This window comes from Balaenoptera acutorostrata, unplaced genomic scaffold (assembly GCF_949987535.1).
Source record: "Balaenoptera acutorostrata unplaced genomic scaffold, mBalAcu1.1 scaffold_320, whole genome shotgun sequence".
Taxonomy (NCBI): domain Eukaryota; kingdom Metazoa; phylum Chordata; class Mammalia; order Artiodactyla; family Balaenopteridae; genus Balaenoptera; species Balaenoptera acutorostrata.
The window spans coordinates 260,358-330,038 of record NW_026645883.1 but is presented as its reverse complement, the minus strand read 5'-3'; the positions used below and the strand labels follow the sequence as shown (position 1 = coordinate 330,038).

Below are 69,681 nucleotides of genomic sequence, written 5' to 3'. Positions count from 1 at the left end.
GCTCCCTCACTGCCTCCCTCCTGCCCTCCACCCCACCCCAGCCCGCTTTCGGAAGGGACCCAGACAGTATTGAGCCCTTCGGTGACCTGCGGGCCCACGGGCCTCCTGCTGTGCCGCCCCGTCATCCTCACGCTGCCACACTGCGCTGAAGTCAGTGCCGGGGACTGGATCTTCCAACTCAAGACCCAGGCCCACCAGGGCCACTGGGAGGTGAGGAGCCAAGGCCGGGGGGCCGGGTCCCCTAACCCAACCTGCCCCGGGAGGTGTCGGGAGCTGAGAGGAAGCCCCTTTCTTCCTGGCCTAACCTGCTTGGACCCTCTCCAGGGCCTTGGCTGATGCAGCCACCTCACCCCCACTGTCACCCTGCAGGAGGTGGTCACCCTGGATGAGGAGACCCTTAACACCCCCTGCTACTGCCAGCTGGAGGCCAGGTCCTGCCACATCCTGTTGGACCAGCTGGGCACCTACGTCTTCACGGGTGAGTCCTACTCCCGCTCGGCAGTCAAGCGGCTGCAGCTGGCCATCTTCGCCCCCGCCCTCTGCACCTCGCTGGAGTACAGCCTCAGGGTCTACTGCCTGGAGGACACGCCCGTAGCACTGAAGGTAAGGCCAGGCCATGGGTACCCACACAGGCCTGCACACTGCGGGTACCTCACCCACAGCCGGCCGGCTGCATGGTACCTTCCAGTATCCCCCTCCTCAGGATCATGGTACCTGCCAGGCACCCTCTGCCACCATCAGCCTTATTCAGTCATTCATTTGTTCCTCAAACATTGAAATCGCATCAGATCCTCGAGATACAGAGATGAGTTGGGCACAGTTCTGCCCTCACCAAGCTGCGGGCTAGAGGTGGGAGACAGACCAGGGGATCACTGATGCAGGGCTAAGGGAACATCAGCCTGGGAGGGGCTGGCAGGTCCTGGTTGTTGGGGAGGGGGTCTGAGAAGGCTTCACAGCAGGGCTGACCTTAGACCTAAGCTCCAAGGGACAGGTGGGAGTTCTGGGCGGAGAAGGAAGAAGCGCATTCCAGGAGACAGAGCGGCTTATGCAGAGGCAGGTGTGTTGTTCTGTGTGCCAAAGCGTGCAGGGCTGTGAGAGGTGGGGCTGGAGAGACAGGCAGGGCTCAGCCTCCCAACAGCCTTAGGGTCATGGCAAGGAATTTGGAACCTGTCCAGTGGGCGGGGGCAGAGACCCGGTGGACACCTGTTCATGGGTGCTCTTTTGAAAGCTACGCAGTGGGGATGGGTAGACAAGAGGCAGGGAGACCAATTGGGAGGCTGCAGCTGGACCTTGGACAACAGACAGTGACAACAGCTGGAGAGGGGCCTGGAGTCTGTTTAGTCAGTAGAATGGACAGAAACAGTGACTGATGGGAGGAACAGGGGGAGGGGGAGGGGGGCGGCTGACAGCCAAGCTCCTAGTGTGTGCAAAAGAACGGACAGTGCCCTTAAGCGAGGGTAGCGCACAGCAGATGAGAAGGGGTTCGGGGCAGGAAGAGAGAGAAAGTGAAGGGACCAGATTTTAGCACCTAGAACCTGATAACGGCAGGTGTTAGTACCACCCTGTCCCCCCAGCCTCTGAGACCCTGTCCATTCTCTGCCCAGCCCTCCCACCAGTTCCCAGGATCTCAGTCTCATCCTGACAAACAGTGGAAGAGCACAGAGCCTTGGCCCTATTTAAACCCCTTTTCCTTCTCCATCCTTCCATCCCCTGCTGCTATGAAGCCTTCTCCTTTCCTGTAGCTCCACGTCTCCTCCCGCCCACAATCTGTGGGCCTTTCTATCTCCTTTGCCTCTCAGTCTCATGTGACTTGTCTCAAACTCCAAGTTGCCGACTGATGCAACACAGGTTAAAAGGCCTTGTGGGAGAATGAGTATCTTCTGCTGGGACCAGGCTGACCTGAACTTGCAGGAGGCCCATAATAGGTTAGAGGCTCCTGGGAAATGCTCTTGCAGCCTGGATCCCTTGGTATTAGGGCATTGGCTAACATCTAGTTATAGTCAGAGAATGGAATGGAAATCAAGAGGGAAGTTGCCACATATTGGCTTGATGGCATTGGCTAACATCTTTATTTATTCAATCCCCATCCATCCGTCTGTCCATCCATTCATTCATCCATTCACCCATCTATCCATTCACCCATCTATCCATGCATCCATCCATCCATCCAACTTTCTGCCCATCTGTCTGTGTATTCATTTAGTCCATAATCTATCTGTCCATCCAGCCCTCACTCATCCACGCATTTATCTTTTCTTCCATCTGTTCTTCTGTTTCTATACCCATCCATTTGTATATTCATCTGCACATCATTTTGTCTGTCTGTCTGTTGATCTGTCTATCCACCCATTTGTCAACCCATCTATTTATCCATCTACTTATCCATTCATCCATCAGTCCATCTATTCAGTCATCTGTAAAGCCATTCATCCATCCACCTGTCCCACCATCTGTCCATTCATCCATCTATTTTTCCCTCCATCCATTCATCCATGCATCTATCCACACAGTAAGTCTTCTATGAGCACTTACCAAATCCCAGCCCTGTGGCTCAGATGGTTCCCTGCCTTCAATGTTACAGCCTAGTTCCCTCTGCCCACGTGTGTCCCCAAGCCCCAAACTTGCAGCAGGAAAGGGCCCTTTGGCCAAATGTGATGGGCTCCCCCTTCTCATTGCTCCCTGGCCCACAGGAGGTGCTGGAGCTGGAGCGAACCCTGGGTGGCTACCTAGTGGAGGAGCCAAAACCCCTGCTGTTTAAGGACAGTTACCATAACCTGCGCCTCTCCCTCCACGACATGCCCCACGCCCACTGGAGGAGCAAGCTGCTGGCCAAGTACCAGGTGAGCGCTGGGCCGCAGGAGGGGGAGGGATGGAGCTGGGGAGGGGCGCACTTGGGGGGCTGCCCAGAGAAGTCCAACTCCCCTCCCTGCCTCCTCCCTCGGTCCTGCAGCCTTGGTCCCCACTCCCATCCCTGTGTCTCTCTCTGTCTCCCTCCCCCTGCCACCCCTGTCCCATACTCCCCCACACAAATGTCTGTACCCGTCATCTTTAAAGAGACCTTACCATCTCTGAGAGCGTTCATGGCTGGCAGATTGTCCAAACTAATCTCTGATGGTCACATCCCTCTGCACGCGCCCATCTGTGTGACACCATTGAGTCCACGAGGCTTGCCAGACCCAGGCACATGCACACACACAGTCACATATTCAGACTCGTGCCTTCTCACCCATATACTCCCTTTCTCAACTGAAGGGCCCTTGCCCAGCTCCTCTTCCTCTGCCCACCTGGATGGAGAGGTCCCAACCCTCCCTGAGGCTGGCCCCCTTACCTGCCTCCGCCTCCATTCCCCGAAGGCAGGGCAGGCTGGCCTCGCCTCCTTGACCCTGCCCCTCCTCCCCCAGGAGATCCCCTTCTATCACATTTGGAGTGGCAGCCAGAAGGCCCTGCACTGCACCTTCACCCTGGAGAGGCATAGCCTGGCCTCCACGGAGCTCACCTGCAAGATCTGCGTGCGGCAGGTGGAGGGGGAGGGCCAGATATTCCAGCTGCACACCACGCTGGCAGAGGTGAGGGCCGGAGAGCGGACACCCCACGGGGCTGGGCGCTGCAGCGTGCGGACCCCAGGCTCCCCCTCATCTGGGGGAAAGGCCACCTCCCACAGAGCTGTGCCCCTCACCTCCCAAGTCTGAGCTGGGACTTGGTCACTCTTTGCTAACAGCTGTGACTTACTGAGTGCCGAGCCTGGGCTTGGCCTGTACCAAATCTCACCAAATCTTTACAACCACCAGGGAGACAGATACGAGGATCCCCACCTGGGAGGTGAGAAAGAAGGTTTTAGGGAGGGCAGGTATCATGGACCTTGTATCAAGCCAACGCTTGGCCCAAGCCTGTGGCTCTCCACCACTATAATCCGGATTGAGGTTTATAAAACCTAGGCCACCCAGGGAGCAGTGCTAGGCCCTCCTTGCAGTGCAGTGTAAAGAGCACTGGATATAGTCTAGACCAGCGGTCCCCAACCATTTTGGCACCAGGGACCGGTTTCATGGAAGACAGGTTTTCCACAGATGGATGGGGGTTGGTGCGGGGGATGGTTCAGGAGGTAATGCGAGCAATGGGAAGCGGCAGATGAAGCTTCGCTCGCCCACCCGCCACTCACTTCCTGCTGTGTGGCCTGGTTCCTAACAGACTGCGGACCAGTTGGGGACCCCTGGTCTAGACCTAGCTCTACCACTAACGTGGCATGTGACCATGGATCAGTCACTTCTCCTTTCCAGACTTCATTTGCGTTTGTGTAAAAGTGGGTCCACATGGATTAGACTGGGGCTGAGGCCCCCTGTGGCTTTGTAATCACGAGATGGCATCAGCACTGGCCCAGGCAGTGCATTAGCATGTGCACCCCGAGGGCAGGGAGGGGAGTGTGCAGCCCTGGCCCTGGAGAGCTGACCTTCCAGGGGAGGAGCCCTTTGAGCAGCTGGAGCCTCCAAGAGCTCACAGTCCCCAGGCAGGAAGGCCGGAGGGGCAGATGCCCAGTGAGCCGTGCACAGGGAGCCCTCTGACCCTCTCACCCTTGCCCCGTGCTCTTCCAGACGCCTGCTGGCTCCCTGGACGCCCTCTGCTCCGCCCCCAGCAGCGCAGTCACCACCCAGCTGGGACCCTACGCCTTCAAGATCCCCCTTTCCATCCGCCAGAAGATATGCAACAGCCTGGACGCCCCCAACTCGCGCGGCAATGACTGGCGTTTGTTGGCGCAGAAGCTCTCCATGGACCGGTGAGTGTCGGGACAGCCCACCCGGCCTGGACCACAGCCGCCCCCCTCCCTCTGTCCCCATGGGGCAGGTGGGGCAGGCAGCCTGACGGTCCAGGAGCGGATCCGCCATTTGCGGTAGACCAGGAGCTCAGGCTTGGGTGTGCTAAGTCTGAGAAGCTGGTTCCTTGAGGAGCATCGCGCTCAGAGTGCTGGCCCTTGAGAATCAGGTAAAGCCAGGATACCAGCCAAGTGTGATCACCGTCAGCAGTCCTGTGTCCAGGACAGAGCAGGTATTTTGGAAATGCTTGCTGGGTGACAGAATGCATCCTGGTGTCAAAACTCTTCTGGAGAACTTAAAATGCTGGATAAATATAATGGCAATTAGTCATCATTATTGTCAGGGTACACTTACTGAGAAACCATTTAATAAACCTGCATTGAGCAGATGCCATGTAGAAGACATCTTACTAAAAATGAGTGGGATCTATAAGGATGTCAAAGGCTTTGTTCCTGCTTTCAGGGGAGTGCATGGGGCGGGTGAGAGCAGGCAGAGAACGAATGTGGGATGGAGAGAGAGAATGCAGTGCTAGGTTTGGACAGCCTCTCCTGGGACCAGTGTCTTTCAGTGATAGTAATAACGATGATGATGACCGATGATGAGCAGGACAGTTTCCATTTTAGAGATGAGACTGGGGCTCAGAGAGGAGCAGTGACTTGCCCAGGGCCACACAGCCTGCAAGCAGAGGGGCTGGAATTCAGACCCAGGATTGTGGGAGCCCAGAGCCCACCGTCCCGGTGCTCCTGGGATGTACTCCTAGTGCTCCCTCCACCCCAGGCTCCTGGGAGGGGCTGAGCATTTTGGGAGCCCAGTGTCCTTCTCCTTCCCTCCATCAGGTACCTGAACTACTTTGCCACAAAAGCGAGCCCCACGGGTGTGATCCTCGACCTCTGGGAAGCTCTGCAGCAGGACGACGGGGACCTCAACAGCCTGGCGAGTGCCTTGGAGGAGATGGGCAAGAGTGAGATGCTGGTGGCCATGGCCACCGACGGGGACTGCTGAGCTGCCCCAAACCCGCGGGCTGTTAGGGACCAGCAGGTGGCTGGCACAGGCAGGCCCAGGGCAACCTCCTGTGGGGCAGTTGGGCCTCCTCTGCTCCCGAGCTCACAGCCAGAATCGCCCTTCCTCCTCCTCCTCCCCTTGCCCCACCCCCAGACCACGACCAGCCTTAGGAAATCCATGGACGTTGTTGTTGGGAGGACCCAGCGGTCCTTCTCCACCTCCTGCTGTCTCTCCTGACCTCAGACCGCTGTGCAGGAACTGGGATGGGGATGGGGCCTCTGGAGGCAGCTAGGGGAGCAAGGAGGTGGCCCTCCCACCCTCTGCCCCAGGGTCTCTGGGGGGCGTCTGTTTTAGTTGTGCTCTTCATTTTCTTCCTCAGTTATTGATTTCTCCCTCCTCCCTAAGCCCCTTTCTCCTTTCACACTGTTTTCCTCTTCGAAGAGTCAAGTACAGTTCAGACAAACTGCTTTCTCCTGTCCACAAGCAAAAAGGAAGAGGAAAGAAAGAAGGAAAGAAAGAAAGCTTCAGACTGCTAGTAAGGCTCAAAACAAGAAGAAAAACACCAAAACCACAAGGGAAAAGAAAACCCAGTTTCTTAGGAAACGCAAATGATTTATTATCCAGATATTTGGATAAGTCCTTTTTAAGAAAAAAAAGAAAAAGAAAATGAAAAAACAACACAAAAAAAATAGAAAACGCTTTTCTTGGGTATGGGTGAGTGTGGGCATGCTCGTGGTTCTGGCCAGGAGCGTGTGTGTGTGTGTGTGAATCAGGGAGAGAGAGACTGAATAGGGAACACTTTGCTGCTAATGATTTTATCTTAGACTAAATTCTAACAAGGCCTCAGCTTCCACGGTTCTACAGGGTCAGATGAGGTTTGAGCTGTGGTCCCATGTTTCTTTCTAAAATCTTAAGCAGATGCTGAATCAGTAAAGCCAAGGAGCCCTGAGATCTGGCTTGGGGTGGAGTCCTGCCTCCCTCTCACAGCCCCAGGCAGGTGCTCCAAGTCTCAGTCTGGGCTCCCAGGAATCCAGATTAAGAGGCCCTGGGATGGAAAATGTGGGCAGGCCAGCCCACCTGTGAGCCAGGGAGAATTTCCAGTACTGTGGTCTGGTGGCTTCTGGAGAGGGGGCATGGCCCAGAAGGGGAGCCCTAACAGAGAGAGAGAAGTCAGGGATGAGAATCCCCCATGGACACATCTCTCTCCCACATCCCAGGGTGGGGCCAGCGAGGACACGCCCACCCAGCAGCCTCTAGACCAGGTGGGCTGGAGCAGGTGGGCGTTCTCCTAATGCCCAGGATCTGCCCTTTCCCAGGCTTGGTTACTTCTGTAAAACAGAAGGGGTGGATAAGAGGGCCTCTCTAGCTGCCGAAGCCTGAGCTTCTGGGGTCGGTGTGGCTTTGAGGAACGTGTTAGCAGCCATCCCTGCGGGTGGCATGGGAGGCTGGGAGGTGGCTGCTTGGCTGTACTTTACACACTGGCCCCGAGTGGAGGAGGAAGGGTGGAGGGCTATTTTCCCAGCTCTGATCTCCACAGGCACCTCCCTGCAACCCTAACGTCACCCTCCCTCCGCAGTCTGACAGAGTTTGAAGGAAGCTTTGACAGGCAACATTGCCAGGGTGGAGGGCCTGGCATCCCTTCGCCAGCCTGTTCCAGGATGTTCCAAGGGGCCATCAGGGTCCCTTTTTGGGCCATCTGGTGATGGCTGGAACCAGAATCTTGAGCTGGCACAGAGGCCACGTCAAAGGCCTCTCCTCCTTGGCACCCAAGCCAAAGCAAGTGCCAGCTCTGGGCATTGACCCCAGGGCTTGCCCCAGCAGGTCCATGAGTATCCTGGCTTTTGAAAGTCTGGTCTCCTGGGAGGAAAGCAGGTTTGGGGGCTGTAGTCCCAACCATTGTCCCCAACCTGGCTTCCCTGCCATGCACTAGGTGGCTTATGTATCATAGTGGGATTCTCACCACCCACCAGCCCCCCTGGGGAATGGGTTGGCTGTGGGCAGTCAAGGGCCTGCTGGGTTTGAGAGAGGGTTCCTTTTTATCAGGGCTGCTGAAGGGGCCAGGCCTGCATCGGGCTTGGGCCCCTGAGGCTGAGACCATGGCTCTTCATTACCCCAGTGCCTGTGTGGACGTTGCCTCAGACAAAGGCAGTGAGCCTTCCCTGCCAAGGGTGCCTGTCCACTACAGGCTCAGCATCCCGGCTCGCTCCTAGTCTGAGCTGTGTGGGCCTGTGTGGTAGCTTGAGGGCAGCCTGGAGTCCAAAGACCAGCGTTCAAGCTCCAGCTTTGCCATTAAACCTCTGTGTGACTTCAGGCATATGACTGCCTTCTTGGGGCCTCTTTTCCTTTTTCTACCAAGGCCCCACAGCTGCTGTCTGAGGACTTTTGGGCTCTGATACGTCATTCTAGTCTCCTGATGGGAACGCTAGTGGGTAGAAGTTGACGGTGGTCTGCCATGTCCCTCCTCCGTGCCCCACCCTCAGAAGCATGCTGCTTCCTCAGTGCCCAGGACAGGAGCTCTTGGTGGATGAGGCCAGGCCAGACCCCAGGTGCCATTTCTAATCGGATTCCCAGAAATTGTGTACCAGGGCCTGGAGCACAGAACCAATTGGCTGAAGCCTCCTGGGAGGGTTCAAACTGTCCAGCTTTATAATAAAAGCCTGGAAAGGATTTGCTGGCTCCATCAATCTGCCACGGCTGCTGTGACTACGTCTGCAGACTGCCTGCCTCAGGGTGGGATGGACATTTCTCCGCTTATTCAGGCCTGAGAGGTAGCCCCACGCAGCCGAGTACCTTGAGAACCGCAGATTAAGTGCCGCTGCAGGAATGCAGGGCCCTCGCGCGCTGTTGACGTCTCACTCATCTCTGGGGTGTGTTTGTGCGTGTGTGCGTGTGTGCGTGTGTGCGTGGGCTTTTATCCACGGGCACATCAGCGATCCTCTCCGGGAACGTGACCCCACCTGTGTGTGCATGTGTGACCTCCTCGCGTCCAGGCTGGGCCATCTGGAGGTTGGCGTGCCTGGTTTTGCCCTCTCTGAGTCCACAGGGTCAGTCGGTGTATCTTCTATGTGCCTCTCCCTTGGCCTTCCCTCGCAGTGCCCTGGGCTGCAGAGGGACCCTCCCCACTCCTGGATGATCCAGGACCCTCTGGTCCCTTTTCCCCAGCAACCAGGCAGCTGAGCCAGGTCCCTTAGCAGGCCCTCTGAGGAGAGGTGACCAAGAGCCTGGGTGCAGGGAGCAGCTGTCATGTGGGCCAGGGGCTGGACCACTCGCCTGGGCCATGGACATGGTTCTGTGCTTGGGGCTGCAGGGCTGCAGGGATGGCCCCAATCCCACCTCTGTTTATTCTGTAAACTACAACCTGTAAATAACATTTAGCATTCCTATTGTAACAAAATTAATTTTTATGAAATAAATTATATTTCCTAGTCTAATAAAAAATTCAGGTTGTATTCTGTCTTTTCTTTTTTTTTTTTTTAGATTTTTTTGGTATGGACTTTTTTTTTTTAACGTCTTTATTGGAGTATAACTGCTTTACAATGTTGCGTTAGTTGATGCTGTATAACAAAGTGAATCAGCTATATGTATATATACATCCCCATATCTCCTCCCTCTTGCGTCTCCCTCCCACCCTTCCTATCCCACCCCTTTAGGTGGACACAGAGCACCCAGCTGATCTCCCTGTGCTATGTGGCTGCTTCCCACTAGCTATTTTACATTTGGTAGTGTATATATGTCCATGCCACTTTCTCACGTCGTCCCAGCTTACCCTTCCCCCTCCCCGTGTCCTCAAATCCATTCTCTACATCTACGTCTTTATTCCTGTGCTTCCCCTAGGTTCTTCAGAACCAATTTTTGTTTTTTCAGATTCCATATATATGTGTTAGCATACGGTATTTGTTTTTCTCTTTCTGACTTACTTCACTCTGTATGACAGTCTCTAGGCCCATCCACCTCACTACAAATAACTCAATTTCGTTTCTTTTTATGGTTGAGTAATATTCCATTGTATATATGTGCCACATCTTCTTTATCCATTCATCTGGTGATGGACACTTAGGTTGCTTCCATGTCCTGGCTATTGTAAATAGAGCTGCAATGAACATTGTGGTACATTACTCTTTTTTTTTAATAAATTTATTTATTTATTTATTTATTTATTTATTTATTTATTTATTTATTTATTTTTGGCTGCATTGGGTCTTCATTGCTGTGCACGGGCCTCCTCCAGTGGTGGCGAGCGGGGGCCACTCTTCACTGCACTGAACGGGCTTTTCACCATGGTGGCCTCTCCTGTTGCGGAGTGCAGGCTCTAGGCACGTGGGCCTCAGCAGTTGCAGCACGCGGGCTCAGTAGTTGCGGCTCATGGGCTCCAGAGCACAGGATCAGGAGCTGTGGCGCACGAGCCTAGTTGCTCTGCAGCATGTAGGATCCTCCCGGACCAGGGCTCAAACCTGTGTCCCCTACATTGGGAGGCGGATTCTTAACCACTGCACCACCAGGGAAGTCCCACATGACTCTTTGAATTATGGTTTTCTAAGGATATAAGCCCAGTAGTGGGATTGCTGGGTCGTATGGTAGTTTAATTTTTAGTTTTTTAAGGAAACTCCATACTGTTCTCCATAGTGGCTGTACCAATTTAACTTCCCACCAACAGGGCAAGAGGGTTCCCTTTTCTCCACACCCTCTCCAGCATTTATTGTTTGTAGATTTTTTGATGATGGCCATTCTGACTGGTGTGAGGTGATACCTCATTGTAGTTTTGATTTGCATTTCTCTCATGATTAGTGATGTTGAACATCCTTTTATGTGTTTGTTGGCAATCTGTATATCTTCTTTGGAGAAATGTCTATTTAGGTCTTCTGCCCATTTCTGGATTGGGTTGTTTGTTTTCTTGATACTAAGCTGCATGAGCTGCTTGTACATTTTGGAGATTAATCCTTTGTCAGTTGCTTCATTGGCAAATATTTTCTCCCATTCTGAGGGTTGTCTTCTTGTCTTGTTTATTGTTTCCTTTGCTGTACAAAAGCTTTTAAGTTTCATTAGGTCCCATTTGTTTATTTTTGTTTTTATTTCCATTTCTCTAGGAGGTGGGTCAAAAAGGATCTTGCTGTGATGTTTGTCATAGAGTGTTCTGCCTGTGTTTTCCTGTAAGAGTATTATAGTGTCTGGCCTTACATTTAGGTCTTTAATCCATTTTGAGTTTATTTTTGTGTGTGGTGTTAGGGAGTGTTCTAATTTCATTCTTTTCCATGTAGCTGTCCAGTTTTCCCAGCACCACTTATCAAAGAGGCTGTCTTTTCTCCATTGTATATTCTTGCCTCCTTTATCAAAGATATGGTGACCATATGTGCACGGGTTTACCTCTGGGCTTTCTATCCTGTTCCGTTAATCTATATTTCTGTTTTTGTGCCAGTACCATACTGTCTTGATTACTTTAGCTTTGTAGTATAGTCTGAAGTCAGGGACGCTGATTCCTCCAGCTCCATTTTTCTTTCTCAAGATTGCTTTAGCTATTCGGGGTCTTTTGTGTTTCCATACAAATTGTGAAATTTTTTGTTCTAGTTCTGTGAAAAATGCCATTGGTAGTTTGATAGGGATTGCATTCAATCTGTAGATTGCTTTGGGTGTATAGTCATTTTCATAATGTTGATTCTTCCAATCCAAGAACATGGTATATCTCTCCATCTGTTTGTATCATCTTTAATTTCTTTCAGCAGTGTCTCATGGTTTTCTGCATATAGGTCTTTTATCTCCTTAGGTAGGTTTATTCCTAGGTATTTTATTCTTTTTGTTGCAGTGGTAAACCGGAGTGTTTCCTTAATTTCTCTTTCAGAATTTTCATCATTAGTGTATAGGAATGCAAGAGATTTCTGTGCATTAATTTTGTATCCTGCAACCTTACCAACTTCATTGATTAGCTCTAGTAGTTTTCTGGTAGCATCTTTAGGATTCTCTATGTATAGTATCATGTCATCTGCAAACAGTGACAGCTTTACTTCTTCTTTTCTGATTTGGATTCCTTTTATATCTTTTTCTTCTCTGATTGCTGTGGCTAACACTTCCAAAACTATGTTGAATAATAGTGGTGAGAGTGGACAACCTTGTCTTGTTCCTGATCTTAGAGGAAATGGTTACAGTTTTTCACCAGTGAGAATGATGTTGGCTGTGGGTTTGTCATATATGACCTTTATTTTGTTGAGGCAAGTTCCCTATATGCCTACTTTCTGGAGGGTTTTTATCATAAATCAGTGTTGAATTTTGTTGAAAGCTTTTTCTGCATCATATGATTTTTATCCTTCAGTTTCTTAATATGGTGTATCACATTGATTGATTTGCGGATATTGAAGAATCCTTGCATTCCTGGGATAAACCCCACTTGATCATGGTGTATGATCCTTTCAATGTGCTGTTGGATTCTGTTTGCTAGTATTTTGTTGAGGATTTTTGCATCTATGTTCATCAGTGACATTGGTCTGTAGTTTTATATTTTTGTGACATCTTTGTCTGCTTTTGGTATCAGGGTGATGGTGGCCTCGTAGAATGAATTTGGAAGTGTTCCTCCCTCTGCTGTATTTGGAAGAGTTTGAGGATAGGTGTTAGCTCTTCTCTAAATGTTTGATAGAATTCACATGTGAAGCCATCTGGTCCTGGCCTTTTGTTTGTTGGAAGATATTTAATCACAGATTCAATTTCAGTGCTTGTGATTTGTCTGTTTATATTTTCTATTTCTTCCTGGTTCAGTCTTGGAAGGTTGTGCTTTTCTAAGAATTTGTCCATTTCTTCCAGGTTGTCCATTTTATTGGCATATAGTTGTTTGTAGTAATCTCTCATGATCCTTTGTATTTCTGCAGTGTCAGTTGTTACTTCTCCTTTTTCATTTCTAATTCTGTTGATTTTGAGTCTTCTCCCTTTTTTTCTTGATGAGTCTGGCTAATGGTTTATCAATTTTGTTTATCTTCTCAAGAACCAGCTGTTAGTTTCATTGATCTTTGCTGTTGTTTCCATCATTTCTTTTTCATTTATTTCTGATCTGATCTTTATGATTTCTTTCCTTCTGCTAACTTTGGGGGTTTTTTGTTCTTCTTTCTCTAATTGCTTTAGGTGTAAGGTTAGGTTGTTTATTTGAGATGTTTCTTGTTTCTTGAAGTAGGATTGTATTGCTATAAACTTCCCTCTTAGAACTGCTTTTGCTGCATCCCATAGGTTTTGGATCATCGTGTTTTCATTGTCATTTGTTTCTAGGTATTTTTTGATTTCCTCTTTGATTTCTTCAGTGATCTCTTGGTTATTTATTAGTGTATTGTTTAGCCTCCATGTGTTTGTATTTTTTACAGATTTTTTCCTGTAATTGATATCTAGTCTCATAGCATTGTGGTCAGAAAAGATACTTGATACGATTTCAATTTTCTTAAATTTACCAAGGCTTCATTTGTGACCCAAGATATGATCTGTCCTGGAGAATGTTCCATGAGCACTTGAGAAGAAAGTGTATTCTGTTGTTTTTGGATGGAATGTCCTATAAATATCAATTAAGTCCATCTTGTTTAATGTATCATTTAAAGCTTGTGTTTCCTTATTTATTTTCATTTTGGTTGATCTGTCCATTTGTGAAAGTGGGGTGTTAAAGTCCCCTACTATGATTGTGTTACTATCAATTTCCCCTTTTATGGCTGTTAGCATTTGCCTTACGTATTGAGGTGCTCCTATGTTGGGTGCATAAATACATACAATTGTTACATCTTCTTCTTGGATTGATCCCTTGATCATTATGTAGTGTCCTTCTTTGTCTCTTGTAATAGTCTTTATTTTAAAGTCTATTTTGTCTGATATGAGAATTGCAACTCCAGCTTTCTTTTGATTTCCATTTGCATGGAATATCTTTTTCCATCCTCTTACTTTCAGTCTGTATGTGTCCCTAGGTCTGAAGTGGGTCTCTTGTAGACAACATATTTATGGGTCTTGTTTTTGTATCCATTCAGCCAGTCTTTTGGTGGGAGCATTTAATCCATTTACATTTAAGGTAATTATTGATGTGTATGTTCCTATTACCATTTTCTTAATTGTTTTGGGTTTGTTTTTGTAGGTCTTTTCCTTCTCTTGTGTTTCTTGCCTAGAGAAGTTCCTTTAGCATTTGTTGTAAAGTTGGTTTGGTGGTGCTGAATTCTTTTAACTTTTGCTTGTCTGTAAAGCTTTTAATTTCTCCATCGAATCTGAATGAGATCCTTGCTGGGTAGAGTAATCTTTGTTGTAGGTTTTTCCCTTTCATCACTTTAAATATGTCCTGCCATACCCTTCTGGCTTGCAGAGTTTCTGCTGAAAGGTCAGCTGTTAACCTTATGGGAATTCCCTTGTATGTTATTTGTTGCTTTTCCCTTGCTGCTTTTAATATTTTTTCTTTGTATTTAATTTTTGATAGTTTGATTAATATGTGTCTCGGCGTGTTTCTATTTGGGTTTATCCTGTATGGGACTGTCTGCGCTTCCTGGACTTGATTGACTATTTCCTTTCCCATTGTGGTTTTGATTTGCATTTCTCTAATGATTAGTGATGTTGAGCATCCTCTCATGTGTTGGCAATCTGTATATCTTTGGAGAAATGTCTATTTAGTGGTTTGGACAATTTTTAAAGTCTTTATTGAATTTGTTGCAATATTGCTTCTGTTTTATGTTTTGGTTTTTTGGCCTTGAGGCATGTGGGATCTTAGCTCCCTGATCAGGAATTGAACCCGCACCCCCTCCATTGGTAGGCGAAGTCTTACCCACTGGACTGCCAGGTAAGTCCCATCGGCTGTCTTCTTGAATGTCTTTCTATCAGCAATTGGGAATGACCTTCCTGCTTTTCTCAAAATTCCACAAGTTAGGGGCCAGGAGGTCATTGCCAGAGCTCTCTGAGCTCCTGGAAGTGATCAAGTTCAACTGCCTAATTTTACAGAAGGGAAGACTGGCCCAGAGAGGGATAAGAACTTCCCCATGGTCACACAGCAAGTCAGAGCCCATGCTACCTCTGGATCCCAGTCCCTGCTCCTCAGCCAGTGCTCTCAGTGCGTAAGCATTCCTGGGATGTGTTCAGGAGTCAGTCATTTGAGCCTGTCATGGGCTAGGTGGTGGGTGGGAGGAGCAACAGACATGAAGCCCTCAGCATCCCTGTCTGCCTCTGAGAAGTTCAGAAGGGTGTTTCCCAGCTGGGGCTGAGGCTGAGGTCAGTTGAGAGCACTCACCTGAGACGTAAAAAAATCATGCCAGCAGAAAGGGAATGATGGGAGGGCTGGGATTATGTGACTTTAGACCCAAGGCTGTCATGCCTGGCTGGGCTTCATCACTGGACAAGAATGCCATATCTAAGGGGGAGGGTGGTGCCACTCCTACACAGATTGTACACTTATGTATTTACTATGAGGTATTTCCAGCAGATGGCAGTAAAAGTTCTTGTTCTAATAACATCAACACATTGGTTTTAATTTTCCTATAGATGGAAATGTCTTTATTTATTTACTATTTGTTTTTGGCTGCATTGGGTCTTCATTGCTGCCCGCGGGCTTTCTCTAGTTGCAGTGAGCGGGGGCTACTCATTATTGCGGTGCGCGGGCTTCTCGTTGTGGTGGCTTCTCGTTGCAGAACACGGGCTCTAGGCATGCGGGCTTCAGTAGTTGTAGCACATGGGTTCAGTAGTTGTGGCTCGTGAGCTCTAGAGCGCAGGCTCAGTAGTTGTGGCACTTGGGCTTAGTTGTTCTACAGCATGTGGGATCTTCCTGGACCAGGGCTCGAACCCATGTCCCCTGTATTGGCAGGCGGATTCTTAACCACTGCGCCACCAGGCAAGTCCTGGAAATGTTTGAGGGGATTTCTTTTTTCTAATTTGCACAAAGGTGTCATCCGGCTGGCAGTGGCCCTGGTCCCCTCTACCCTGTAGACCTCAGGTCTCCCTGTGTGAATTGAGTGTGGTCCCAACATTATCCAGCATGCATTGCCTGCTCTGTGGGTAAATTTTGTGATCTCTAAAGTTTGGGGTAAGAGCACCCTCTGGCTTCGTAGTAGAGAGTCACAGCACTTTAAAGGCTCTGAGAAGGCCTGTGTGAAGAAGCTGGTCTCATAATGCAGGGTGTCCCACATGTATTTGGCCATGGCACCCTTTTTTATTTTTAAAATTTTTATTGGAGTATAGTTGATTTACAATATTGTGTTAGTTTCAGGTATACAGCAAAGTGAATCAGTTATACATATACATATATCCACTTTTTTTAGATTCTTTACCATATAGGCCATTACATATTATTGAGTAGAATTCCCTGAGCTATACAGTAGGTCCTTATTAGTTATCTATTATGGGATCCTTTTCTAAACTTTTCATGCCCTGAAGGGCCCTGCCAGCTTTGACTTTCAGGGACCTGTGGCTCTAAGGTGTATGCCAAGGATGGCCTGTCTGTCCCACTGTGGGTAGGGAGCACCTGCGGTCTGGGTCCTCTGCAAGTTTATGGCCTAGTGGGGGAGGCGGGGGAGGCAAGGCACATACACATACACGCACACAGACCCACCACTCAGATTGTCATCATTTTCTGGGGACCCAGAGTACCTGGAGCCATCACATTCGTGTGTGTGTGTGTGTGTGTGTGTGTGTGTGTGTGTGTGTATGTAGGAAAGGAAAGGGGTAATAGCCTGAGGTGGGGAAGCAGCCCAGGGAGGGGGTGGGCAAGGTCAGGTAGAGGGAAGTTATTTTGTACAGGTAGCCCCCATAGGCAAGTAGATTATCTAGGGTACCCCCAGGAGTCAAGGGTACCCTTTTAAAACTTCTCACCCTCTGCCCACCACCTAAGCAGGAGGGCCTTGTTTGCCACCTGCTCCTTGGTGGGGTGCAAAGAGTTCCAGCCTGGGAAGCAGGAGACCTGGGTTCTAGTCCTGATGCTGAGGGGGTCACTATCCCTTGCCAAGCCTCAGTTTCCTCATCCATGAAATGGAGGCCTTTGACCTGCTGCTCTGTAAGTTTTCTCTGGCTGCTGTAGTGCTGTCATTTGGGGCTGGGGGGGTCCTCGTTCTAGGCAGGGGTGTGACAGCCCCACCCCTTGTACCCTCCTCTGTCACTGTCCCAGGGTGGATGATGGAAAACCAGGGGCAGGCAGAAGATGGGCTAGTTCCACCCCTGTGACCGAGTAGCTGCCCAGTGAGATGCCCTAGAGCAGAGCAGTGAGGTGAAAAGGCTGCCACACATGCCAGCCAGCCTGGCACAGCCAGCAATCTTCAGGCCACCCGCTGTTGCCCCTGAAGGGTTGCTGGGTCTGGACGGGCCACGGGCTGCCCCTTCCTCCACTAGGGGCCAAAAGGAGAAAAAATCCATTCCAACCCCAGCCGACGCCTTGAGATCAGACTCCGGAAGACCTCATCCACTGCCGTTTAGCAAATTTTTGAAATTTTGCCCATTTTAATTCAAAATATGATAATGCGTATGGTTTAAAAATTAAAGTACAAAAGAATAGGTGAAAAGTAGATCCTCCTCCTCCTGTCTCACCCCCTTCCCTCCCGCCCTCCCCAGTCCCCAGTCCTCCCCCATGGAGGCAATTGCTACTTTTCTTATATATTGCCTCAGGAAGATCTATGCATATACAAACATACATTTGTTCATGTAAATATTTAAATATAATGGGTTTGATTCAAGAGTCTCAAGCCCTCAAGGTATAAACATGAAATAGTTTTATTTTTCCAATAACTGCTCAGATACTCATTTTGTTGACACCATCTTTCCCCGCTGGATAGCAGCCTCCCTTAATGATGTCTCCATGGAGGTCCCTAACTTTTCTTTCCCTTGCTGTTGTTAAAGACAGATTCATTTTTGTTGCTAAGGCTCAACCCATCCATCTTGGAACTCCAACCTCCTCTTTAACTAAGGCCCTGGTAGCGCCCTCTACAGGCCACTGGGGGCTGCGCTGCCTGTTCTCCACGCCTCCCCCTTGACCTCCCCTTGCACCCCCATTCATTGCCTCGGCCAAAAATTCCCTGCTCCCAACAGCGGGATGTCTTTCTCCCTCCCGACCTCCTCCCTTGTCACTTCGTCAGAAAAGCTGCCCTCAAGCAAGCTGTCGCCTCCTGTACCAGGTACAAGCATCTCACACCAAGGCCCTGGCCTTCTCTGAACCGGGATCTTGGAGAGTTTAGGGACTGTTCTCAACAGGTTGCCGTTTCTAACCATAATCCCTGCCCTGGATCAACATTGCAGGGACAGGAGGCGCTTGAGATTAGGAACCGCCAGGCCCTGATATTTCAACACACAAACTGGTGGGGCAGGCAGAGGCCCCCACACTGCTGCCCATCTCTCTCGGCCCAGTGCCCGTCACTGCTGGGTGCCAGGACCGGGCAGCACACACGGCTCTCGGAGCCACGGCCTAGGGGGAAACAGGGAAACCAGTGGGCAAGGGGACCACGGAAGCTCAGAGAGGCTCCAACTAAGCCTGGGGTCCACAAAGACTTTCTGGAACAAATATGTTTTAGAATGCTGGGGCTGGTTTCCCTCAGACAGTTTCTCAATTATGCGTTTTGTGGAAGATGCTTTTAGGCGAAAGTCAGCAGCAATTTTCTTTTATGAAACTTCTTACAAAGAGAAGATGCTATTGTCCTTTTATTTAGCAGCTGATGGGCCAGATATGAAGGCTGCTGTCTGCCGGAGGTGCTGAAGTGGCCTCAGGGCCCTATTTGGGTGTGTGCATGAGTGTGAGGGGTGTGTGCTGGTGTCCTCTTAATGACCCTAACCTGGGAGATGGGGGGGTGGGTGCAGGGAGGGGGTTGGCACCAGCAAGTCTGTGCTATTCCAGCAGCCCCGAGGGGCTGGCCCAGCCCAGGCCTCACTGTGGGTGATTTGAATCTGCCCATCCCACCTCCTCGGCCTAAGAAGATTCCTCAAGGAGAGGGTCTGGATATCTGGAAATTCAGTTACTATTTGTTGATCTAATCCATAGACCTGCACAGCACAGAGAGTGCCGGGGGGAGTGAATCAGACCTGGACTCAGCCCTCAAGCCGCTCGGCGGAATAAAAAGTGAATTCTCATAGTGGGTACACCAGGACCGAGCAGCAGCCAGCCTGAGAGGGACACCAACAGAGCACGAGGGAGCACAAGGAAGGGAGGGGTCACCAGCTGGCCCGCCTTGAAAGGTGTGGAATCTAGGCAGGTGGAGATGGGGTGGAGGGCTGGATCCAAGGGACCACCAGGTGGCAAGAATGGCGTGATGACAAGTATGGAGGTGAGAAAGCCCATAGGGGAGCAAAGGGCTCGTGGAGTCAGAGAAGGGGCAGGGTCAGTCTGGGAAGGACAGAGGGGCCGTGCTGACCCACCTGCCACAGGGGCATGGCTCCCCATAAGGCCACCCACTCGAGGTTCACCCACGGATCTGTTCCCTGAGGCCAGGGGTCAAAAAGAAACGTCTCCAGGATCCATGCTGCTCGGTCATGTGAACAAGAGAAGCAGCCTTATTAACACTTCACAAAGAAATGTGCCCTCTCGGCTGTTTCCTGAAACATAGGCTGTCTCAGCATACTGCCCACTTTCCACTGTCGTTAGCAGCATGGGTCTCAAGGAAACAGGAGGGTAAGTGTTCTGTTAAATGGCCTCTCTCATTTGGGCTCAGCGCAACAGGGAGGTGATGGGGGAAGTGGCGACTGTGGCTCACCCGAGACCCCACAGCCCACCCGAAAGGGAGGCCCTCACTACGGGCTCAAACGGTGGCTGCCAGGCAGGGGTGAGCACCGAGGGCTGCTCCAGGCTCCTGCTCTTAGAAACCAGAAACCAGGATTAGGATTTGTATGGGAAATCATTCCATTTGTAATCTTTGGCTCAAATTTCTTTAAATACTGGGTAGGCCAAACAAGGCCCACCCAGTCTGGGACCTGCTAGGTAGTGGGAGCTGCGGAGAGGTTTTGAAGCAGTGGAGGGTCAGGCTCAGAGCTGCTCTGGTTCAGGGCTCTGCTGCCTGGGACAGGGTCCCGAGCCCCTGGCCCTCTCTGCAGACTGCCGAGAGGCCCCTGCCTGGGCGTTGCTTTCCCCCAGCTGCATCAGAAGGACAGTGGCACCTGCCCCAGCCCCCCTCCTGCATCCCTCCATGGGATGGCAGCCTCGGCTGGTCCTCTTCCCAGGAGCCTCTCCTCTGCCTGATGAAACCCAGGGCAGGGCTAAGCTGCCAGCCCTCTGGTCCCAGCGATTCCCCTATGACCAGGAGCTCAGGGACAGATGCCCTGCACTCACACTGGTAAATGCTGTGATTACCCAAGGGGGTTACACTGGGCAGGGCAGCCCCTGAGAACTGCAGGGGCTCATTGAGATCCATTTCACAGACTTCTAGGATGGCAGAGGTGGGGGTGCTTGGCCATTATCTAATCCACCCTCACCTGATGCCAGAATTCCCTTCACAATGGCCCACACATGGGCTTGACCAATCTCTGCTTGAATACTTCCAGAGTTAGGGAACTCATCACTTATTAACAGTAATAATAACAGCTGACATTTGAGTGCTTACTTATTTTCACTGTAGGGGCTGATTTTAGGAACCAACAGGAATAAGTCTAAGTCTTCTAGTCCCTGAAAGCTTATCAAATATTTGAAAACAGCTCTCATGGTCCGCCCTGGAGCCATTTCTCCCCCATCCACTACTGCAAAGGTCACAGGTTCCAGCTCGTGTCACTAGTAATGTCCCATTTCTTAATCCGGGTGCTGGTGGCATGTATGCATCCATTGTGTAATCATTCATAAACTCTACACTTACGATTTGTACACTAGGCTATATGTAGGTTATACTTCCATCAGAAAACGTCAAACAAGAACACAAAAGAAACAGTGGAAAGAATGCATTAAGGAGTGTGAGGTTGAAGGTGTAAGAAAGAGAAGGATCAGTGGATCCTGAAAGGCTCCTGAGCTGGTGGAAGGGGAGGGGTTGGGATCTGGAGCTGGAGGGGGAGCAGACCTAGGACAGAGAGGGCAACTTTCCTGTTGTAACTGGAAAGATAGAGAGAAAAACAGGAGCAGATGGGAGCATATTTGGTGCTGAGAAATGAGGAAGTTCCTCTCTGGTGGCTTCTGTTTTCTCTGCCAAGTAGGAGGCAGGAGGCAAGGCCATCTCAGGATGGGGTGTGTCCACGTGTTTGAGGTGAGTAGAGAAGGAAGATGGCAGCCCTTCCTGTGGAGAGCAGGAACTAAGACGTGTCGTGGGACTGCCGGTATCCTGGAGGCCCATCCCAGGTTGGTGACATGAATTTAGAGTGGAGCCACTGGCCTTCTGGGGACTTTCTCCAGCAAGGCTCTTCTGCTCACGTGTAGGTGGGTTCACCTGGGGTTTGGCCGGCAGTGCCACTGGGATACGAGGGGCGTGGGAGTTGAGGGTATTGCCAAGATATTACTGAAATGATGGACCATGGGATCTAAGCTGGCTCTGGCTGGAAGGAAGATGCCCAATGCAGGGAGGGGAGACAGATGGGGTTGGGGGCTGGAGCCTCCAGGAGGTCCAGAACATTCCCCAGAGGGAGCAGTTGAGCAAAGCAGAGGAGAGGTGGTTTGAGCCAGAGAGGTGGTTAGGACTTGAACTAGTGATGTGGGAGCAGAGAGTTATGGGTCAGCAGTTATGGACGATTCCTTATCTCTCAGGAGCCACGTGCCCTGCTTGGGGGCCCAGGAAATCCTAGAAAGCAGGAAATGCACAGAGCCAGCCCAGCCTGGGAGCATGGCAGTGACGGGGAAAGGCCACGAGATGGCAGCATCAGCCTGATGAAGCCTCAGCCTCCACCTGGTGGCCTTCCTGCTGTGCAGGCTCTTCTTATTGCTTAATTGCCTACAGGTTTTAAGGCTTTGGGTGAAATGAGGAGTTTATGTGAGCCTCCCCCCGCCTCCACTCCCAACCTCCTTTCATGGAACCCCTGACTGAGTTCTGGAGGCAGAAAGGCGTTGATTTGAATCTTGGCTCTGTCGCTTATCAGCTGCGTGACTCTGAACAAGGTACTAACCTCTCAGCACCCCGGGTTCTTCATACGTAAAATGAGGCTAACCAGAGTACCGACCTCACGGGGTTGTGTGTTAGGCTCAAGGAGATGGTTGCTGGGGGGAGGGGGAGGGCAGCCAGAGCTTTTTGAGAGCAATTGTTACTACTTACAGGGCCCCTCTCTGGGCCTCATAGAAGGCTGTTAGGTTGGGATGATCAGAGGAGGGAACCCAGACTTGTCTTCCTAGGGATGCCTAAACAGCATCCAAGCCCAGAGCCATCTGGCTCCAGTTCTGTCCACCACACCAGGCGGCCTCCCCAGCCAGTCCTTAGCATCACATCCCAGCTCCCTGGGGCCAGGAGCAAGTCCCTTTGTAATAGTGAGATGGCTTCTGTCCAGCACTCAGAACTTTCAGGGTATTTCCAAGCCAAGGAGTGACAGGATGCTTTCTCATAGCGCCGAGAGTTGTAAAATATCAACCCAGTGGAGAGCACTTTGGATGTTTTGAGTTTTCCTTCCTTCCTTCTCCTTTCTTCCTCCCTCCCTTCTCTTCCCCTGCCCTCCTTCTTCTCCTTCTCCTTCTTATTCTCCCTCACCTCCTCCTTTCTCTCCCCCCTACTTTTTCTTCTTCACGTGCATTTCAGAACAATGATGATGCCCAGTGGCTGTGCAGCAGTGTACTGTTTACAAATATTTCCCTGACATTCTCTGGCAATGCCTGCAACAGGCATCAACTCCGCCCACTTGCAATGCCTTTATGCCTCATCCCCACTCCAGACACAGAGTAGAGGGCCCTCCAGGCAGGAAAGTGTTGCTACTCCATTCCTAGGCCTTATAAAAGGAGGCCTCCACAGCCAGCCCACAACAACATGGGGCCAAGGGAGCGGATCCCACCAATCACTGGGGCCTGCCCACTTGCCCAGCCGTTCCCATCCCCTCCCTGGTCCTGGAATTGGTCTGCTCTCGAGTTGGCTGCAGCCGCAGGGTTTCCTGTATCCTCTGCCCTTGCCAGCCTGTCCCCCCAGGGAGAGCACAAGTTCCTCTAAAGCAAGACCCCAGCCCTTGGCACCTTTGGGTCTTTGCACTGTTTTTACTCTCAACACTCTTGACAACAAATATGGTGGGTTTCTTTTTTCTTATATACATACCAACAACAAATTCTCCAACTCTCTGGAAACCAGCTAGGTGTCCTACAATTCAATTCAATTCTGACACTAACTACATGGAGCCCCAGACCTCACAGGTTGAGGGCTCAGTCCCACGAGGCTGCCTCCACTTCAGACTCCAGTCACAAGTATGGGGTACCCAGGGTGCCCAATCTTCTGTCCAACTTGGTGACAAAATCGAGGGTTCCCACACATCCCCTTCAGTTTCAATAATTTGCTAGAACGGCCTATAGCACTCAGGAAAACAGTTAACGTACTATCACTGGTTTATTATAAAGGATACAAATGAACAGGGTACCAGGTCCAGAGCTTCTGTCCCCATGCAGTTGGGGTGTGCCACCCTCCCTGCAGGCGGATGTGTTCACCAACCCAGCAGCTCTCTGAACCCCCATCATTTAGGGGTTTTTCTGGAGGTTCATCATGTAGGAATGATTAATTAACTCATTGGTCATGGGTGATTATGTCATCTCCAGCCCCACTCCCCTCGCTGGAGGGGGGGTGTGGAGCTGAAAGTTCCAACCCTCTAATCCCTGGGTGGGCTCCTCTGGTGCCACCAGCCCTCATCCAGAAGCTATCTGGAGCCCACCAAGCCCACCTCATTAGCATAAATTCAGGTAAGGTTGAAAGGGGCTCGTTATGAACAACAAAAGACTCTTCTATCACCCCCACTACTCAGCAAATTCTATGGGTTTCAGACAGTCGAGTCCGGAACAAGGGAACAGACCAAATATATATTTCTGATTCTAACACAGTATCATGGGGCCCCATTGCAGGGCAGGGGCACAGAGTAGGTCTGCTTAATGAAGGAAGTACAGTGTTCTGTGAGCCTCACCATGAAACAAGGCTGCCACTTCCCCCGGCCCCGAGAGCCGCCAGCACTGAGCACACCCCTGTGGGGTCAGGGGCATCTCCGCAGGGGTTTTAGGACCAGAGAGAGCTGGTGTTACATCCCAGCTCCATCTGGGCTTCCCACAAACCCAGCTTTCTCGGGTCCCTCCGTAATAGGGGCACAAGGCGACGCCGGCCCCTCAGGGCATGTGACAATAATGAGACAGTGGATGTCAGGGGCACAGCAGAGAGAGGGTAGGATAAAGGTGGCTGCCTTGGCCTGTAATTTCGACAGGAAGGTCTGGCGGCTGGTGGGAGGGCCTGGTGGGACCGGCATGGTCCTGAGGACTGCGTGCTGCCGGCCCAGCTACCCCCCTGCCTCAGCCAGACAACGAGCCTCTGGAAGGTGTTGGCACACGGGAGGGTCCCTGAGGCGGCGCGGGATGTGGGGTGCGGGGAACAGCAGGGGATCAGGGAGGAGCGGGTGAGACTCTGCAGGAGTCTGGGGGCGGGTGGAGAGCTCTTCCGGGTCCTGGGGAGCAGGGCTCTGGGAAATGATGGGCTCGGGCTCCACTGTGGAGAAGCAGCTGCGGCAGCACCACGCCCGCCTGCACAGTGCACCTGGCGGCCCGGCGCCTCACTCCCTCCACCTGTGAAATGCGGCAGTCGCGCAGGGAGCGCCCGAAGGAGAAAGGTTTGCAAACCCGGAAGCGCCGGCGGTGGTGGGCGGGGTGGGGCGGGGCCTGGAGGCGGAGCCCGGCCTGCGGCCCCACAGAGCCCCGAGTCTTCGTAGTGGCCGCGGTAAGCGGGGAGGCGGCGGCGGCGACGCGGCGGCGACAGTAAGTGCGGGCCGGCGGTCAGGCGCGGGTCTGGCCCCCGCCCAGCTCTTCAGGCTCCCGGTCGCCCCCTGGGCTCGCGCAGTCGGCGGCCTCCCGCCGCGGCCCTCCTTGGGGGCTCCACGGGAGCCTCAGGACCCCGGCCTCTGTCTTGGCGCCTCTCGCTGTGACCCCTCTCCCCAGCGTCCCTCCCCTTCCTCTCTGCTCTCTCCTCCTCCTCCTACTTTCCTCTCACTTTCCCTCTTTCTGGGTCTCTATCTTCTTTCTCCCCCAGATTCTCTACCCTCCTCCCCATGGATTTCCTGAGACTGGACCTCACCACCTGGATATGGGGGGCCTGGGTATGGACAGGTCAGCCCAGAGTATCCAGAAGGTGGCTGACTGTCCAAACTGGGAAGCCTGAGGTTGGGGGTGTTCACAACCCCAAGGCAGATTCTGCCATGGCCTCTGGGTGGCACCGTGTGTTTCCCAGCAGTGCTTTCCCGTAGGTTAGCTTCGCCAGCCCCCCTGCCCCCATTTCATAGGTGAGGAAATAGAGACACAGAGGCGAGATTGACTTAGCCAGAGTCAGTCAGAAACTTCCTGGAAACCAGCACCCAGACCCGGGAGGATGGTCCGCAGTGACTCCAGGCCCCGCGGGTTTCTGCTGCTTTGTGCAGGGGCTGCCCCTTGCCCCAGGTCACCCAGGACGGGAGCAGGGCTGAGCCCAACCAGCCCCTGCAGGTGCCTGAGGTGCATTCCAGGCCACAGCCAGGCCACAGCTAGCCCGCCAGCCGAGGCTCTTCCTTACCTTTCTTTTTAATCCAAAAGCCAGCAGCTAGTTTTCATAAAGAGTAATAAGACTTTGCTCACTCCAGTGCCTTGGCCTGTGACCTGGGTGAGAGGAAATTCCAGGCTCCTTCAGAAGCTTTGTCAAGGCTGAATGGTCCTGGACAAATAGATGCCTGGAGCTGAGAATGGACTCTGGCAGAGGGTGGCCTGGGTGACCGAGCTGTTGGCCCCTGCACCCACCCTTGGAGCTGGAGCATCTGGAAGGAACCACTTGGTCTTTGTCGTCCTACGTGGGTCATAATTTTTACATTTTAAACACTAATTTAGAAATGGTGTGTGTGTGTGTGTGCACGCATGTGCATGTATGGCCACACTGTCTGGTTAGTGCTGAGCTCCCTGTGAGCAAAGCTGGGAAAGGGCTCTGCTCAACCAGGGGAGTTTAAGATAGACTCGCTGACTCGGATGCTCTGGGTGTCCGGCATCCTCCTGCCTGCCTGCTGCAGGGTGTATGCTGCCCCAGCAGAGGAAAACATCCTGGCTGCCCAGAGTCCGTTCATTCAACAAACATTGATGAGGGTGCCCTGCAGTGTTGCCTTCACTTCTGCTCACAACTCACTGGCCAGGAGACCTTCCAGAAAGTCTGTACTTCGAGCCAGCAGACAAGGGTGCACGTTGCCAGCCACCTGCCTCCCAGGGACGCCAAGGAGTCCACGTGGGCCTCAGACTGCTTGGCTATGTAACATTACTCTTACTGTGTGACTTCGGGCAAATTACTCAACCTCTTTGAGGCTCACTCTTCACCTGTGAAATGGGTCTTAGAGTACTACCTACTGTACTGGGCTGTTGTCAGCCTCAAGTGCTAGGTACAGACCTTGACATGCATGAGTACTGGATTTAATTTTAACTATCGGGAATTCTTACTGGTTGAATGTGGGACAAATCAAGTGACTTTAAGTCCTCATTCTTTGCTTCTGATGAAAAGGAGACAATAATTCCTGTCCTGCCTAATTCCGGGAAATGTTGTGAGGCTCTCCTGAAATAGTAGCAGAGCCTGATAAGGCTCTGTACCTCTGTGACAGAGTGTTCCCATCTCACCTGGCCTGGCTTGATGCTCTGAGTTAAGGCTCAGACTCCTATGTGAGCCGAGATGCATTGATTTGTTTATTGCAGAAGGGACTACAGAGTATCCCGTCCTCAGCTTTATGGAAATATTTCCCATTTATCAAGCTGCTGCCATGGCCTAGGTGCTATATAGAGCATAGAAGCAGGCATGCTACCTTGCAGCCAAACTCCGCAGCCAGCCAGCCAGGTGACAAGCCCAGGATGGCAGGGAAGATGCTGACGTTTGTCAGCATTGCCAGCCAGTTGCAGTTTACAAAAACCATTGTAAAAAGGCTTCCCTGGGTTTGAAGATGGGGATGGGGAAGGTGAGGCTCAGAGCATGGTGACTTGCCCAAGGCCATGTACACAGTTGTTACTGGCAACCCAGAATCTTCAGTTTGTCTTAGCTGCTACCATGGATGGGGAGTTGCTGTCTCATGGTGGGATGTGATGAACAGAGGTGGGGGCCCAGGCCAGAGCTGCAAGCCCAGGCTTGGCCATTGGCCTGGTCTGTGACCCGTTCTTTGGACCTCGGTTTCCCCACAAATGAAATGAGAGAGTGGACTATTAGATGTTTCAAACCAGCTTCTGGGGACAGCTGTAGACATCATGAGTTGTTTTTTTTTTTTTTTTTTTTAGTATTATTTAATTTGAATGCCTTTATTTTTGTTTATAATTTTATTTTTGAACAGAAAATACATTCACAAAGTTCAGAATTCGAGAGGCACATAAGAGTATGCAGTGAAGTCCCCACCCTCCCCATCCCCAGCCTCCCACCTCAGAGGCAACCACTGTTTGAAATTTTTTGTGTATCCTTCCAGAAGATATACGTACATATGTGTGTATTTTCTCCTTCCCATCTACCCCATCCCTGCTTTTTTGCACAAATAGTACCATATTCTGCACACTTTTCCTGCTCCTTTTCTCACATAAAGTTGAAGAGTTTAGAGAGCATTGTGTGCTCATCAGGGGTCCTAATTCCTTTTGTTATGGCTGCTTAGAAAGTATGCCTTGAGACCAGATTTGCCCTTGCAGATTGATTGCCACAGGCCCCACCATGCCGCATTGCCTTACTCCCCCGCTACCCCACAATTATTTGCTACTCTGTTGCCCTTGTATGGACTGGGGGGAACCTGAGGTCACTTACAGTGTGACATCTTGTCCTTCTCCCTAATCTTTAAACCTGAAGCTCTCGAACCATGCCTTGGTGACCCTGTAGACCTCAGAGTGGGGACATAGTCAGCTCTGTAGGATGGGTGAGTCCCGGCCTCAGCTTCTGATCACCTGCCCCATCTCTGCTTCTCTCTCTGCTCCAACAGTGGCCATCGTCTCAGAAGATGACTTTCCTCAAAGCTCCAACTCCACCTACAGAACTGCAAGCAGCTCTCTCCGAGCTGACCAAGAAGCACTGCTTGAGAAGCTGCTGGACTGCCCACTGCCCGGCCTGCAGAGGCCCAAGGACCGCTTCAGTGGTACCTACATCATCTTCTTCAGCTTGGGCATTGGTGGCCTGCTGCCATGGAACTTCTTTGTCACGGCCCAAGAGTACTGGATATTCAAACTCAGCAACTGCTCCAGCCCAGCCACAGGGGAGGAGCCTAAGGGCTCAGACATCCTGGTAAGGCGTGTTCCTCCTGGGAGGCGGTGAAGGGCGACTTCATTTGGGTGCACCCTTCCAGGGAGGCTTGCAGCGTCCTAAGAGTATGGATGCAAATTGGGAAGCTGTGTGGAGTATAGTATGTAGATGGAATTCACTTCAGCCCTAAAACATGCTCTGTGTTGTGTTTGAGGCGTCATGCTTCACGTGGCAGGGGAAGATGGAAATGGATAAGACACATTCCCAGCCTTCACATTGCTTAGTATTTAACTTGGGGAGGAGATGCAAATGATGATTCTGTGCAGTGTGGTATGGTAACCAAGAATCCAGAGTCCATGCCTCCAGGGGTTTGAAAGGGTGGATATAATAGTGCTAAGTTCAGCTGTGAGTTGCAGAAAATTCCATAAGAGCAGTGGCTACCACAAGATAGAAGGTCATTTTTCTCTCATGTGCAAGTCTGGAGGGGGCCAGCCCAATGCTATTGTGATGTTCCATGTTGGCATGAACCTAGTTACTCCACCATGTGTAGCTTCCGTGTTCAAGATCACTTCATAGTCAAAGATGGCTTTTTGAGTTCTAGCCATTACGTCAAATAAGAAGAGGAAAAGGACAGGCATAAGAACATAAACACTCTGGGAAGTAAAACACATTGCTTTTGCTCATATCGCATTGGTCAGTCATGTGACCACAAGCACTGCAAAGGAGGCTGGGAAATGTAGTCTTTAAGTGTTGTCTTTATCCCAGAGAACCACGTACCCAGCTCAGATAGGAGTTTGTGTAGTTATGGAAGATGGGGAATTGAAGACTGGGCGTAAGTAGTCTTGTCATTAGGGGAGAGATCTCTGCAACTTAGAAGAATGGGGAGGAGACATTCCAGGTGGAAGGAAAACTCTGAGCTATGGCAGGTTGGGAGGAAAGTTCATATGTCTATGAGGAACAGTGAAGCGTCTGGTTTTGCTATATGTGGGGTGCGCGTAAGAGAGAAATAAGGCTTGAGATAATTTCCTGGGCCTTGAAGGCTTTGCTTGGGCCTTGAATGTCAAGGTGAGGAGTCTCAGTTTGGATGGCAGTGGCATCAAGCCCTCTCTCTCCACCTGGGGCTGCTCATTTTGTGGGGTGACTTTTCCCACGGGCAGGGAGAGTGTTAAAGAAAAAATTATTCTGCCACTTGTTAAAGCAGTAAGGAAACCTTTACTCAAGACTGTTGCAGTAAGGGAGAGAGATTGAGCTCAGCTCCAAATACTGCAAGGACAAGTGGGGATTTATAGCTAAGGAGCAAAGTGAGGGGGTCAGTGGTTGGAACGTTACTAAGAGGAATCATCAGGGTAGAGGGAATTTTTTTTTCTCATAAATTAAGGTTTCATTATAATTTGGTTTAGTATAAAAATTGTCACTAACCTTACTTAGAAAGTAGCCATAGAATTTGAGAATTATTTCTTTTTTTAATGTTGAAGTATAGTTAATTTACAATGAAGGGTAGGGGGATTCTTGCTAAAGGCAGGCCAAAGACATAGACACCAAGGGTGGGGGATGAAGAACTTGATCAGATCTTGAGGGTGATAAGATATCAAGGGTGGGGGGATTCTCCATAAACTGACTTAGCAGGATTCTTGCTAAGACTGAGCTGGCAGGTGGAGATAGGACCGGGGCTAAGGTCCAGGTTTGGTGGAGAAGAGGGCTCAGTGTGGTTACTGTTTGTCAGGAGCCTCAGTTTCCGCAGCTGATCTAGGGCAGGGTCTGCTCTCTCTTGAAAGCTCATGAATGGGGGAAGCAGGGTGCTCTAAAGGCATGCCAGGCTGGGGGTTGCCAGCTGCCCCTCTCCTCCAGGGGTGCCCCAGGGGACAAGAAGAGGATACCCTAGCAGACCCTAGCCATACCCCTCAACTGGCCTAGGAGTTGGCTCGCCACCCCTTTTCTGAGAGCACCTTTGAAATCCCTGACCTAACCCCACGGAACTTTCAATGAGTCTGACGCATTGACTGAGGCATCCCTATTGTCTGTCTGGAAGGGCTCTACCACGGCTACGCAGTCGAATCACCCAGGGAGCTTTTTAAAAATTCCAATCTGGGCCCTACCCCAGAGATTCTGATTGAATAAGGCCGAGGTGAGGTGTGGACATGGGCATTTTAAGACTTCACACTCCCTCCTCCAGCCCCAACCCCTTGATTCTGACACCCTGTGAGGGCCTCTCCCTGTTAACTGAGGAATTCACAGCCGCCTCCAGAGGCCAGAGCCGTGCGTATAAACTCATTTCTGCAGTGAAGCGCTGTCACGGAACCTAGTATAGTAATTTAGAGCGTCCTACTCAAGGCGTGGTCTTGGGGCCAGGCATCACTGGGAGTGTGCTAGTGATGCAGAGTCTCAGGCCCCCAGACTGGCTGAGTCAGGAGCTGCCAACACGCCACCCTGGTGACTGGCAGGCATGGTAGAGTTTGGGAAGCACTGGCTAGGGCAGGGCTTTTGGAAACAGACTGCAGGGGTTCAAACCCTGCCTCTGTTCTTAGCTCCCTGGCCTCTCGGTGCTGCCTCATCTTGCAGGTATGTAACAGGAGGATAATACACCCACCAACTTCTTAGAGTTGTTGTGAGGATTAAGTAAATTAATAGGCATACAAAGCACTTAGAACGGGGCCTGGCACCACTACTGTGAGTTCCGTATAAACATTATTATTGTTACTATCCTTCGAGGGATGGGGCCACACTTCTGAGCTGCATGTGGCCCTGGTGTATTTCCAGACGTCTAGCTTAGCCAGGGTGCTTTATGATCCACTTTTATTTACCAGTGACTCAAGCGTCCCAGCTTTCTGCCAGCCTCCGTAAATCAGCCAGCCCACTTGGGCTTCATCCAGAAGATCCCTGTCTGTCTGGGGCAGCACCTGGCCTTGGGTGGCCCCCAGGGCTACATTCCCTGTGCACCTGTCCTGCCTCCTCTTCTGCCCGCTGCCCTGGCCCCAGCAGCGGGCTGCCCAGGGCAGGCGAGGACGTGCGGTCCAGTCTCTGGGAGCAGCCCTCGCCCAGTGGACGTGTGCCGTGAGCGGCTCTTGCTGCAAAGCAGTCCCTTCCCAGCTGCAGGCACTTAGCATTCCAGGCCCTGCTGCTATGCTTTATTGCCTCTTTCCAAGTGCTGGCAGGTGCAGATGTAGTACCTGCGGCTACCCGGAGCTCCTGGCTCCTGGCATCAGAGATGAGAGACCTGTCACCCCTCGATTCATGGGCCAGGTTTGGGAAGCAAGCATGCTGGGGTGTTTCTGCATTTTGTGGGCCATTTTTCTTTGCCTAATTCCTCATTCCTGCCACCCACCTCCCCAGTTCTTTCCCCCTTTCTTCCTGATTTCCCTGCGAGAGGCGGCTGGTCTGTGCTGTCACCTGAGGGCTACTCTGTGGGGAGCGAGCGGGAGAGAGTCAAATGGGTCTGTCTCCAGCCACCACCTGCAACTCAATTAGCTGTGGGTCTGGATGTCGGTTGTTCTCCGTAGTTCCTTTTTTTTTTTTTTTAATTTTATTTATTCATTTATTTTTGGCTGTGTTGGGTCTTCGTTTCTGTGCAAGGGCTTTCTCTAGTTGCGGCAAGCGGGGACCACTCTTCATCACGGTGCGCGGGCCTCTCACTATCGCAGCCTCTCTTGTTGCGGAGCACAGGCTCCAGACGCGCAGGCTCAGTAGTTGTGGCCCACGGGCCTAGTTGCTCCACGGCATGTGGGATCTTCCCAGACCAGGGCTCGAACCCGTGTCCCCTGCATTGTCAGGCAGATTCTCAACCACTGCGCCACCAGGGAAGCCCCGCACTTCCTTTTTATATTTCCCAGGGATGGATACCATTGGGTGGGGAATTTGACTCCGTAGGGGTGTTTGTACAGACCCCCTCCCCAGTTATGTCACTTTCAAGGTCACCCCCCTTCTCAGGATCATTTCCTTCTGCCTGGAACAGCCTTGGGGTGGTTTAGAAAGCATTCTCAGGCTCGCCTGCCCCCTTGTCTCTGTTCTCTGGAATAAGAACTTTGAATAAACTCACCACAGGACTGTGGGCCCAGAGCCAAAAAAATCAGAGCATAAATGAGGAAGAATTGATAGGAAGAGATGGTGCTTTGGGGAGCCTGACTCTGGGCCACCATGCTGGCAAGGGTGTTAAACACACTGTCTCTCATTAACCCTGGTTTTGTTTTTTTTTTCAGGCAAAAAGCCAGAGGCTCAGAGAGGTTCAGTAGCCTGCCCCTAATCACATAGCTAGGAAGGGCTGTAAACAGTTTTACGGAGAATTTAGATGGATAGATGACTGCAGAATTTGTCCTGCTCAGAGGGTAGTGCAGAGGGGACTGTCCTGGAGACAGAGGCCACCCCACACCCTGATTTGGCCAAACCCTATTATCTTTCTTCCTGTGGAGAGCCTGACCCTGGTCTGGCCTCCTTTTCCACCCTGGAAGCCCAGGTGCCTTAGCTGTACCCCTGGATTCTGGACCCAGCTTCCAAGCTGTCAGCATCCCTGATCCCTTCCCCACACCACCTCTACCACATCCCCCTGCCCCCCACCCCAGTCCTCCCCTGGCTCTGGGGTTTGTAAACCATCCCTGATCCTGTGGGGGCCTCCTTGGCCTCTCCTGCAAGCCTGTAGCGCTGCCGCTGGGCCAGGGACTATTAAGGCAGACACACACCCCCTTTCTGCCCCAGAGAAGGTGGTGATGACACCTTCTCCCGGTCATCCCCTGTCACGAGGCCTCCACGGCCCCTGCCCACACATTCTTCCCATTCACCTTGGCCTGCCCAGGGCTCCTCTCTGAGGGGGCTGCAGGACATGGCCAGGTCGTGGGTGGGACCCACAGTCCAACTTGGTGTCAGCGGGGCCAGGACCTGGGCCTGGCCATCTATTGCCATCCCGTCCATCCCCTGACCAGAGGGGCCCCAGTGGCCCAGACCAGGGAGTGGGGCAGGAGGTAGGTGTGTCTCTTACTCCTGGGAACCTCCCCGGCCTCCACCCTTCTGAACTACGGGCTCCCCATCTGGGTCCCCAGAGCCTGACGTACTTCCGCATCAAGTCCTCGCCCCACAACTCATGGTATTGAGGACTTATTGCGGGGTAGCCACGCTCTCAGCACTTTGCCTGCGTTAACTAATTTAACCCCCAGCACCCTGTGAGGCAGGAACTGCTATTATCCGTGGTGACAGTACCCTTTTCAAAGATGAGAATGCCTCCCCCGCCAAACCGTTTGCTCTTTGGGAATAGTGAACACAGTTCTCTTACTCTACATCCCTGTGCCCCCAGCACAGAGTTGAGCATGATAAATATTTGTTGCTTTAGTTATTATATGGCTGGGGAAGAAAGCCCCATCACCCCAATCCAAGATAGGGTTGGCATGGTTTTACAAGGGAGCAGAAGATCTGGGGGTCACAGTGGCCACCACCAAAGGAGTTCTGACGTTTCAGGTGGGTTAGCAGAGACATGAAGTGGGATTCCTGCATAGGGAAGGGATCCAGGTTGATCTGGTTCAGCAGGTCTCTGAGCATCTTCTCATTTATGGCATCTTTGTCCTGGCCCAACCCCTCAGCCCCAGAAAGAAGCAGGATGGCATGACTTGGGAGCTATTGTTACCACTAAGGGCAGACATCCCAATTCAAGGAGAAGGGTTAAAAGTAACCAGGATGAACTAGTTTAGAGAAGGACAGATTATCAGAGGGCTTGGTAACGACCTGTTGATTTTACAAAGTCCCCGCCACACAGCCTGTACCTGCCGCCATTGGACCCACCATCTTACTTCATCTGCAGGATGACCTGGTGCGTTAGGTGCTGTAGCCCCAGTTTTCAGATGGAGAAACTGAGCCTCACAGATTTGGAGCCACTGACCCAAGGTCACTGACTAGCAAGTGACAGAACTGGGCTGTGGACCAGTCTGGAGGTCAGCAGGACCTGTGCTGGTAACCAGCGTACTCTGGCCTCTCCATCTCCCCTAGCGTCCTCCGCTCTGGCTGTACAGTAGAATCACCTGGAGAGCTGTGAAAACCTACCCGCCTGCCCCACCCACCTGATTCTGGTGACATTGAAGGAGGGGCCTGGGCAGAAGCATTTTTAAGCTCTCTAGGTGAGGCTAACATGCAGCCACATGATCCAAGAGAAAGGTTAGCAGGTGGGGGTAATGAGTACCTGTCTTCTGCCTCTACCAGAGCATCCATTGAATGGGCTTAGGCTACATCATGAGAGACTTAGGTGAGCCCTCTAGAAGGACTTCCTGCAGTGCAAGTGGTCAAAGCTGGCAGTGGAGGGGAGAATGAGAGCAGGCTCCCTACTGGAAGTCCGAGGAATGGCTTTCCTTAACATGGTCTTCAGAGAGTGTGGGGTCCTCTCTGGGACCCTTAGAAATGGAGGTGGTGATGCCAGAAGCTCAGCCTTTTTTGCACCGGTGCCGAATCAGATCTCGGAGACAGAGTTTTGGGTAATGTAGAAAAGAATAGCTTTATTGCTTTGCCAGGCAAAGGGGGACACAGCGGGCTCCTGCCCTGAAAAACTGTGTGTCCCAACCTGGAGGATTTGGTGAGGAGTTTTATAGTAATGGTTCAAGGGTGGGGTTGCTGATAAGATCAGGGTGTGTGCAGGGCCCCCACTCCCCTAATCAGGTCTCAAGTAATCTTCTTTTTTAAAAAAAATTTTTTTTTAATTTATTTGTTTTTGGCTGTGTTGGGTCTTTGTTTCTGTGCGAGGGCTTTCTCTAGTTGCAGAGAGTGGGAGCCACTCTTCATAGCGGTGCGCTGACCTCTCACTCTTCATCGCGGTGCACGGGCCTCTCACTATTGCGGCCTCTCTTGTTGCGGAGCACAGGCTCCAGACGTGCAGGCTCAGTAGTTATGGCTCGCTCAATAGTTGTGGCTCACGGGCCTAGCTGCTCCGGGCCTAGCTGCTCCGAGCCTAGCTGCTCCGGGCCTAGCTGCTCCGAGCCTAGCTGCTCCGAGCCTAGCTGCTCCGGGCCTAGCTGCTCCGGGCCTAGCTGCTCCGGGCCTAGCTGCTCCGGGCCTAGCTGCTCCGGGCCTAGCTGCTCCGCGGCATGTGGGATCTTCCCAGACCAGGGCTTGAACCCGTGTCCCCTGCATTGGCAGGCAGATTCTCAACCACTGCGCCACCAGGGAAGCCCTCAAGTAATCTTCTTGATGAGCTTCTCTGGTATGAAGAATGCTGACATCTTCCATTTGTTGGGTTTTAATTCTATAAAGAGCTTAAAGACACTGTTGTGTATATCCCTTGAGGCCAGGGCCCTGCCCCAGGGCTGCACTATTGTTTCTTGGCTGCCCCTCCCTTGTCTTTGCATCTCCTGCCTTCCCTGATTAGCAACTGTTGGAATCTGCCCTTTGGAACTCTGGGAAGGTCATGGAGGCTGGAGTCTGTTCCCTACAAGAAAGGGGGGACAGTAGGGCTTCTGTGCCCAGGAGCCCCATAGGGTCCTGCTCTGTTTCACTGGATGGAGGGTCTGGTGCTCGCCTGACCTAAATGCGTTGGGCTTAATTCCTCAGCGTGACTCTGCTGTCCCCTGATGCCTGACAGCCTGGAAAGAGACTTCAGCCCTTCCTCTGGGCACACGCTCAGTGTGAGCTGAGGGGTTCCATAGCCACCTTCCTCTTCCTCCTTGTTTGCCAGCCTCCTGAAAAAGGAGCAGTAGGGCCGACTGGGCCCCGAAGTGGATGTCCTAGCACCTGGGGTAACACAGGCCAGAGCAAGTGAAGCCACGGGAACGGAGGACAGGGAAATGGAGACAGTCGCGGCCTCTGCTCTCCTGGGCTGCTGTCGCTGCCAGCACCAGCCAGTACCCTCTCTGTGCTGGATCGGGGAGTGGGCTGTGACCTGCTCCTGGAGGTTTAAGAGCCCTGGGTAGTTGATTTTGTGAAAGCTCTGTGCCTGGGAGGAAGCTGGGTCTGTCTGTCTCGTGGGACTGCAGGGTAGCTGGGAGCAGCCCAGAGGGTGACAGAAGGACTTCCTTCAGCCCCAGTCCTAGCGGTGCCCTCCCCCGCTGTGTGGCTTGGGGCCAGGCTCCGTGGCCCCTGGGTGCTCTGAACACAGACCCGCCGTGGAGCGTCCGCAGCATGTACAGAGCGCTCCAGATGTCGCCGGGAGGGAAGTCCGGTATTTACTGCGCATCTCCTACACGGTAGCTGCGATGTGAGGACTGGGCCGATTCCGCCTAACATTCACCGCCTTTACCAAACCCTCGCCCTGTGCCAGCCACTGCGCTAAGGGCTCTGATTTGTTTATTAATTCCACGATATTTATTAAGCAACCTACTGTGTGCCAGAGGCTTTCTTTTCCTTATCTGTTTTGCTCCTTACTACAGCCCTCAGGGATAGGTATTATTATACCCATTTTACAGAGAAGGAAACCAAAGCTCAAAAAATACAGGTTATTTGTTCCCAGGCACAAAGTCAGTGACTCAGGCCGGGCCATCCGAACCCACATTGTCCATGCCCTTAACCCTGGGCTCCATATCAGCCTTTCCAGATGTTTTCAGACTACACATTTCATCTGGCAGAACCTACACGTCTGTAATGGAAACAGCAGTTTCATGAAGCAGCATCTACACTTAAAAAAATCTCTGATTGTAGTTTTCAAGGAGGAGCAAGTGATCATCCGTGCTGATCTTATAAATGGCTTACAAGCCACCCAGGCTGAGGAGGATGGAGGGTTTGCCTTTGGATTTAACCTCGTGTGGGCCCTTGGTGGCCTTGGGGAGCAGCGACATGGGGGTAGGGGCAGAAGCTGGACCCGAGGCCGTGAGGGAGAGGATGGGGGAGGGACTGGGGAGACCGCAAACCTGGGAAATACCTCTAGGAGTTTTGCTCTGCAACTCTTTCCTTCTGGAGGATTGGAGCGGGAGTTACAGGGGATGTGTGGTCAAGAGGGTACGGATTTTCTGGGTTTGTTGTATTTTTAACACAGGAGAAATAGCAGGTAGTTTGTGTGCTCATGTGAATGGTCCAGTGGAGAGGGGACCGTGGGTGCTGAGGAAGAGGAAGAAACAGAGCTGAGTGCAGTCTGCGAGCAGACAGGGCCTGGGCTCGGGGCACAGTGGAGGGGGTCCCGGAAAAGCACGCAGATGATTCATCCTGAGGAACAGGAAAGAAGGCAGCAAAAGAGAAAATGAAATAAAATTCTGGTTGTGGCCCATTAAGTGGATTTCATATCCTTTATGAACAGGGTTGCAACCTGTCATTTGAAAAGCCCTGCTCCACCCATTTGCCTGTCACCTCACATCCAGCCATAAGGATGCATTTTGCCCACAGAGGAGGAAAGTGAAGCAATAAGTGACTTGCTGATGCCACAGGGCTATGAAGACAAGAGTGGGGGCCGTAACCCAGGCGTATCTGAGTCTGCATCAGATTTCCTGGGGCACTTGGCAAACACCCAGATTCCCAGGCTCCGCTGTGCTGGCTCCTTCTCCCTGGGGTGGGCCTGGGCACTGTTGCCAGGTGCTCCTGACATGGCCAGCTGGCAGGGTAGCAGGTATCCAGGTCTCCTCTGTGCCACATGCTGTTCCTTGAGAAGCACCATTCTGGGTGTAGATGGACCATGACGCTCCTGCAGTCCACTCCTAGTGCAACTCAGATCTCTCCGAATGGAAAAGTGCCTAGATTCCATTTGGCAATCTACTTTTTAAGAGCAGAATTCTGAGGAATAGTGCTAAGTGAGTGAAACACCCTTCCTTACACCATGAAAGCATATTAAGGCAGGATTTTGCCTGAGCCCTGTCATCCCAGAAAAGGAGAAGTTGGGGGCGGTCTGGGGGTCAGGCAGGTTAGGATGGGGCTCTAGGCTTCCTGAGCAGGGCATGGGTGAGTGGCCGCCAGGCAGAGAGGGCAGGTCCCTCCTGCCAGCTGCCCAGTGGCCTGGGCTAGCATGGATGGCTGCTCTAAACCATTTTAAAAAATTAGAACCAAAGTGAGTCATTTTTTTAAAATTCCCTTGTCCACCCTCTGATTCTAACTGCAGACCCAGCCAGCATGCTATTCCCAGTGAATATACCTGTGACGGCTTTTTCTTCTGTTTTTAGCTCTTGCTGTGTCCTGCAGAGGGAGAGAAAAAGCCCGACCTGAAACGCTGTCAGTCATGCCTTCAGTGGCCTCAACTTCTCTTTTTATTTTCTCCCTGTGTGCTCAGGGCCCCTGTCCACAGCTGCGCCCTGCTCCCTGGCCCTCCCAGGCTATCGATCGCTCCCCCTCTGCCTTCAGTTTTACTTCTTCCTGCACACATCCTTAGAATGTAGAGGCGATTTCCTCGACATATTAGAACACAGCCTGGGCCTTACGTGCTCCACTGTCTCCTTAATGTGATTGATCATTTCGAGTACCCGGAGAGCAGAACCAAACTGTAGTCTTTGCCGGGCGCCTTCATTACAGGGCCATTATCTGGGCGGGGTCTGTGGCGGCAGCAGCGACCTGGGGGGCCCTCTTGGGAGGCTCGTGTGTGTGCACACACACGCACGCGTGCATGCATCTGAGGCCTGTAGCAGCCTGTGGTTTCTGCCCACATGGACCCCCAAAGAAAAACAGCCTCCCTGTAGAGGAGAGGGCGTGTTGGGTGAGGAAGTGCAGCTGGGTCTGCTCAGGACTGCCTCTTCCTGGTTGTTCTCCTGGGTTTCCTTCTACAGAGAGCAGCTGGAGCACCACCAGGCCACCTCATTTTTTTTTTTTTTTTTTTGTCTACCGCCTCCTGTTTAGGCACATGCCACAGGGCCTGGTCCCTGTCCCCAGCCGTCAGCCCTGGGTTGCTGATGTGTGTCAGCCCTCTGGGGGCTGCAGAAGCTGAGGGTAGGTGGGGAATTTCCTTGGAAGGCTTCTTCCTCCTTGCCCTGGCCACATGATCAGGCTGCAGAAGAGGAAGGACAGGCTGGCCGAGCGTCAGCAGGGACCGAGCCCTGAATCAGCTCTCACCCCGCAGAGGTTGTGCGTGGATTTACAGGCTCCCTGTTTCTCTGAACTTTCCCTCTACCTGTTTCTGAGCCATCTCCCTGCCTACTAAGGTTCCAGCCTGAGGGTGCGTAGGGGGCACATAAAGATGAAGATCCAAGGCCTGCTTGCCCCTGGTCAGGGACCTGGCGAAGGTGGGGTGGAAGGTTGACAGAAGTGATGTTGCCATTTTCCGTGCTCACCCTGCGTGGTGGAAAGACCTGGGGCTCAGGAGAGCTGGATTGTTTCTGACTCTTTGTCAAATTTGCCGGGTAACTTAGGGCTCCATTACCTTATTTAAGAAACTAGATCGAGGCTGGCAAACTTTTTCTAAAGGGCCAGAGGGTAAATGGTTTAGGTTTTGCAGGCCACAGGATTCCTGTTTAACAGGTACTCAGCTCTGCCCTTGTAGAGTGAAAGCCACTGTGGATAATCTGTAAACAAAGGGGTGCAACTATTTTCCAGTATTTACAAAAAAAGAGGGTGGGCAGATTTGTCCCCAGGCCAGTCTTTTGCCAGGACTAGCCGCTCCCTTGTGGTTCTCCCCCTACGAGCGTTGTGAGATCCGTTATAGAGGTGCCTACCTGGCTTAATTTCTCTTCGTAACACTTATCACTGCCTGACATATTGTCCATTTGTTTATGCATTTGCCAAATGTCTGCTTGACCAGAACATCAGTTCCACGAAAGCAGGAACTTGGACTGAATCCCCTGTGAATAGCTATAGGGCTCAATAAATACGAGCAGAGTGATGAGTTAATCAATAAGCATTTGTAGAGGGCCAGTCACGCGTCAGTGCTGGACTGCTGGCGGGGAGAGGGCATGGGAGGAAGACCGTCGTCCCAGGATTAGACGCCGTGGTCCCATATTCAGGGGGTTGGAATCTCACTGTGGGGTCATTATTTTACCCGCACGCTCAGACTACACCAGAGCAGACTTCCTTCCCTGCCCCTGCTCAGTCGAGTTGCTCAAGCCTGAAACTGAGGCGTTACCTTTATTTCCCTCTGTCTTTCCACCACCACCTTCAGCCCATCAGCAAGTCTTGTCAATTCTACCTCTGAAACTTCTCAATCCCTCCAGTTCTCCCCTCCACGGTCTCAGCCTCGCTGGCCCCCAGGGCGCCCCCTTCAGTCGATTCTCCATGGAGGCTACGGAAGTGGTCTCTTTAAGACAAAACAGAGAAGCTGTCCACTGCGCCAAGTAAGGGGACAGAGGACTGGGTCTGAGCCTCTCTGAGCCTCAGTGTCTTCCTCTGCAACATAGAGGGAGCAAAGACATGATGAACACTCGGGACAGCACCGCGTGGTAGGGGCTTGGTGAATGGGTGCTGGTACCATGTTTCTCAGCTGTTTAGAATCCCACATCCAAACTCCAACCCCAGCCTGGACGCCCAGGCCCTGCCCATGCCCCCAGCCTGGTCCCTTCCTCTCTCCCTCACTCCCTGGATTCCAGAATCACCCTGGTTTTTCAGTTGCTTGAACACACCAAGCTCATTCCTGCCACAGACCCAGCTGTCTGCTGTTCCCTCTGTCCAGAAAGCTTTTCTCCTCACCCGTCACACAGCTTATCCTTGGGTCTCTGTTCACACATTAGCATCTCACTACCCTCTCCAACATCAATCCCCCACTAGGCTCTATTTTACCCCCTTATTTGGTTTTCCTTTTTATCCCATTTGTTATAACTTGCAGTCTTTTTTAAAAACTTGTTGCTTCCTCATTTTTTTGCCTCCCTCACTAGAGCACCCCAGCTCCAGCACACGTCGGGCAAATAGCAGGGGCTCGGCCATTACTTGTTGAGTAAGTGAGTGAGCTTTGGGGATCGACAATCTTTAACATTTCTTGAATGAATGGATGAGTGGATAAATGCATAGCCCCTGCCGCCCGCCCCTCCCCTTCCATTCATCCCATCCCCTCCTGCCAGGCGACCCACTAGACCTGGCACTGATCATATGGTTTTGCTGCTCAGAGGCCTTCCATAGCTCCCTAGTACCGTCTGGAATAAACACCCCTCTTCAGCCTGCTACACGGGAGCACCCGTTAGCCTCCCTCACCCCCACGTGCCCCATCATTTAACCAAACTGGAGCCTGAGAAAGGGCCAAAAGAGAGGGGACAGTGCATGAGGAGCTCCAAGGAGGGCCAGGAGGCCAGGCTACTGGCGGAGGGGGTGTCGCTGCTGGGCCCTTCGAGGCAGACAAGCACAGGACATTTGGGCTTGGCTTGTGGGTGAGGGGCTGTGGGCGGAGGAGGGAGCTGAGCAAAGGCGAGGGGAGAACTGGGACCCGGGGGAGTGGACGTGAGCCGCAGTCAGGTGATGGGGACGCGGGGGTGGGGGGGGCGGCAAATAATGGAGCTGGGGTGAGGGTGAAAGGGAAACCGAGGAAACTTTGAAGGGAGGACACTGAGAAAAGGAGGGAGGAACCATGTGGCCTCAGGTCTTGGGGGTTCTCTTGAAGGCCTCTGATTTGGGAGCTTGGAGCTTGGGCTCAGCAGGCCACCCAGGCGGGATGGCCGTCGGCAGCGGAAAGTGTTTTGGAGTCAGGGAGTGACGCAGGCAGGCGTGGGGTGCCGTCAGAGCCAGGGGGTGGGGATGAACTCCCAGGGCAGGGCTGTAGCACAGGAAGGAGGGAGCTAATGAGGCCCCTCCAATGGCAGAGAGCGCAGGGGACTGAGCCACCGAGGAGGGGGCCTGGAGGTGGCCCGTGAGTCCAGGAGGGGGCGCTGGAGGGAAGGTGCAGCGGTTTCCCGTGGCTGCTCCATAACAAGCTACCACAACCCATGTGGTGTAGAGCAGCAGGAATTTTATTCTCACGGTTCTGGAGGCTACAAGTCCAAAAGCAAGGCTCCAGCAGGACAGTGCTCCCCCTCAACCCCCGACAAAGACTCTGGGAAGAATCTTGCCTCTTCCAGGTTCCAGGGGCTCCCAGCGAGCCTTGGCTTCCCTTGGCCCGTGGCAGCACAACTCCGGTCTCGGCCTCTGCGTTCACTGGGCGCCCTCCCTGTGTGTCTGTCTCTGTGCCCTCTCCTTCTTGTAAGGACACTGGTCCTTGGATTTAGGGCTCACTCTGATCCAGTGTGACCTCGTCTTAACTAATTATATCTGCAAAGACCCTATTTCCAAATCAGGTCGCATTTGAGATTCTGTGTTGACGTGAATTTGGGGGGGACACAGTTCAGCCCATTATAGTGGGTGGCATGTGGTGACAGGAGCCTGAGGGCTCAGACCAGGCCGTGGTTCTGGGTGGGCTGCAAAGAGGACCCCTTGAAGGAGTCCTTCCCCGGAGCCACCCAGGAGCGGGTAAGGCGTTCACAGTGAGGGCAAAGACTGCATTTTTAGGGAGTTTGGAGTGAAAGGAAGGAGGGTCCTGGTGGCCAGAGACAGTGAAGTCAAAGAGGTTTTTTTTCTTAGCGCAAGGGAGACCTGAGTGAGCCTCTTAGGCTGAAGAGTAGGAGGGATTAGCAGTGAAGGAGAGAGAGAGGAAATGTGGATGAGGAAGGTGGGGATTCGTGGTGGAGGTCCCCCAGAAGTCAGCTTCGGTGGAGGAAGGGCACCTTCTTGCCCTGGAAAGCTTTACACAGAGGGCAGGGAGGGCGGGGAGGCTCATTCCAGAAAACCTCAGGAACTTTGCTTATCCTCTGGCAGGAGTTCCAAAGGAGGTGTGAAAAAAGATCGCAGGCTGAGGAGGGCTTCCAAGCTATTGAAGAGCAAGATGTATCGTGGCCCCAGGGAGTCTGGGCCTGGAGAAGGCCTGAGAGTCCATGCTCAGGCCAAGCATCAGGGCTGATGTTAGAACAGCATGCAAAGGTCTCATGGGGCCTTCTTTCCTTGGAGTGGCTGGGTCATCTTTCCGGGCCTTACCTGTCTGGCTCTGACCCCAGCTTTGTTGTGCCCTTGGGCCCCTGGCTACCCCATCACACCTTGGTGGATCTGGGCTCCTGTTTCCCTCACCTCTCTGAACCCTGGAACAGGCATTGCCCTTCCCTCCCTGCCTAGCCAGCCCTCCCTGCTCATCCAGGCCCCCAGCCACAAACCCCTTAGTTTTCTGAGGCCAGTGCCCCAAACAGGGGGCCTTAGAACCCACAGACAGGACGCCACCTGCACCCCTCGTGGGGACACCGGCCCTCTGCTCACTTCTTGGCCTGCCCAGGAGTGACTGTGACCAGTGCCAAGGTGGAGGCGCTTCCTCTGCAGCATCCCAGACACAGAACTCAGCTCTGGGCTGTCCGAAGGCAGCACGTTTGCAACGGCAAGCTATTCTTGGCTCCAGCCTGCTCGCTGCTGCTAATTTCATGCTCCTGTGATCCAGGTAACGCTTTGCTGCCTCGAGCTGCCACCCCCCAGGCTTGAATCGCTTTTTCTCGCCCGGCAGGAGCCCAGCTGCCTCCGCCGTGCTCTTGAGGTGGGGGCCACGCAAAGCTGCCTCTCAGAAGCCGCTGGGCGGCCGGCCCCAAGCTAGCTGGCCGCGGCTCGTGACTAATTTGCTGCACTTATTTCAAAGTGCGCAAATGGCATTCGGGGGAGAGGAAGCTTACCCAGGGCCTGCCAGAGATAAACGGGCTCATTTTGGGGCCTCCCTGCCTGAAGAAACCTCTTTCCCTGGACTCTGAGCTCAGAATTAAATTCTTCCAGAAGAGATGCTTAGCACGGAGCCTCTCAGCGTGGAGGAGAGGAAATGCTCCCCGACGTAAAATGCGCCTCACATCTGGCCAGCTGGCTCTGCTGGGTTTTTAGATTATGTTTGAAGAGCATCTCTCCCCCTTCCTGATGTTCACAAGCTGGGCTAGAGGGTCACGGCCGGAAATGGTTTCTTCCTCTCCACTGCAAGTGGATCAATGCCCTGTGCCCCAGCCACAGGGCTGCTCCACACTGACCTGCCGCCCGGGGGCTGCTGGCACCTAGCGCCCCCGGGCGGGCTCTGTCCACACTCTGGGTTTTGATCCCCGCCCCCACCCGTCCTGGGGCGTTCTGCTGGGGTTTGCATGGTCAGGAGAGAAGCTGGAAGCCTGCCCAGTGCTTCCCAACTACAATGTCCTCCTTCACATGGCCTGTGCTTATCAGCAGACCGTATCCATCCATTTTGGTGACTGACAGTAGTGAGGGCTTTTCTCTCAATCTTTATTATTTTTTTTGCCCTTTTTACTGCTACTCCGATCTACAGGCCTGAGGAAATGCACAAGGGAATGGACGGTGGGGTTTAAGGAAAAGAGAGAGTTAACAGGCAGAGGGGAGAACTCAAGCCCCGTCATTTGCTGGCTGGGGCAGAGGGAAGACACCACCCTGATGGAACCTTTGATCCCGCGGGCTGGTCCCAGCTCACTGCTGGGAAGGCATGTGGGCTGCCAGTCCCGGCCTCTGGGGCAGCCAGTGACATGCTGTAATCCCAGTGACGGTGTTTGGGTTTGTGTGACTGTGAGGCAGGTGGCCTCAGCTACAGCGGCTCTTACTTTTGTGGAGCGATGATAACGATCTCCCCATCCCACCCTGCCCTGCATCAGAAAATCCTGCCACCAGCACTCTCCAAGTGTGCACCTCTGTGCAATTCATCCACCTCTGTTAGCCTCAAGCTTCTTATCTGTAAAATGGGAGCAATCCCAGTTCTGACATGCTCTTACAGGCTGAGTTAAGAGCAAATGGACTGGGGTCTGTGCAGGCCACATGTAAGCAGTTTTGTTCAAATGTCAATAACCTGGTGCTCTGCAGGGCTTCCGTGTCCATTGGATTACCTGGCAAGTGTCAAAGAGGACCTTTGATGTTACCTTTGCCAGACGCCGAGCCCTAGGTAATTGCAGAGTGCAGGGGTTATACTGGAGGGCAGGGGGATGAGACTAGACACTCAAGCAGCAGAAGTTTTCCTCTTTGTTCCTCGGAGCTGGGCTCGCCTCACATTGAGTTGGAGAATTCAGAATGGTGGGGCCGCTCTCTCTCCTTAGCACCCCGAGGGGGAGGGGCAGGCGCTGTGGCTGCATTCCTGCCTCCAGGCCCTGTGTCTGGATTGAATGGATCACAGGGTGCCTTTCTGTCTCAGTGCAGTAGATTCCTGTGGATGCTGAGGAAAGCCTCTGGGTGGTCTGTTCCGACAGATGAGCTGGGGTTAGAGTCCTAAGTGGCAAAGAAGCATCCATCCCTGCCTTTGCGTGTGCTCTTCCTGCCTCTTGGAATGCCATTTCTCTCTCCACCAGCAACACCTCCCCATATCTGTCTGGCAAACTTCCCCCCATCTTTCAGGCTACAGTCCAAGATGGCCTCCTGTGGGAAGACCCCCCCCCAAAACTCCCTCCTTCCCTCCCCTCCCCTCCCTTGTATCCATTGTTCTATAGCTGTAGGATTGCACCAGACTACATGCTCCCTAAGGGCATCAGGCACCCTCTCTTGTCTATTTTATCCGCCAAACCACCAGCACGATGTTGGGCACACAGGGGCTTGCCACATCTTCAGTGAACAAAGGAGTGGGTAGAACAGGAAGGGGTGCTGATGTGGATGGACAGTGGCCACCCAGCCAGGCTGAGGGCTGTGGGATTACCAGCCTCTGGGTCTCCTGCCTCCTGGGGCAGACAAACCTGCTTGGGGACCTTTCATCATCTCATAAAGTCCTGCCCTGCTACATCCACCCACCTTCCAGCCCTGCCTTCTTCCTGAATCAGATACGGTCTCCCACCTGCAATTATGTCAGGCCCAAACTGACCCCCATGAGCTGTGTAAACAGGGCTGCCATGCTGCACAGCTCTGCGGCGCTCCATTCATATCACCATCCACGTGACTGGTGCCCCCTGGGGTTGTGCACAGCACAGCCTCCACCGTCACAGGAGGGGGCCCAGTGCCATTGCCCTCCTCCACTCCTCCGAGACCGGAGTCCTTGGTGTCCTTGGGTTTACCTCTGGAGGTAGAGGCTACAGCCTTGTTGCAAGGTGCCTGGTGGGATAAATAACAACAGAGCCTTTTGAGGGAACTCTCAGGAATCGGTCCCAAGTGGAGGTGAACCATGGTGTGAATTATCCCCAAACATTGCATTACGTAAAATCACCCTGTGGGATGGAGATTTCAGATTGCTTCGGAGGGGGCAGCGCTGTTAACATTCTGACTGCAATGCGTTTGAACCAGTATTCAGATGTCTTCACATTTCCTTGAGTAACATGGGAGAAGGTAACCTCAACAGGCCTTGGAAGCAAATGAGACGAACCCAGGAAGTGAGTACCAGCTGCAAGTCTGCAATGTGTGGGATTGAGAATTGAACATAGGGCTTTGGCTTTGCTGTTGGATGTTTCTTAGAAAGGAGCCTGAGGCAGCACCTTACCTGTGATACTCCATGGGGAGTGCAGTCCTAGGGAAGTAAGAGTGAGGGAAAGGGGAGTGAGGCAGGGATGGAAGAGAGCAGATACAGGCTGTGGTATCACTGTGCTGACCACAGCTTTGCAACTAAACGCAGCTGCTTGCTCAGGCACACGGGATGTCTCCCGAGGAGCCACGTGGAGCCGCCACATTTTAGAACAGATGTGGTGGAGGAGGGTGAGGAAGGAAAGACAAGCAATGTGTCGCTAGTCTCCTTCCCATCTCCCTCCTCTCATTGGTTGAAGCCTACCTTGTGGGTGGGGCTTTGCCTTCCCCACCCTTCAGAGAGGGTCACCCGGCCCCTCCCAGAGCCACCCAGGGAGCAAGAGCCTCTGCGAGCACAGCCCAAGCAGTACGCAGGCTCAGGGGTCTCTCCTTGGCAGCTGGCCCCCCTGCTGGTGGCGGCAGTGGCTTTATGACCACATGGGACCAAGTAGCAAGGCAAATGGCCTGAGGGGCAGGTGAGGTGAGCAGATCTGGGGTGGCACGTAAACTAAGTCCAGTTTCTTGAAATCAGTGCACGCTGCTTGCAAAAATGATCCTAATTTTAGCAAAGGATTTGGAGAGGAAAGGCTAGGGGGACTGATGTGGTCGGCAAGCATAACCTTCTTTCCCCTCGTGGGCAGGCACGTTGGTCCTCATGTCTGGCAAGAAGTTGAATAAAATCATGGTCAGCTGTCTCTGCCTTCATCAAGGAACTGAATTGAAATTGCAACAGGAAGCTGCGATATTCAGAAAAACCCCCGTTACTAGGAACTCAGCTATCCCAAACCCTCACTAAATAGGAATCTACTGCTGCAGAACAGAATACTACCAACTTAGCGGCTTACAACAACACACGTTTGTTATCTCACAGTATCTGTAGGCCAGGAGTCTGGGCACAGCCTAACCCATTCCTCTGCTCAGGGTCTCACATGGCTGCAATAAGGGGTTAGCCAAGGCTGCAGTCTCACTGGAGGCTCAACTGGAGAAGGATCACTTCCAGGCTTACTTGGGTTGTTGGCAGAACTCAGTTCCTTGCGGTTGTAGGACTGAGAGCTTCAGTTTCTTGCTGGGTATTGGCCAGAAACCACTCTCAGTGACTAGGGGTCACCTGCAGTCCTTGCCACATGGGTTTCCTTAGCCTGGCCCCCTGCCTTCTCCAAGCCATCAAGGGAGGAAAAAAAGAGTCCAGCAAGATGGGTACCACCATCTCATGTAACATAATCCCATCCACATAATCGTGTATACCTGTCACCTTTGCCGTGTTCTGTTAGTTAGAAGCAAGTCCAGGCAAGTCCCAGCCACACTCAGCAGAGGGGATGATACAAGGGCATGAACACAGGAGGCTGGGATCATGGGGGCCACCCTAAGAGCCTGCCCACCACACCTCATTTTGCTAGAACTCTGCTTATAAACAAAAGCAGCAAATAATGAAGTAAAAACCACCACATGTTTATATCAGGAATTAAGTTTAAAAAAAAAAAAAAAAGCTCTGTGGGATGTGCTGAGTCCACCTGTGTCACCAGCCACAGCTCCCGGATCTGAACCAGTAGAAAGATGACCCAGGGTCAAGTCCATTCTTCCCCTGCCCCCATGCCCCACCCTGCCCCCCACCACGTGCCCTTTGTAAAGCAGAGAAATGGGCTCAATCAACAGAAAGGGAGTCCTAGCCTTACCCAGTTGTCAATATTTAAAAAGCTTTTCCAACATTAAAAGGAACTTCTTCTGCTTAAATATCAACAAACCAGAACATTCAATTACCTAGAAAATCCCCATTCCTAAAATGTTCAAGGAACCTGAGCCTGCTTGAAAAAACAAAGACAGAGCTTCTGCATCCCACGTGATGGCCGTTTATAGATTTGCCACAAAATGAACAGTCACTGAAGGAAGGCTGTCATGAGGAACTCAGATTTGGGGCCGTCCTGGCCCCCACCTGCAGCTGTCTGTTCCTTGGGGCCCTTTTCCATTGCTTCCAACCGCCCAACGCCTGCCTGGCCTCGCTTATGCCCAGCCACTATGTCAAGGTGTAATTGACTGAGTGCCTCAGACCAGTCCAGGCTCCACTGAACCCATCAGGGCAGGACAATGAGGTGGCTCCTCAAAGGAGGAAGGCTATTTCTAAGGCTCATGGTTGATGGACCACAGTAGCTGTGATTATCATTTTAATTGCAAGGCCATCACAATCTTATATTCATGGTGTGGATTTCAGAGACCACAAAGCACTCTGCAGCCTTAAAAACAGACTGTGGAAACGGTCTGTGCTTCAGACTAGAAGTGACCCATTATGACATCTTTCTTTCTTGGCCTCCACATGGCAATCAGACTCTCCCAGGAAGGAAAGATCTTACCCTCCCTTTTAAGGTCTGACGCAAATCGTGCCTCCTCTGGGATCTTTTCCCCAAACCCATGTTCATTCCCATTCTCTCCAGGACTCAGCCCCCTCGTCCTACTCCCCTACCCAGAGCTCCCTTAGAACTCACTGCTCCTACCACTGATTTGACAACAACCCCCCACAGAATTCTGACAGCTCTTCCTATGGTGTTTTGAGACATTAAAAAACCTCACACTCTATCTTACACTCTCAATGGGACACCCTGTTCTTAACAGGGAAGAAGCATGTCTTAAACTCTGCAGAGATCCCTACAATTGCCTGAGCTCTTTGCACATTGTCAAGATTTTTGCACACATTGTTCTTGGTACTTGGCACATTTGTACTCAAAATAGTTCCCCAGTTAAGTTCAATTTTGTAAACTTTCCAGAGTACTCACAGCTTTTTTATTTTTTAGGGTAAAGAATATCATTCGTATAAAGCCCTTGTACTTGCACACGGTATGCTTAATACATGGAAGCTGTTTTCACGGCTTAGAACCTATTGTCATTACTGACCTGGGGTTCACGGTTTGACATAAAAGGACCAAAGCCAAGATGTGTCAGCCTTTCCAGTGTTTTGGCTTTTTGTTCGACACGTATAGTGAGGGATGAGGTACACTCAGTAAAATCTCCCCTAGTGAGTGGACAATTCCCTGAGCTTTGAAAAATGCATACAGTTGCCACTCAGTTTCTTCAGCTGAAAGTTGCAGCACGTTATAATCAGGAATCTTCGTCTTTTCTGTGGTCTCATGCACTCTTTGTCTATAATACTGTCGAGCTACTTCCAGGAAAATGCCCTTTTTCCTCATCTTGGCCAGACTAAGAGCCACTTCCCCAAGTGGCTTTGACCTTGGGTAGCAGCTCTATTGAACGAGCAAATCCAGAGTCAGAACAGAGTTTCTCTGCAAGGATCAGGGCCCCATGTATTTCTAAGAGGCCTCACTTGGTTGCAAGAATGTGAGAATGTGGATGAGTCGTAACAAAACCCATCTGGATATCTCCAAAATTTGACAATGGGCTAAGACGACTGATAGGATAAAATTTTTCTTTGTAAACATACGTCAAGTCCTGTCTCCATTGCCTCAGACGTGGGTGGAACAGGTAGGATGGGTGGGAGCATGGGCTGCAGAGTGTTAGTGCAGGGACAAAGTCCTACCCTTCCTTATGTCCCCAGCACTTAGCACAGCTTGTTGCTGGTGTCTGTTATGTGACCAAGTGAGTGGTCTTAGGTTAGAGATGGGGCAAGACCATGCCATCTCGGGGTGGACTTACCCATCACTCGTAGGTGTCTAAAGACAGTGGGGAGAAGACCCACCAAGAGGGGCGCTGTGCGTGCTCTCAGATGGGGCCCCTCCCCTCCATCCTGAGTGACCTCAGCAGACTCCTCACTTCTGTGATTGCAGAACTACTTTGAGAGCTACCTGGCCGTTGCCTCCACTGTACCCTCCGTGCTGTGCCTCCTGGTGAATTTCCTGCTTGTCAACAGGTAGGCCGCTTTCCTCCCTCTCCCAGGCCCCTGACCTTCACCTCCAGCCTCATCCACTCCCCTTTGGTCCACAGTTGCTTCTCTTCTGCCGGCTTAAATGTGTCCACTAAAGTAGGAAGCAGGCAGTTCAGACTCCTCCATGAAGACTGAGAGTCAGATCGGTTACCTGGGGCCCTGCCTATGGAATGCCCTGTCAGGGAGCCACACGCTGCCACGTGGGGTCAGAGCTGGCTGTCAACAGCTGCCTGGGCCGCAGGGACACCACGGACAGTGGGTGGGGCCCGGAGCCGTCGAAAGTTAAGAGCCTGGGGACTTCCCTGGTGGTCCAATGGTTAGGACTCTGTGCTTCCAACGCAGGGGGCACGGATTCGATCCCCAGTCTGTCAGGGAACTAAGATCCCACATGCCGCATGGAGTGGCCAAAAAAAAAAAAAAAAAAAAAAAAATCAGAGCCGGAAGTTAAGAGGCTGGCACCCCACCACCCTGGCTCTCACTATATGGGAATGGGTCACCCAATGCTCAGTGCCAAGCTGGTAACAGCAGCTCATGAGTCGACCACCCAGCAGCTCAGTGCCAAGCTGGTAACAGCAGCTCATGAGTCGACCACCTATGGGGGTGGTCAGTGGGCGGCTTCTGACGCAGCCTTTGTGAAGGGTGGGACGCACTGTGGAAGAAGGAATGGTTTAGGAGATAGCCCGTGGCCCTTTCACCCCACTGGGTGACTGATGCCATCCGTTCTCCATTTAGGTTTACAGGGGTAACAGCCTGAGCTGCTTTGCCTGCATTTCCGCTAAGCTATCATTCATTAGCCGATAAAGGTAGCTACGTTGTGATTCAGAAACTTGGGCATCTCTTGGGCACGGCCTACTGAAACCTTAGGTCGCTGGTGGCAAACCTGTTTTACCCAACTCTGCTCAGTTTGTAGTGACTACCTGGATCTCTGCTTGAACAGGATTCTACGGCAGGTCTGACCTCAGAGAGCGTGCTGTGATTGATTATTGATGTCTGTTCTGAGTCCAGGAGGAGAGAGGGCAGCGTATGTGCCTCAGGTGTGCTAAGCCTGAATAGACCAGTCTTTCCAAACATATTATGTTGTGGGGTTATTCCAATGATCTGTTGTTGCAGAAAAATGATCCCAGAGCATGGTGGCTGAAAACACTACCACTATCTCTCGTGGTTCTGGGAGTCAGCAGGCTCAGCCGGCAGCTCTGGTTGGCCCTCTCTCATGCGGCTGTAGACAGCTGGGGCCTCCGCAGGGCAACTGTCTTTCTGTCTCTGTCCCTCCCCTCGGTCTCTCGCAGGTTGGCCTCAGGTAGCAGGACTTTTCATGTTGTGGCTGAAGAGCAGGCGCTCCAAGAGAGCAAGGCAGAAGCTGCATGGTTTTGGTAACCTAGTCTCTGCAGTCACATACTGTCCCTTCTGCCCACTCAGTTTTAAGGGACCAGGGACCCCACCTTTCAATGGAAGGAATGTCAAAGAATTTTGCACGCCTCTTAAAACCAAAGTGAAGGCTGGACGAGCAAGAGGGAGAATGGTCTGAGATGGCCTGGGGGCCGAAAGCCAGCTGGCCCCTAACCTGCCTGCTCATGCCTGTCCCTGGCACACAGGGCTACGGTCAGTGTCCTGGCAGGAGGAACGCAGCCTCCAGAGATCCCGCCCAGAAGGAGGCAAGGAATGGCGTTATGAGCAGGGCAGAGCTGGGTCCCTGGCAGTGACTCAGAGGAGAAGGCATGAGGAAAGGAAGGGCATGCAAGAAGAGGACGACAAGGAAGAGGTGACAGAGCCATGGCGGTGGGCATGATCTCATGATCCTCTGTCCAAAATGGAGGTCAGGAGATGTGCGCAGGACCACAGTGCCAGGAAGGGCTGGCCTGAGCTGGCGTCTTACCTGGCACTGCCCCCTCTGTGGTCGTGAGGTCCAGCAGGCCGGAAGCCAGCCGGGACGGAGATAGCGGCGGCAGGGAAGGCCCAGCCTCAGGGCCCTGGGCGAATAATCTCTGATCCTCGTGGTTAGCATTCCGAGCACTCATAGCCCTTGGAGGCATTCTCTCCTTTAATCTGCAATGGCCAAGAGCAGCAAATTTATTCCCCTGTTTTACAGATGGGAAAACAGGCTGACAGAGGTGACCTGCCCAAGGTCATGTGGCCATTAAGAGGTTGGAGCCAGGATTGGAACTGGGACCCTTCTTCCCCCACATCCGTGCTTGGAACCTCTGGGCCACCTGCCTCCTAGTTCTCCAGCTTCGCGGGACCCCTCCCTGCAGCCAGAGCCGCCTCTCAGACCATATAAGTGAGAGCCCATTTCTGCCCTGGCTTCAGGCTTACTGGAGGGAAGGAGGTGGTAAAGAAGGTCTGGGTCTGTCTGCAGTGGGCACTGCCCTCCCGAGGATGGCTGGGGGCTGACTCTGAGGGCTCAGTGTTACAGGGCATCCTCCAGAAGTGTCCTGCCCACCCCCGGGCCTGCCTGTGCCCTTTCCCGGCTCCAGGAGAGGGGTGAGGGCCATGTGGAAAATGCTCCCAGCCTCTGTCTGTTTCTGGACAGTGGGAAGATGGTGTGGAGCTAAGTTGTTTTTTATTTAATGTGCGAGATTGAAATGTGCCCTTTTCTCCCCTCCTGGAGAACCCTGGCTTTCTCTAACTGGCTCATCCATAATCGCCAAGTGTTTTATTATGTTAAATCTGTAGCATCATAAATACTTATGAGGAGGATTTACATTTTGGAGACTTATGGAGAAATCAGTCCCCTGGGGTCCTGAGCAAGGGAGGGAAGCTGGCAGCCTGGGTACATCTGGCAGCCCTCTCCAAGAATCTCATGTCAGTATGACCTGCCCCAGGGTCCCAGGGCTGGAGCTGTCACTTCAGACGTCCCCTGTGCCAGAGCAGAGCCACCAAGCCTAGGGCAGCACTTGTCTAGACTTTCCCTAAAATCCCAACAGTGTTACCACCCCCTGGGCCGCTGTCCAGGTGGAAGGAGCAGAGAGTAAGGCAGCGTGCCCCCGTTAGTGCATGTGGGGTGGACTTGCACGGGGCACATTTTACAAAGCTTTACAAGCATCGACAATAGCCCCAGGCAAGATCCCTGAGGGCTTGGAGCCCCTGCAGGGAAGCTCCAGCTGAGAATGGGTTCTGCAGCTGGCAGTTAGCTGGCGAGGAGACCTGTGCAGGTGAGGGTGTGACGGGGGAGCAGAGGCAAGAGTTGGCAGCTGCGTTGCTTTTGTAATGCATTTGGTGTTTACCTCCTCCTCTCGCACTCTGCCCTCCTCTCCCTGCCCTGGGGGTGCCTGGGTAAGAAGTCCCCCAGCTCTCTCCAAAGCAACTTTCCTGTTCTAGCAACTACTTAACCTTGTTTTGACAGGCACAGAGAGCTTCTGGGATGCCAGCAGCACTCCTGGGGTGGACCTTTCCTGCGCTGCATCTGGGAGGAGGTGGTTGGAGACAGAGGCCATTCCCAAGGCTGGCTGGGATCGCTGCTGCTGTTTCCAGCTGTCTCCCTGTCATGCTGAGGGGGTCAAAAAGCAGAGCGTGAAGGGGAGCTTGAGGCCCAGCGTGCACTGCTGGGACCCCTTAGTTATCAATTTGTGCATCCAGCAGGTGTTTACCAGGTGCCTGCCAGGCCCTATGCCAGCCCCGGGGGTGAGAACGAGATGGGGCTCTGTCCCTGTGCTGCTTCTCATGTCTCCTAGTCTGTCCTTTGCCTTCTTCTTGCCCCAAGGAACTGCTAAAACTTTGGGGCATTAGTCCCTAGCCTTTCTCTCCACTTGAATTTTTTCAGATTTAGAAGCATAAACTGGAAGAAACCTGAGCTTTTTCTTGTCCCACCTCTTCTTTTTCAAGGAAACTGAGGCCCAGAAAGGTTGAATATTTGCCTGGGGCCACACAGTGAATTGGTGGCAGAGTTGGCAGGGTTTCGGTCTCTGGACTCAGGCTCTGTGCCCCTGTGGCTCTTATCTTTGGGGTGGGTGGGGAAGCTCCAGCTCCTGGGAGAGAGTTGTGGGGGGAACTGTGTGACAGGGTTGAGTATGTAGCGTCACCCTGAGCATCAGAGTAAGGCCTGACCACCAGCCTTCAGGGCACCTGGTGTGCATTTAAAATAGATATTCAGGGGCCCCTGGGGTCCAGGTGCTCACCTGACTGCCCACCAGCTCCTGCCCAGGCCAAGTCCCCTGCAGACCCTGGGAAGATGTGTCTTGATGTGGAGTTTCTCAGAAACAGACCCTGTAACAAGGATTCAAGTGCAGGTAGTTTATTTGGGTGGCCACAGTAGGAGAAGGGGGGAGACTGGGAAGGGATGGCAGCCAGTAAAGGAAGCCTTATCAAGCCAGCTCCCATAGAAGGTGACCGAGCTTCAGCTGCTCAGAACTCTGGCAGCCAGTGTGGAACACACACCCGAAGGGGTGGGAGCTGGGGTATTTATCCACCCACTTCCCCATCATTGGCTGAAGGCTGTTCGTGGGAGGTGTTAATCAATCACCTGTCACTTGCAGCCTGCTTCCTGGTAAGAGGGGAGGGCAGGAGGGCAGGGCACCCATTGCTCAGAGGTGGAGTCTCTGACTATGTCGCTCCCCAGCTGGAAACCCTGATGTGCCTCTACGTGTTGGTTGGCACTCTTGGTAACAAAGGAAAGAGACACAAAAAGGATTTTCTCATTCTTTCCCTAGAAAATTAAAGTCAGGGCTGCCTCCATTGCTGGATCTAGGGGAGTACAAACGTCCTTCTCATCCGCCGGCCCTGGGTTCTGTGTGTGCCTACTTGGCTTCATCTCAAATGTGACCTCTCCCCATGCAGCTGGCCAGATAGGGACCAGCAGCCCCCGACACAGTCCTGGCAGAGACCCAGCTTCTCTCTACCTTTGAGTCCCAGCGATGACTGACTGGCCCTGCCTAGGGCTCATGCTAACCCCTAACCCAATCCAGTGGCCAGAGGTATGGGTGGGACACTCTGATCACCCCAGACCAGGTCGTGTGCCCTCATTTGTAGATGGGTTGGTGTGGACAGTATGACTGTCCACCTCCGCAGGACAACTTGGCATGGAAGGAGTGCTCTTGGTGGGAGGGATGCTGGCAGACAAAGCCTGTATGCCCACTCCACGCCCCACTCTGAGGATCAAGTCTTGGCACTTATCAGTTGGACTAGGCCCTCCAGGGTGGGACTCCACGTCTGTCTGGTATCCTCTGCTCTCAGTGTCACCTGCAGCCAGAGTCCATTTTAATTCCCTGAGTGTGCTATGCTCTCTCTCACAAGATATGTGCACTCACATCCAGACATACCTTACACTCCAGCTTAGGTATCGCCTCCAAAAAACCTATGAGATGCCCAGAGTGGGTTTCGTGCCCCTCAGATGTACCCAGGATGCCCTATGGCCCTGCTGATGGAGCACTTTGCACACTGGAACAAAACGCCTGTCCCTCATCTGTTCTGTGTCCCGGGCATCCAGCCCAGTGCTGGACACACAGTAGTTGGCCAGTGTATTTGTGGAATGAACATACCAGAGAGGACGTGCCTTAGCAAGACAGCCATGGGCTGGGACTCAGCAGACCTGGGTCCTCATCCCAGCTCCTCACACCACAACCTTGAACTACCCCTTCACTTCCTCGGACTTCCTTCTGCCCCTGACACAGCCCAGGCAGCACCTGCTCTCCCTTCAGCCAGGGATAGGAAGGAAACTCAAATTAGCCTGGGGCCACAAAAACACCTTGAAAAAATCCTTTCTTGCTTTTCATGCTCATCATTTCACACCTCTTTATGTATGTATATATTTTTCCCTACCTTTCACATCTTTCTTTTTTTATCCAAAAGAAATTTGTGTATAACTAATCTGGATTTTCTCCCAGCCGCCACCCACTGGTTAGCAGGAAAATTAACTAAACATCCAATCTGGTTTAAAGCTTAGTCTAATCTGATAATTTAAACAGCCTCTTTAGATGATGTTCTCTCTCCCTGGAATAAAAATGCAGTTTCACAGAGAGCTAGGCTTCCCTGCTTCTCCCTGCAGGACGGTGTCTGGGCAGGTTGGAGGCTGGGAGAGGTGTAAGGCTTACATGCAGGAGTGGGGTTGGATGGGGGGAGCTGGCTCTAGCTTGGTGTCAGCTGCTGCCCATGACAACTGAGACCATCACAGGAGCCTCCTTCTGCCCTGGCCACCTGTTCTGGGCCACCCATGTTCCCTTCGTTCCCAGGGAGGCAGTAGAGTGTCGTTCTGAGAGCACATGTGGGAGCAGCTGACTGACCTTGGGCAAGTTGCTTAGCCTCTGTGACCTCGGTTTCCTTATCTGTATATGTGGGGTAGGTAAGAATACCTATTTTGTGGAGCTGGTGTGAGAATTCAACAAGTGAGCATTTAGAAACCACTTAGAAGAGTACCTAGCACAAATGAAGTACTATCTCAGTGTTTGCTTTGATGACGACAGTGCTGGTGATGATTTTCTTCTCTTCTCCCTTCTCTGCCTGCCACTGCTAAGTTTTGGGGGAAGGAATCCCAGTGGGTGGTTGTTCTGTTTAAACACTAGACAGAGCCAGCGGGAGCTCATCCCCGTGGCAGGAGGAACGGGGGTCTTGCCTCAAGAGCCCTCATCTCCTGTCCTTGAACCTCACAGCAAGATGCAAAGAAGCAGCATCTGAGAGCATTTGCCCTGAGCTGGGTACGCTGCCTGGCTCTATACACTCTATACCCCAGAGATCCTCACAACCACACCTTCAGGTAGATTGATTCTCCTTTCTTTTGTACAGATGCAGAAGCTGAAACCAGAATGATAGAGTCCCTAATCCAAGTCCACACAGGACTGTGAGCCAGGAAGGCAGGATTCAGACCCAGTCCTCCTGACTGCAGAGTGCACGGTCCCAGCCACTGAGCACACCTGCTTCCCTTAAGAATGTTCACCAACCCCAGCCCCCAGCCTGGCATGGGAGGCCCGAGGGGGTCTCTAACCGCTTCTGGTATCCTCGCCTTAGGGTTCCGATTCATGTCCGCGTGCTGGCCTCGCTGACTGTCATGCTGGCCATCTTCGTGGTGATGACCGTGCTGGTGAAGGTGGACACCTCCTCCTGGACCCACAGCTTCTTCGCCGTCACCATCGTCTGCATGGCGATCCTCAGCGGCACCTCCACCATTTTCAATAGCAGCGTCTTCGGCATGACTGGTTCCTTCCCCATGAGGAATTCCCAGGCGCTGATATCAGGTGAGAGCTGGGGTCCAGACAGCTGAGCAGGTCAGTCTACTTGGGGGTTATGTGAAGGAGCCAGAGGTGAGCATGTGGTAGCCCTTCCAGAAAAAGAAATGAGTGTTAGTTGTGTTTCCATGATCTATTATTGTGTAACGAAGCACCGGAAAACTTCTTAGTGGCTTAGAACAATAAGAATCATTTCTTTGGCCCATGGATCTGCAGTTTGGGTAGAAGTTCGCAGGGACAGCTTTCCTCCTCTGCTCCACGTGGCATCAGCCAGGATAGCTCGCCTGGAGCTGGAGGATCCACTTTCGAGATGGTGTGCTCACCCAGCTGGTGTGGTGGTGCTGGCTGTTAGCTGGAAGCTCAGCTGGGGCTGGGGCTGGGGCCGGGGTTTCTCTCCATGTGGACCTCACCACGGCTGCTTGGGCTTCCCCATAGCATGGCCTCTGCGTTGCAAGAACAAGCATCCCAAGAGGTCCAGGCAGAAGCATTATTTCCTTTTATGACTTAGCCTTGAAAGACATTTAGGGGCACTTCCACTATAGCCATAAGCCTACCTGGATTCAAGGGAAGAAAACACAGACCTACATATCTCAGTGGGTGAGTATGAAAAATCATACTGTAATGGGAAGGGAGACATAGTTGCAGCTCCTTTTGGAAAATACAGTCTGCCTACCAAGTGCGTTCCCTGAACCAGCATTCCTCTCTTTCCCTCCCTCCTCTCCTCCTTTCCCTTCTCCTGTCCCCTTTCCTTCTCGTTATTTTTCCTTTCCCTTACCTTTTCCCCCTTCTTTTCTCCATCTTTTCTCCCCTCTATCTGTATTTTCTTCCTCTGTAATTTTGTAGAAGACCTACTATGTGCCAGGGATTCAAAGATGAACAAGACTCAGCCTCCCAGGAGCTGATAGCCTAGTAATAAACTCCTCTGTTACCCTGAACTTTGGCATTTTACAGGGCTGCTGACATGACTTGGGCCGACCCCTTTAACTAAAATTTTGATCCTAACCTAAGCCTGTTGCCTAGAGCTTAGCAGTTCTGTTCTCTCACCCAAATGTCTCAACAAGATAAAAAGGAGCTGGGTCAGGAGGAATCTGTGCTTTCCCAGGAGACCACCATCCCTTAAAGCAAGACTGGGAGCTCAGCTGCTCTGTTCAGTGTCTCTGCATGTCCATGTTGTGTGAAGGGGTGCAGTAAGCATTTGCCCACTTGAAAAGCATTTTGCGAAGAATCTGCTCTGTGCCCATTAATTGATAATGCCAAGTAGTATGTGACAGGGATGACAAATACCTGGACAAGTGTATATCTCCTCCCCGTTCCCACACCAGTGCCAGACATCACTAATCAATCTGTATCTTTCCTCCTAAGCGTCTAAATCCTTCTCAACATAGCACTGGTTGACACTTACTGTCAACAGATCAGAGTTCAGATGTGAGCTCAAATCTGTTTGCCATTTTTGATATAAGATTAGGCTTCTGGCTGTATCCTCAGAGAAACCCTTGGGCGTAAAGTAAAATAAAAGTGGACCCATCGCTAAGTTTCCTGAGTACAATGAATATGCCCCTAGCAGTCCTTCAAGAAGGGCATGCCTAGGCTGAGGGAAGTGGCCACTGAACACTGGATTTAATCCCTTCTGTCATCCTGGTCTCTTGTCCCCTCATCTCCCTCCATCCTGCTAGAGGATGTATTTTTCAATATAACAACCTTGCTGGCTATCTCTCCAGGAGCCAGTGACCAAGCACACCGATATGTTGGCAAGGCGCCCTTCAAGTTCATCTGGCCACCTGCGAACCTTCCAGAGAAGGAGACTCTTCCGTGCATTTTTAAGAAAGTCCATTTTTGAAAAAGTGGAGAAATCTAGTACTCACACATCAGTATTAATTACCCTGGGCCCTAAGCCGTTGTCACCACTGTTTGCAGCTCCCAGTGGGCACCCATCACCCTGGAAGATTCGAGGTGTCCCAATCTTCCAGAGGCCTCAGTGCCACTCACCAGCCCCCGTTGTTTTTCGTCCAGAGGAGCCCATCTGTGAATTCTGTGTGTGTTGGCATCTGAGGAACAATTCATTTGTTTTGTACTGGTGTTTTTTTAAGTCCCTCGTTTGCATGTATTTCCATAACTGATGAGATAAAAGTAGGGAGTCATGAAGGATGAGCTCCCGGAGGCCTGGTTTGTTGTTGATGATAATATTATAAATTCTCTACAAGTTGGGAAGAGAGAGAGGAAAATCAATAGGCAGTGACGTTAAGATCTCTTCCTCAGGGCAGCTAGGGAATGTCTTACGGAGTTTGACTCCAGTTCTTACCAATCACCCGGGTGGGGGTTACAGCTTCTCAGAAGTTGGCACCCTCTTGGCAAAGAGTTTACCCTGTTGTTGCTGTTTTGATGTAGGAAGGACAGAAATAACCAAACACCTACTTGGGAATCTGAGAGGCTTTATATGGCACTTCTCAGTACCAGACACTGTCCTGCTTTGCATGTAATGATCCTCTTAATCTTCGTAACAGCCCGAAGAGGTGGGTTTTAACGTCCCCATTTTACAGATAAGGAAACGGAGGCACAGAGAAGTTAAGTGACTTGCTGAAGGCCACACACGTAGAAGTGGTAGAGCCAGGATTGGACTCAGATGTTTTGATTCTAGAGTCTGTGCTAGAATTAAAACACCACTATGCTAACTTTCATTTCTTTGCCCTCCTCTCAAATCCCAACCTCTGGCCCCACCCAGGCTAATAGAACTCATATTGAGAAGGTTGGAGAGAAAAAGGGCCGTGGACCGTTTCCGGCAGAGCCACAGAGGTGTCAGGCAGAGAGTGGGTGAGGCAGTGAGGATGGGCATCGTGGTGGACGAGGGCCCGACTGTCCCTCTCCCACCTCTGCTCTGTGCAACAATGGGCAGTGAAGTGGTGCCTGGTCAGACCTGCCAAGTAATGACAAAGCAGCTCGTGCCCACACGGACCAGTTGGCTGTTTGCAGTCAGTGGCCCTCTTGCCTCCTTGAGACTCAGTTCCCTGATCCTCTAATGCAGGCAAATCCATCCGTGCAGCCAGGCAATCCTGCATTCACAGGCACTTACTCTGTTGATCCTATTGGATGCATCCATGTATTCATTGTTTTTTCCATTCACTGTTTCCATTTCTATCCCACTGTGGTCTCGTTGGAGGGACACGACAAGTATGAGTGCCATCTTCCAGGCAAATAAACAGGCTGAGAGGAGTAATGATCTGCTCACACGTGACCATGTATAAGCTCTGACTCGTGGCCAGCACCAGTTGACCACCCACGGTTGTGAGGGTTCAACAGAGAAGCAAGACACATGCCCTGCTTCCCAGAAGTGACTGTGTGATTATGGTGAAGAAGGGGACTGACATTTGTAGAAAGCCTGCTGTGTGCTGGGCTCTTTCTAAACATCATCTCATTCAGTCCTTGCTCTGCAAGGCAGGTGTCATTGTCCCCATTTTACAGATGAGCAAACTCTGGTCCCAAGAAGTCATGTTGCCCGCAGGCCGGAGCCTCTTTCCCAGTGTGGTTGGTGGGCGGTTGGGCCCCGGGGCAGGGAGAGGAGCTCTCTGAGATGTCCCACCCCTGAATCTAAAGTTTCTGACCCCATCAGAAGGGCAATAAAGAGAGATGGAGGGTCGAGGGTCGAAGGTGAAACCAGGATGCGGGTGAAACCTTGGAGGCCATTTGCCTCCTCAGGCAGCAGCCTCTTCCATGCCCCTTGGAGAAGAGCTGGGCTAGGGATACCCTCTTAGAGTCAGAAAGCTCACGGCTGCAGGACCCTCCGGGTCTGCCAAGGCCTCGCCATACTATGAGAACAGCAGCGTTCTTCTCAGCAGGGACAGCGTGAAGCTGGAGCAGAGCGCGGGTGGGCCTGAGAGGCAGGGAGGATGGGCCCTCCCTGACCATCTGCGGGGTGTCCCACGCTCTCCGCAGGAGGAGCCATGGGGGGCACCCTCAGTGCCGTGGCCTCGCTGGTAGACCTGGCGGGGGCCAGTGATGTGACGGACAGCACCCTGGCCTTCTTCCTGACGGCGGACGTCTTCCTGGCGCTCTGCATCGGGCTCTACCTGCTGCTGCCGCGGCTGGACTACGCCAGGTGAGGCCCGTGCTAGCTCTCTGCGGCATCCTTCTTTTATGTATGCTTATAACTTTATCCTGTCTACTTGAGTTCTTCTGTCCTCTAGCTAGAGCCCATGTTCGTTTCCTGGTTTACTGCCTGTCTCCCCGCTGGAGTGTGACCTCACCTGAGGGCAGAAATGGTGCGAGTTTTGTTCTTTGCTGTATCCCATGCCGCGAGCTGTGCCTGGCTCATAGTCGTTGCTCAGTAAATTGGCTGGGCCGTTGGACATGAGAAGTTGGCTTTGCGTAGCAGCCCCAAGCAGCTAAGCAGCTAAGCAGCTGGAGTCTGCATGTTTTCCGTCAGAGAGGGCAGGCGGCGGAAGTGGGACCTGAGGAAGGATAATGATGAAAAGTAGCTCCTTGGGCTGAGCACCTCCCCTGCTCCTGCTGTGTGCTCAGCCTGGCCTCATGGGGCTTCTCCTTTAAAGCTCACACACCCGCTTCTCTTGGGGTGCAGCACTGTGACTTATCGTAATTATTCCCGTTCACACATGAGAAAACCAGGCTCAGAGAGGCTGAATTACTTGCCTGAGTCCCACAGCCCGTCAGCAGCAAAACCAGCATTCGAGCCCAACTCCAAACCTGTTTCTAACCCTTGTCTCTTGGGGCCTCTCTCGACCCTGCAGGACCTCTTTCCTTGCCTTAGTCTCTCTCGCTTTCTCTCTCCTTCCTCCTTTTTCTTTTTTGCTTCCTGCTGCTCTTTAAAGAACAACCCATGACTTTTTTTTGCTTTTTATTCTTTTCAATGCATTTTCATAGCCATTGTTGTATTTGATATACAAATGGCAGGAATTATATTCCCCATTATACAGGTGACTAGATGGAGACAGGGAAGGCCAGGTGCTTGGCCTGTGGTCCCACAGCGTGCAAGCCACAGAGCTGGGGGAGAGTGTGGGTCCTGGCTCTGCCGGATCCATGGGAACCTATTTGGTGTGGGGGGCACTGAGCTAAGCAGTCCAATTTTTTCACTTAGGATATATGACAACCTTGTGCAGTTTTTACTGTAATTTCCCATTTTACCGATGAGGAAACTGAGGCTTTGGAGAGTTAACAGACATGCCCAGGTTTCTTACCTGGTGAGTCGTAGGCGGGGCTTGGAACCTGGAGCCGTTTCCCGGCTGCACCATTTCCACTGCATCCTGCTGCATCCCTGGCTTGTGACTGCGAGGCCCTTCCTCACCACTGACTCCTCCTGTCCCTGTGAGAGCCGCCTCGTTAATCCCCAGAGCCCCCTGCCTTCACCAGAACCCTGAATCTGCCGGGGCAGGTTGCTCTCCCCAGTTAGAGGATTGTTGTAACTTCAGCTGGCCTCCGTGGCCTCAGGAGGATAAAAGGGGACTGAGTGATGACACCAGGTACCCCAGGTGGCTATAGACCTGAGTCTGCCCACCCCCTCCCTGCCCCTTCGGGGCTGTCTTCAGAAATTACCCAGTTGTGCTCCACGATGATGTCCCTGTGATTCCTGGGGTCTGACTGGCTCGCTGTCCTCCCAGCCCCTCATATACTGCCTGACACCTTGTTGCTGCTGATGAAATTATTTTGAGTCAGTGAACAGAAAGCAGGAGGTTCCCACCACTCCTGCTGTTTCCCTGTGTCCTGTTTCAGGGAGCCTCGCGTGGGCTGTTTACACCGGGGTGGCCAACCTTCCTTGTTTGCCTGGGACTGAAGTCCCAGGGGTCCCCAGGACCGGGAACTTTCAGTGCTAAAACCAGGATAGTCTCGGGCAAACCAGGGCAGGTGGTCACCCTAGTTTTCAGTCTCACTTAAGCAAGCCAAAATCCTTTCCAGCTGAGCACGTGAGACAAGAGAACAATCCAGGGCTATGCCAGCCCATGGAAGTTTCTATTTCTTTGCATATTAACACTCTGGTCAAGACTTCTGGGTTTACAGAAACCCATCTTAGGATGGAGCTTTAGAGCTGTGCTCCCAGGGCTGCTCAAACTAAATCTTACTTAAAAGGGAGCCCACAGGTGCTGCACCCAGGAGGGCTGGGCTAGGCTGCCCCATCCCACTCAGGAGGAACTGAGCCTCACGCAGTGGTGGAAGCTGCTGACTGCGGTAGGGTGAGATGGGGCAGTTAGATTTGGAAGAACTTATGAAGAAGAGCTTTGACCAGAAGAACTTGGTGGGCAGCTTCCGCAGAGCAGACTAAGGCAAGGACTTATTGCTGAGTAGAAGCAGAAGTAAGAATAGTCCTTTCTCTAAATAGTGATTGGGAAACAAGGCAAGGTTCAAGGCTGAAGTGCTCAGCTCAGCATTACATGGAAAAGTGATTCTGGGGAGGAGTCCTCCCACTGACTCGCTTATGGACAGTATGTAGGCTCTTAGGATGGGAAGGCTGGCAGGGATCTCAGAAGCTACAGCTACAGAACCCCTCCATTTTACAGAGGAGGAAACTGAGGCCCCGAGAGGGGAGTACCTGGCCTAAGGTCACAGTGGGGAGGCAGAAGTAGTGCTGAAACCAGAACCCAGCTATCACCAACCTACTGTTCTCCCCGGCCCCACACCAGTTCTTCTGTTTGAGATATATTAATACAATCAGCCCATGTCTCCTGGTTTTTAGGCACCCAAGGCCCAGAGAGGTTGAGTGACTCAGGAAAGGTCACACAGCAATGCAAAGAGACCCAAGCCTTCTCTACTCTGGTCAGAGTAGCAGAAATTGAAAAAATTGATCATATTCAGTGTTGAGTATATGGGGGAAAAGATACTTTTATAGGCTTATCAGTTCTTTCAACAATTATGTTTTGAAGGGTTATTCTGTGCCCAGAGATTTAGCTGGGAACAGCCAAATGTGTCTTTGCCCCACAGAGCTGTCTTCTATTGAAGGAGACAGATGATAAACCAGTAAACCAACACAATGATTATAAATTGTGGTCAGTTTTTTTTAGAGAAACAGGTGCTCTCATGGAGATTGAAGGGTTAGGTTACTTTAGTTAGGGTAGGTAGGTGGTACAAAGCAGAGATAAATTGGTTCTACCTATCTGGAGAGCAGTATATCAATATCTATCAAAATTTTAAAGGTACAAACCTTGTGATCCAGCAGTTCTTCTTCTAGAAATCTGCTCTACTGAAATACTAGTATATATGTGCAAGGATTTATGTATAGGGACATTCATTGCACCATTATTTGTAGTAGAGAAAAACTAGAGCTAACCTAAATGTCCAGCATTAGGGGAGCAGTTAAATCGTCTATCCATACAGTGAAATACTCTGCAGCAACAGAGACAGAGCCATCTGTCCCTGTGTGAAAGGATGGCCACAAGATAACTCTTCTTTAGGCAATTGTGTGTATACATTTATGTATAATAGTTATGCATGTATTTAGGCAGTTATATAATGTATTTATATTATGTTAGTTATATGGTTGCAAAAAGTTTTACAATAGGTATAGTTCGATCCCACTTTTGCTTAAGAAACATAGCCGTGTGTGTGTGGTGTTTGCACATGCATGGAACAATATACACCAGACTTTTAATGATCTGTACCTCTAAGGAGTGAGACCAGAGGTGGGAGGTGAGAGTTCTTGTTCTACTGTATCATTCCTCTTATGTATTATTTGGGTTTATTGCATCAAGCATGTGTTACTTTTATAATTTAAGATTTTAAATTACTTTTATATTTGAAGAATAAATGCTACTTTAGCTCCACCTCTCCCGACCCCCAAAACCAAACAAAAATCAGTGAGTGAAGACTGGATCCCAGGCTCACCATGCAGTGGTCAGTGCTGGTTTCCTCTCTGCCTGCTCATGGCACGGCCAGCACCACAGAACAATGGACTGGAGTCCAGCCTTACAGGCAGCTCTGGGACAGGAAGGCTGGGGACTGTGCAGGCCTCCCTCTGGCCGCCCCGCAGCACACGTGTCATCTGAGGGCATCCTGGGGCTTAGGCTTTACATGCTGGACCTAAAGACCCCCTGAAAATCTGAAAATCCCAAGTGACCCTGCTTTCCAGCCCCTCTTACCGCCAGCCTCTCTCCTGCAGGTACTATATGAGGCCTGTCTGGCCGGCTGTGTTTTCTGGTGAAGAGCAGCTGCCCCAGGACTCCCCCAATCCCCCTTTGGTGGCCCCTGGATCCAGCGACTCCCAGACACCACCCCTCCGCCCCATCTTGAAGAAGACTGCCGGCCTGGGCTTCTGCGTCATCTACCTCCTCTTCATCACCAGCCTCGTCTTCCCCGCCATCTCCAGCAACATCGAGTCCCTCAGCAAGGGCTCGGGCTCGCCGTGGAGCACCAAGTTCTTTGTGCCCCTCACCACCTTCCTCCTGTACAACTTTGCCGACCTGTGCGGCCGGCAGATCACAGCCTGGATCCAGGTTCCAGGGCCCAGAAGCAAGGCGCTCCCCGGGCTCGTGCTCCTCCGGACCTGTCTCGTCCCCCTCTTTGTGTTCTGCAACTACCAGCCTCGCGTCCACCTGCAGGCAGTGGTCTTCCAGTCTGACGTGTACCCGGTGCTCTTCACCTCTCTGCTGGGGCTCAGCAACGGCTACCTCAGCACCCTGGCTCTCATCTATGGGCCCAAGATCGTGCCCAGGGAGCTGGCTGAGGCCACTGGGGTGGTGATGTCCTTTTACATGTGCTTGGGCCTGGTGCTCGGCTCAGCGTGCTCTGCCCTGCTCGTGCACCTCATCTAGGAGGGGCGACGGCTAGACCTTGGTGCTGTGCGATGCCTGGGAGCCTCAGCAAGATGGGCAGGAAGTGCCAGGAGGGCCCAGGCGGCGAGCAGGAAGGGCTGGAGTTGGGCTCTGCAGAGCGCAGAGCACAGAGCACACCCGGGCCTCGTTGCTGCCAGGGAGCTGGGACCAGTGCTGTCCCCGGGACCAGGTAGACATTCCAGATACTTTGACAGATGTCCTGAGATGTTTTGAGGACCAAAGACACCTGAATAAGACACAGTTACAAGTTACACAGAAAGCTCCTTGCCGATGGGTACATTCTGCCTGTTGTTATTCCCTCTTGGGGAAAGTGTTGCCAGTGTTCGGCTCTTGAGTTGTTACAGGGTGAGTGCCAAGACCGTCTACAGGCCCTTTGCCTTCTCCCAGCCTTGCTCCTTCCAGCTGATGGCAACATGCGAGACTCCTTAGCCCTCCCTACCCAGAGGAGGTCCCCCTGGGATGGCCAGTCCTCAGGCCTAAGACCCAGGCCTGCGCAGACCCCCCCCTTTCCACCAACCAGACTGGGGACCCTGGGAAGACAGGCCTTCCAGGAGCCCTTCCTTCCCTGGACATGGGCTCCAGAGGGCCTCCCTGCTGTACCCAGGACCAAGCATGTCAGGCCTGGATTTCAAACAGGGATGCTTAAAGTGGTCTATGGCCTGGGTCAGGGCAAGGTTTAATGTCCATGTTTACAATATGTCAAGGCCATTGGTTCAAGGGCCTAATAAATACCTGGGTATTTAATGAAAGCCTTATTGGTGGCTGTTTTAGGGTCTTGGCAGGAAACAGCGTACTCAAATTGAGTAATTTAAGGATATTTGAAGAGTGGGTGTAGGAACCCTAAGGGGTTATGCATTATATCCCAGAAGTATTGGGCTGGCCAAAAAGTGCTTTCGGGTTTCTCCGTAAGACGTTGGCCAACCCAATAATAAGGCTGTTCTACCCCAGGCCTGAAGGGAGGGACACGTCTAGCCTGCTGTGACCCACACGAGGCATGTTCCCTCCTCCCGTCCATCTCCTCCGCGCCCCTGTGGACTGAGTCACAGCCAAGGAGCAGGCGGAAGATGGAGGCTGGACTGGAGGGGCAGAGGGTGTCCAGAGGGGGCCACTAGCCCCTTCACCTTCCTAGGTTGGTTTATTATGAACATCAGCTGAGCTCTGAAGCTTTGGTCAACAGAATTAGGTATTGCTTTGTCCTGGTTTTTTCTGGGTAGTCGTATATTTTGAAGCTGTTGTTTCAAAAGGCAACCCTCAGGTTCTGAGGCCCGCACACACTTGTGATTACCTGACATGAGTAGTAATTTATATTTTTTCAGGTTCCTTGAAGCCTCCCGCAAGGCTGTTCCTTGGGGGAGCAGGCTGACATGGGAATCCGAGAGAGGAAGGAACTAGATCAGACCAGGAGTTCTTTCTCAAGAGCTGTGCAGGAAGCACAGAGCTTGCCCCGAGAAGTGGCAACCCTGAGAGCCGTGAATCAACCGGCTCCTGCTCTGAAGCGCACCGGATCCGAGATGTCCTGTGGACAGCTGATTAAACCGGGAAGCAGTCAGTAATCCACCCAGTGGCAGCAGCTTATCTTCCCCACCGACTCGGCTGGTACACACTCCCTCTCTTTGGCGAGAGAATTGAAGAGGACACCCTTGAAAGGTTTTCTGAAACTTGATATTTGAAAAAAAAATTTTTTTTATTTTAAAAATAAATTCTCCCCTCCCCTTGCAGGAAGTTGAAATCTCCCCCTTGGTTTTTCTTCACTGACTTCAATGCTGTTGATCATTTGGGGCATCTCTCTGGGAGGTGAGTTGACTCATCTCAACCTCAGGTATCTTATAAATGGGCAGCATGTCTGTTTTAAGGTAAAACAGCAGTCTGAGCTCAGAGGTGGGGACCACCCTGGAGCTAACAGAGGAGGAGGGGTGGGGGTCTCGCATGCTGTGTTGAAGGGGGGTAGCTTTCCCCTGTTAGTGAGTTGATTTGGACTTAGCGTGGAGTGAATGGGGAAGAGGGTGGCCAGCGTGGTGCTGCAGTGTCGTGGGGAGCTGAGGAGATGACGGGCTCGGTCAGCGCCCGCTGTGCTGCTGCGGCCGCTGCCGGAAGAGGCGCTGGCTGCTTGGCTGGTGGGAGGGTTATCCAGGCTTTTGCCCGCTTTTCTTTGTTGCTCACTTTAGTGGGCATTTTGCAAAGGATCATTCCTTCTCAGGGAGGAAGGTAAATAAAAATACATCTCCAAGTAGAGGGGCAGACAGTGGGGTTCAGTCACCCGTGTCCCCCATTTATTGTAATAGCAGCTCATGGGGCTTGTCTGCTCTGGGTCTCAAGTCTCATGTGACCCCAGGAGGCTTGTGGAACTAGCTCACGTGTTTTGGGGCGTGAACAAAACTTGCTAAAGAGAAGGGGATTTTTCAGTGAAAGAGGTGGAGGAGAATCCCTGAGAAGTTGCCTTTGTCTAGCAGTACTCTGATTTAATCCCAAGTGGCAGTTTTTAGTGCATGCCCTTGTGTATTTCCATACCATACACGTCTTCATTTTCCTCCTTTCATTCAACAAAGAAAGCTAGAGGCAGCCAATTGACTCTTTAACTAGTGGGTTCCTACATGCATGGGGACATGAGGAGGCTTGAACCAGGTGTGGGTATTATTAGCAAAGACCATTCATTCTGCTGTCTTCAGCCCAGTGCTTCTGAGAACATTCGGGACCCTCTAATCAGCTTGGACGTGATGTGAGAGGGGGGTTACTGCAGGGTCCTGGCTTCTGAGACCATGGCATACTTTACTACAGAACTTCAGATAGAAGAGAGAAAGCCAAAAGTCAGATGAAAGATTTTATTCTACTGGAGGTTAAATTTAAAGCCCATGCTCATCTTTTTTTTTTTTAATTGAATTATAGTTCATTTACAATGTGTTAATTACTGCTGTATAGCAAAATGATTCAGTTATATATATTCATTTTTTATATTCTTTTCTATTATGGTTTATCATAGAATATTGAATATAGTTCTCTGTGCTAGACAGTAGGACCTTGTTGTTTATCCATTCTAGATATAAAAGCTTACATCTGCTCACCCCAACCTCCCACTCCATCCCTCCCCCAACTGCTTCCCCTTGGCAACCACCAGTCTATTCTCAAGGTCCATGGTTCTGTTTCTATTTCATAGATAGGTTCATTTGTGTCATACTTTAGATTCCACATATAAGTGATATCATATGGTATTTGTCTTTCTCTTTCTGACTTACTTCACTTGGTATGATAATCTCTAGTTGTACCCATGTTGCTACAAATGGCATTATTTTGTGCTTTTTTATGGCTGAGTAGTATTCCATTGTGTATATGTACCACATCCTCTTTTTTTCTTTTTTATAAATTTATTTATTTATTTATTTTTGGCTGCGTTGGGTCTTCATTGCTGCACGCTGTCTTTCTCTAGTTGTGGTGAGCAGGGGCTACTCTTCGTTGCAGTGCGCGGGCTTCTCATTGCAGTGGCCTCTCTTGTTGTGGAGCATGGGCTCTAGGCGTGCGGGCTTTAGTAGTTGTGGCTTGCAGGCTCTAGAGCACAGGCTCAGTAGTTGTGGTGCACGGGCTTAGTTGCTCCGCGGCATGTGGGATCTTCCCAGACCAGGGCTCGAA

At 51.9% G+C, this 69,681-nt stretch overlaps 2 protein-coding genes across 4 annotated transcripts in view; both read left to right on the top strand.

Annotated features, from left to right (window-relative positions):
• The window catches only part of UNC5B (unc-5 netrin receptor B), a 23,199-nt gene extending 13,941 nt beyond the window's left edge, over positions 1 to 9,258 (top strand). The window contains exons 12-17 of the mRNA XM_057539415.1: positions 42 to 210; positions 370 to 603; positions 2,691 to 2,840; positions 3,402 to 3,566; positions 4,587 to 4,768; positions 5,642 to 9,258. Coding sequence (XP_057395398.1) covers positions 42 to 210; positions 370 to 603; positions 2,691 to 2,840; positions 3,402 to 3,566; positions 4,587 to 4,768; positions 5,642 to 5,807 — 1,066 coding nt within the window. The 3' untranslated portion in view covers positions 5,808 to 9,258. The remainder of the gene's footprint in view (positions 1 to 41; positions 211 to 369; positions 604 to 2,690; positions 2,841 to 3,401; positions 3,567 to 4,586; positions 4,769 to 5,641) is intronic.
• A 15,221-nt stretch (positions 9,259 to 24,479) lies between these two features.
• Positions 24,480 to 69,384, top strand: SLC29A3 (solute carrier family 29 member 3). Of its 3 annotated transcripts, XR_449795.2 has the most exons (7): positions 24,480 to 24,585; positions 27,774 to 28,072; positions 50,044 to 50,126; positions 57,075 to 57,301; positions 61,220 to 61,382; positions 65,388 to 66,405; positions 67,377 to 69,384. XR_449795.2 is itself a non-coding variant. In XM_007167722.2 (6 exons), coding segments are annotated over exons 1-6 (1,425 nt in total). In that variant the 5' UTR covers positions 24,480 to 24,584; the 3' UTR covers positions 66,040 to 69,384. The 3 variants fall into 3 exon arrangements, 2 of the variants coding, with proteins under 2 accessions (XP_007167784.2, XP_007167785.2); XM_007167722.2 differs by having other exon boundaries at positions 65,388 to 69,384; XM_007167723.2 differs by lacking the exon at positions 50,044 to 50,126 and having other exon boundaries at positions 24,486 to 24,585; positions 65,388 to 69,384.
• Positions 69,385 to 69,681: the final 297 nt, after the last annotated feature.

Excerpts from the sequence above, each read along its gene's own strand:
- SLC29A3 (XM_007167722.2), top strand. Across the intron at positions 28,073-50,043 it reads CTAAGGGCTCAGACATCCTG|AACTACTTTGAGAGCTACCT; the intron begins GTAAGGCGTGTT and ends CTGTGATTGCAG. Across the intron at positions 50,127-57,074 it reads AATTTCCTGCTTGTCAACAG|GGTTCCGATTCATGTCCGCG; the intron begins GTAGGCCGCTTT and ends TCCTCGCCTTAG.